The 67,330-nt window shown below is 46.9% G+C and overlaps 2 protein-coding genes across 11 annotated transcripts in view; one reads left to right on the top strand and one right to left on the bottom strand.

Moving 5' to 3' along the window:
* The first annotated feature begins 9,554 nt into the window (after nucleotides 1-9,554).
* On the top strand, nucleotides 9,555-39,057 carry LTF (lactotransferrin). Of its 3 annotated transcripts, none has more exons than XM_077992311.1 (17): nucleotides 9,555-10,310; nucleotides 15,248-15,411; nucleotides 18,635-18,743; nucleotides 19,055-19,237; nucleotides 19,591-19,738; nucleotides 20,675-20,730; nucleotides 24,419-24,597; nucleotides 25,057-25,231; nucleotides 26,071-26,219; nucleotides 27,694-27,784; nucleotides 28,608-28,661; nucleotides 29,661-29,816; nucleotides 31,513-31,654; nucleotides 33,554-33,621; nucleotides 35,547-35,731; nucleotides 36,896-37,085; nucleotides 38,828-39,057. In XM_077992311.1, the coding sequence occupies exons 1-17, from the start codon at nucleotides 10,268-10,270 to the stop codon at nucleotides 38,860-38,862; spliced, it is 2,127 nt and encodes a 708-aa protein (XP_077848437.1). In that variant the 5' UTR covers nucleotides 9,555-10,267; the 3' UTR covers nucleotides 38,863-39,057. The 3 variants fall into 3 exon arrangements, with proteins under 3 accessions (XP_077848437.1, XP_014986625.3, XP_077848438.1); XM_015131139.3 differs by having other exon boundaries at nucleotides 26,071-26,225; XM_077992312.1 differs by having other exon boundaries at nucleotides 26,071-26,225; nucleotides 36,896-37,126; nucleotides 38,795-39,057.
* Nucleotides 39,058-58,608: 19,551 nt separating this feature from the next.
* CCRL2 (C-C motif chemokine receptor like 2) overlaps nucleotides 58,609-67,330 on the bottom strand; it is a 12,669-nt gene continuing 3,947 nt past the window's right edge. The window contains exons 1-4 of one of the 8 annotated variants that reach the window (XM_077992307.1): nucleotides 60,941-60,957; nucleotides 60,630-60,743; nucleotides 60,350-60,375; nucleotides 58,609-60,060 (exon numbers count right to left, since the gene is read on the bottom strand). In XM_077992307.1, the coding sequence (XP_077848433.1) occupies nucleotides 59,014-60,048 (1,035 nt within the window). In that variant the 5' untranslated portion in view covers nucleotides 60,049-60,060; nucleotides 60,350-60,375; nucleotides 60,630-60,743; nucleotides 60,941-60,957 and the 3' untranslated portion in view covers nucleotides 58,609-59,013. Of the gene's footprint in view, nucleotides 60,061-60,349; nucleotides 60,762-60,818; nucleotides 60,972-67,330 lie in introns of those variants that run through there. The other 7 variants (XM_077992306.1, XM_077992309.1, XM_077992310.1 and 4 more) reach the window with 7 other exon arrangements.

The following is a 67,330-nucleotide window of genomic DNA, read 5'->3' as shown; positions in this document are numbered from 1 at the left end:
AGTTGTCAAATGTATGTGTGTAGAGACCTGATAGTAGTCCTTGAGTTATCCTTCCATTTTCTTTAGGATCTGTCGTGATAGCTTCCGCTTTATTTCTTTTGCTTGCTTTAGGTTTATTTTGCTCTCCCTTTTCTGGTTCCCTGAGGTGGCAGTTTAGATTACTGATATGAGGCTTTTCCTCCTCTAATGTTATCATTTGGTGCTACAAGTTTCCCTCTGAGTACTGCTTTAGCAACATCCCACACATTTTGATATGTCGTATTTTCAGTCTCATTAGGTTCAGTGTATTTAAAAAAATGTTTACTTGAGGTTTTCTCTTTGACCCACTGATGATTTAGAAGTGTGATATTTAGTTTCTAACGGTTTGAAGATTTCTCTGCTATCTTTTTGCTAGTGATTTCTAGTTTGATTTCATTGTGATCAAAGAATAAATTTTTATGATTTAATTTTTAAAAAGTTGTTGAGGTTTGTTTTATGTCCCAGCAAATGGTCTATCTTGGTAAGTATTCTGTGGGGACTTGAAAAGAATGCGTATTCTGCCGTTGTTGGGTAAAGGGCTCTATAAATGTTGATTTAGTGCTGCCGGTTGACGGTGGTGTTGAATTCTTCTACACCCCTGTTGATTTGCTCGCTGTTTGTTCTATCAGTTGTTGGCAGAGGAGTTTGAAGTCTTCAACTATAATTGTGGAATCTATTTCTCTTTCTAGTTGTATCAGATTTTTCTTCACATATTTTGCAGCTCTGCTTTTTGGTGGGTACATTTAGGATTGTTATGACTTCTAGGTGTATTGACTCTTTCATTATTACATGTTTCTTTCTGCCCCTAATAATTTTCTTTGCCCTGAATTCAACTTTATCTAATATTAATGTAGCTCTTCCTGCTTTCTTTTTGCATGGTTTATGTTTTTCTATCATTTTACTTTCACTCTACCTACATTGTTATTGTTTTTAATGAGTTTCTTGTGGGCAGTTTAGAGCTGGGTTATGTTTTTTAATCCACTTTTCCAATCCATTCTTTTAATTGGAGTATTTAGATTATTTACTTACATAATTATTGATATGTTAGTGTTAAGCCTGCCATTTCATTTTATTTTTTCTCTCTGTTTTTAGATTTTACTGTTTTCTTTTTCTTACTGTCCTGTGTGTTACTTAAACATTTTTTAGAATTCCATTTTGATATACCTATAGTAACTTTGAGTATATATCTTTGTATAGGTTACTTAGTGGTTACTGTAGGTATTACTTAGTACACACATGATTTATTACAGTCTACTGGAGTGGTATGCTGAATAATGGACCCCAAAGATGTCCATGTCCTAATTCCTGGAACCTGTAAATATGTTAGCTTAAATGGCAAAAGGAACTTTGCGGATGTTATTAAGATCTTGAGATGGGGACATTCTCTGAATGGCCACAATGTAATCATGACAGTTCTTACAGGCAGGAGGCAGGTAGGTCAGAGTGTGAGATGGAGATGTGATGAGAGCCACAGAGGTGAGAATGATGTGCAGCCCAGATCCAAGGAATGGGGTCAGCTCTAGAAGCCGAAAAAAATAAGGAAATGGATTCCCCCCGGAGCCTCCAGAGGGAAAACAGCCCTGCATTCTTTAGTTCACTGCTGATTTTGAAACTCTGATCTTTAGCATTGTAAGATAATACATTTGTGTTGTTTTAAGCCACTACATCTATAATCTTTAGCGTTTTAATCTGTACTTAGTGGGAGGAATAGAGAGCGATGTGCCTACTCCATCTTGATCCAGAACTGGAAGTTGGACATGCTGTTTTGAGGTGCTGGTGGGACTTCTAGGCTGAGCTGTTCTGTTCACAGTTGAGTACACATCGCCAGAGTAGAGCAGAATAAAGTAGTTTTCAGCACAGAGAAGGTATTAATCCAAAAGAGGAAGGAGAATGAGGTTCTTCAGGAGCAGATTATGGGAGAAGAGAGGAAGGGCAAGAAAAGATTCCTTGGAACCATGGTTAGCTCTGTGGTTCTGAAAGCTTCCCTTGGGGATGGGTGCATTTGGAGAAATGAGGGTCAGGAGAGCAGTCAGAAGCTGAGGCAGGATTCCAGGGTCATCTCCGGACCATGGAACAGAAAGTAACAGGCAGGCACAAGAGGCAGGATGGAGGAAGAACTGAGTGCACCTGGGCACAGATGACATGTAGTGACTGAAAGAGAAAGGAGAATCAGTAAGGAAACACAAGTATTGACCTAGAGACATGGAGAGTCTGACCTCTGCCTTGCCAGATGGAGTGAGGAGAAGGCCACCCAGAGGGGTTCCAGAGAGGGACAAAAAAGACAAGAGGAAGAAACAGAAAGGATTGGTTCAAGCAGAGAGAAGTTCTTTGATTGCTGAGTTTCCTTTACAAATGGGGCAACATTTGGCAACAACATTATTGGTTCAGAGGCATTGCTGTCCTGGACCCCAGCCCCATACCCACAGCTTCCCCCTAATTCCTCAAACAACACACGTTCTGGAGAGGTCAGCTTTTACTCAAGAGGGCTGACCAGGTGGCTGAACTTCAAGAGGGTCTCTTGAGCCTGGGAGTTCGAGGCTGCAGTGAGCTACACTGTGCCACTGCACTCCAGCCTGGGCAATGGAGCAAGACCCTGTCTCTCTCTCTCTCTCTCTCTCTCTCTCACACACACACACACACACACACACACACACACACACACACACACACACAAAGTCTTTTCCAAAATCGATTTTCTGGAAATTAACACCCTCTGGAGGAAGACTGCTCAGGATGAAGTTTTGCTAGGTTGATCACAAAAAAGGGGTGTCTTGCCCCCGTCTCTGCTCCTTCTCTGTCCTTCAACGGGACCCCACAGGAGGCTAAGGATGAATGGACAGGATGCCCCAGAGAGGACCCTGGATGAGAACTCTCTGTAGCTTGCCTGCCACATGGCCTTAGGAGGGTATAATTTCAGTAAAAACACACACTATAAATGCCACAGCTCATGGTAGGCACCTCCTAAAGTCATACAAGTTTGTGCTAGCTTTACTTCTGGTTTTAGCTGAATAAGAGTAGAGGGAAGAATAGGGAGGGTAGAATCTAGAGCTGGGAGGGAGAGGGGAGGGAAGAGTAAGAAGGGAGGGGTGTCACTGGAAAAGACTCATGCCCAGAAAGAGCGACAGAGGGAGGCCCTGGGCTGCTAAGGACCCTCTGGAGGCTCCAACAAGCCTCAGACTACAAACATAATTGGCCAGGATGACAGTATCTATGGCCTTGAAAGGGATGTGTGTTAAAAATTTGGGAAATTGTCCCCATGGCCCACAGCCCCTATATTTCTTTTTGCTCTTTTTGTCATCATTGGCACTGCCTTGATTCTCTCCCAGTGCCCTTGCTGCTTATCCTTGGAAGCTGATGGGGCTATAGAAGAGGAGGCCTTTCAGTAGGGGAAGTAGGTCCCAGCTTCCCTGCAGGCAGGTGCTAGGTGCTGGGGGTGATGGAGATATCTCTTCAGCCTCTCCATCCTCAAGACACACACAGGTGGGTACTGCACAGGGCGAGGAAGGGGCACTGGGTGGCCCATTCCCTGCTCCTTTCTCCATGTGCCTTTACGCAGGGCTTGTCCTCTGCTCCCCCCAGTCACCTGGTCAACAGCCCTGAGGGAGGCTGTCTGCTGGACCAAGCCTAGAGGTGGGTCCTGGGGATGCAGAACTGGTCAACCATAGTCCCTTCCCTCCTGGAGCTCAGAGTGAGGGCATGAGTGCAGGGACAGGTGTCAGTAGTTACAAGTACTATGTTAGAGGAAGCTCAGCCAGGGTCAGATCCCCTCCCTATGGCAGGCATCTATAACACCTATAGACATAGGTGTTTAAGAGAGAGAGGGAAATAGAGACAGGGAGATAGAGAGGGAGAAGGTAAGCCAAGGAGAGAGAGAGAGAGACAGAGAAAGAGAGGAGGCAGGGATTAGGAGAGAGACACAGATGGAGAGTAGGCCAGCCAGATTGTGAACACTCTAGAAAAGGCAGGCAGCTGGGGGCAGTGTGTGCTGCCCTGCCATTTTGGAGAACAGACTCTGCCACTCTCTCTTCCACTCTCAAAGCTCCCTGCAGCCTCTGTTAACATTCTCTGCAAGTAGGATTGTGACTCTCTGGGTTCATGCAGCCCCTCTCGCTGACCAGGCATTGCTGGAGGCTGGGCTCCTTCCTGCTCAACCCTGAACCTCTGTGCCCAGCTGAGGTTTTCGCACACAGAGGGGGCTCATGAGTATCTGCAAATATCAAGGACAACTTGCCTGTACCGAGCACTGCACAAGAATCTCAACATCGGGTTTTAATTCTATCCACCTCATACGGTGGATATTGTTTGCATCTCTTTTTTACATATGGAGAAACTGAGGCTTAGATAGGTTGAAAGACTGACCTAGGTCCAGGGAGCTGTTTAGGGTGGAACTGGTTCAAACCTAGCCAGCCAATCCCATCTCTGAGCTTCTAACCACACCTCTCCCCATGCCTTCCCGTCTGCCCAGCTGTCAGGTGAATAAAGGAATGGTGGGATGAGGAAGTTCGCTACCAGAGCAGTAGTGAGGCTTGAGGACTGGTCAGAGAGCTGGGCATCTCTAGCCTGGAAGAGCTGGGGATAAGCAGCCTCACCCAGAGAAATGGAGGAAAATCAAGCCTCTTCACTCCTCCACTCACCCATCTCAGGCTCCTACTGAGTGAAGGATCCAGCTGATCTTGTCCTTGCAGGACACAGACAGCAGACACAGAGGCCTCCAGCACAGTGAAGCCTGTGGAGCAGCCCCCTCCAGAATGCAGCCCTGTAGGAGGAAGCACCATGGGTCAGCAACTTAGGTGCTTCATGCTTGGGCTTTCCCTGGGACAGGGCCTCATTCCTTCTGGGAAGAAATTTGCATGACTCACCTTGGGCCACCCACATGCTCCCTCTGGGCCAGCACCTTCCCAGAAGGCTGTCCCCCGGGGCCTGACCTGCTGTACATTCTCAATGGATGTGGTGATTAGGTGCTCAGTTCAGATGTCTACCAGGAACTTGGGGTGCTATCCTGGCCAGGAGAATTGAAAGCTCAGAAGTAGGGTGGGACTGGAAGCTTGAGCTGTTTCCACTGCTCCTTGGCCACTGGGGAGCATGCTCAGCAGGTCTTTGAAGCCGCCAACCCCGGGAGGGCTGTCCCTGTGAGGAGAGGGCCCAGAGGGCAGAGGGTCCTGCAGAGGAGAAGGGTCAGGTGAGGGGAGCGAAGAGGAAGAGGAAGAAGAGGGCTCATCCAAGCAGACAGAAGCTCCTTGTCTCTGTGGGACCTTTGTAAATTGGGCAATATTTGGCAACAATACATGTTGGCTAATGAAGCCACTGTTTTCCTGCCTGGTGCCCTTCAGCAGATCTTCCCTCCTAATGGAAGCTTCCAGGAGCCCACAAGCGTTCCCAGACTCTCAGGGCCTTTGGCTGTCTTCAAAGGGGCCAATGTGGGGCCAAATGTGAGGGCCTTTCTCTCGAGATCATTGTGTTGGGATTTTGTGGGGACTTGGGTGGGTAGAGACACAGGCAGCTCTCCATCCCTCTCTTTCTCCTTCTTGCCCATTCTCTGCCCCTCTCTTCAGGGTGACCAGCAAATAAATGATCATTACTAAGGCACCAAGGCCCTAAGGAGTCACCAGATGGGGTCCTGGGTGGATTTCTGGCTCTACTCTCCACTGCCTGTGAGACCATGAACAAAGTGCCTTGCCCAAGTCCACTCAGCTGGAAACAGGTGTAACAAGCACCTTATGATATTTCCAGAGCATCGGAAGACGGCTGATGTGTGGAAGGGGCCAGGCAGGGCCTGCTTCATGGAAGGGTTCAATTCTTTCAGGGTTCCCTTTCTGCTGAGATCCCTGGGCCTCAGTCTCTGCATCCTGAGCTCTCAGAGGGTTCTTGGCCTGTAAAGGAGAAAGCCCCTGGCCGTGGGCCTAATGGGAGACTCAGGGATAGCAGTTGTATCTTATTCAGTGTGTGACCTCAGGCGACACTCAGAGTACCTGTTTTTAGAATGGAAACAGTGACTGTCTTAACTCACAGAGCTGTTGTTAAAGCCACACGAGACAAAGTCACTGACAGCACTATTTGAATTTTAAAATGCCGTCCAAATATTAAAGATTATTATCCTATTTCTCTGCTAGGGATGGCACAGCCACCCACACACAAACACACCTACATGAACGTGGACATTGCATGACACCAAACAGTGATGAACTTAGGCAGCTGTGTGCTGGTCGACCGGCCCTCCAGGGGCGTGGAGGGAGGAAGCCCTGATTTAGAGCATTTGCTAATTCCATGGCATAAATACATGCCTGGAATCTATTATGCCTGACATCAAGCTGCCATCAGTTAACCCACCCCAAATCCCCAAATATCTAATTAAGTGGCTCTCAAGTCAGCAATCTCACACCACTGGCAGGGAAAAGAAATGGCCGGAGTTCTCCCGTCTGCCAGGCTATTGTCCAACTGTGAATAGATGTCTCAGGAAGGCCTCTTCTGCCTTATCCCACCTGGAGCCAGTTCTACCCAGATCTCACACTTCCTTCCCAACACTCTTCTTGGGGTTTGAAGCTAGAGGCTCAGTGAGGGCAGGGTGTGAGGCTTGCAGGGAGCAGTTAGGTTGGCCAAAGACTATTGCCTGCTGGTGGGGCTTGGGCCTGCAATTCTGTAAAGGCTCCTTGGGGGAGTTTTGAGGGTGTGGGTAGAGCAGGGTTAGGGGGAAGGGAGGCAGCCTCCCACACCTGCCTGTTGAACACTAACTCTTGCCACTGCATGGCGGTTCCCACAGCAGCTACCTTCTTTGTGCTCCTTAAACTCATGCTACCGTCTCAGCATTTGGAGACCTGCATTCTGCTTCCCTGCAGGCTTTTCGAGATCTGACCCAACTCCTGGCACGTTGGAGATGTCCCATAGACCAGTGGTGAATGAATGGATAAATTAATGAGTCCATGTACACAGGCTTTGGCATGGCCTGGCTTAGCCAGCCCTGACCCTCACTGTCCTTCAGACCCAACACATTACAAACAGGATCCTTTGTCCCTTTCTTAGCCTGTTCCTCCTCTTCATTTATTCATTCCTTCAACCGATATTGATCTTCAAGTGCCTATAACATGCACAGAGCTAGCTGGCCAAAGGATTTGAGGGTGCCTCTGTGGCTCTTTGGTGGGTTTGGTGGAAAGTGGTAAGAAATATAAAAGAAGGTGCAGGGTTGGAGGGACTATGTGAGTTGCATTTTCAATATTAAATTTAGGTGGCTTCAGGACCTGCAAGAGTAGCTATCCAGAGGCAGATGAACACATGATGCGGAACTCAGGATAGAGGAGGAGGATTTTGTTAATCCTTCTTCCAACAAGAGTTCCAAGCCATGGTTGGCTGCAATGGCTTATGCCTGTAATCCCAGCACTTTGGGAGGCAGAGGTGGGAGGATCGCTTGAGCCCAGGAGGTCAAGGCTGCAGTGAGCTGTGATTGTACCACCACCGCATACCAGCCTAGGTGACAGAGGGAGACCCTGTCTGTAAAAAAAAAAAAAAAGAGAAGAATTCCTGGCCAGAAAGCCAGAGTGACCTTTTGTTGTCCCTGGTGCTCAGGTAATTGGTCACTGGGTTCATGGCTCCCACCCCTTTACTTGTTTGGTTGTTTACTTTACAGAATGCTCTACCTGTAGAAATCCCACCTTCCTTCAGGTACCCAGGCCAAATCTTCCTTGAGTTCTTCTGGAGCCCTCATGATGGGTGCTGGTCATTCCTCCTCTGGGCCCTCACACTCTCTTGGTTTATGCTGCTTGGCCTCTTCTTAGGGAGCCTCTGTGATAGAAGTGCATTCCTGTGCCCGTCCCTCCCCCATGGTCCTGTGAGCTCTTGAGGGCAAGGACACACCCCTCTTCTCTGTCTCTCATGGCATCTACCAGTTCTGGCATGAATGAATGAATGAATGAATTAATGCTGTTAATAGATCAGTTAAACTTCATTGTTTTGGGGGCAGATTGATCCCCTACATCAGCCTGCTCTGCAGATGGCCTTGGGGGGCTGCTCTGCCTGTGTCCAGATGCGCACACTCCTGCCCTGGGGCTGGGCTGTTCCAACAGGCGCAGCAGGAAAACAGTCTGCCCTGCCGCCTACTCATCCTGCCTTCAGGGCCCTCCTTAAGCTGAGCCTCTTGGTGGTGCCCCCAGGTTCTCTGTGTTCTTGCCAACACTGTAACATACTTAAGAGGGTCCAGGGCCCTCTGACCTCCCAGTCATCCTTTTTTAAATTTGCACTCAGAAAAAGAGACATGGGTTATGATGTTTCTTAATTCTTTTATAGTGATGAAAAGGCAAAGTCTAGTTGCCAATTTAGGTACAAAGACGCTTCAGCACTCCTGGGAATTAGTCAATTTTGCATTTCTTCAGTATTTTTGAAAGAACTTACTGCAATTATTGATGAAGGCAACTTTTAATGGTGCAATATCATGTTTCCAAACAATGAGAGACCTTGGATCTGTCACCACAAAACCCAGCTGGTGATTCTAGCACCAAATCTCAGACCCCAGTCTCATGGCAGGCAAGCAGGATGCCTGATTAGCCTCCACCCTGTGCCTTGGCAGGATCATGCCCAGAGATGGAGGGGCTCCCCAGCCTCCTTAATGGCCTCTCCACCTTGGGCTGCGCCTGCTTCTCCATGGCTGGATGCCCACTGCATGCTCACTCTTGGCAGAGCTGGCTCCCTGGGGCATTGCCCATCTGCTCCAGGAAATGCTTTTTAGTACCAAGTAATCTACACAGAGTCAAGACCGGCTTATCAGAATAAGCAGAGTTCAGAGTTACATATTGGCCAGACTCACCTGCCAAGAAAGGTGTTCAGGTGACTTATTATTTCCCTCACTGTTGGTACCTTTTTTCTTCACTTAGTTATCTCTTTTTTTTTTTTTTTTTTTTGGTGGGGGTTACAGAGTCTTACTCTGTTGCCCAGGCTGGAGTGCAGTGACACGATCATGGCTCACTGCCACCTCCATCTCCCAGGCTCAAATGGTCCTCCCACCTTAGCCTCCCAAGTAGCTGGGACCACAGGTACACACCACCATGCCGGGCTAATTTTTGTATTTTTTGTAGAAATGGGGGTTTCCCTATGTTGCCCAGGCTAGTCTTGAACTCCTGGGCTCAAGCAATCCTCCCATCTTGGCCTCCTAAAATGCTGGAATTACAGGCATGAGCCACTGTGCCCTGCCTAGTTACTCTCGGGCTAAGTTCACATCCATACACACAGGATGTTCTTTCTGAGGCCCCCAATGTGTCCCACAGGCACCATGCTGTGTGTGACACTGCCCCAGAGATGGATGTTTAGTTTGCTTCCAACTGATTAATAGCATGCAGTGGTGTGCTGGAGACATTTGTACCTGGGCTGTTGTGTGTCATGGGACTGTGTTTATGAGATGTATTCTTAAAAGCAGTATTCTAGCTTTTGAATTTTAAAATCTGATGTTTATGGCAATTGTTAAAATGAGGTTACTGTTTCCTACTGAATACTATCAACACCAAAAAAGAAGGAGGAGGTGGAGGAAAAAAAAGCAGCAAAGAGTAGGGCATCCTAGCCATAGGGCATCTTTCTTGTTGGCAAATAAGAACTTGGAGCCAGCCTTGGGTGGTGGCCATTCCCCTCTGAGTCCCTGTCTGTTTTCTGGGAGCTGTACTGTGGGTCTCAGCAGGGCAGGGAGACCCCCCTGGGCAGCTTGCCTGGGACTCTGGGCAGCCTCTATTTTCTCTGTCAGCTGTCCCTAGGCTGCTGCTGGGGGCGGTTGGGTCATCTTTTCAACTCAGGGCTCACTGCAGAGCCAAGGTGAAAGCAAACCCACCTGCCCTAACTGGCTCCTAGGCACCTTCAAGGTCATCTGCTGAAGACGGCAGTCTCACAGGTCAAGGCAATCTTCCAGTAAAGACCCTCTGCTCTGTGTCCTGCCCTCTAGAAGGCACTGAGACCAGAGCCGGGACAAGGCTCAGGGGGCTGCGACTCCTAGGGACTTGCAGACTAGTGAGAGAGAAAGAACATCGCAGTAGCCAGGCAGAACCAGGACAGGTGAGGCGCAGGCTGGCTTTCCTCTCCCGGCACGGTGTGGAGTCCTGCCCCGCCTCAGGGTTTTCCGGAGCCTGGATCATCAAGGAACAAGTAGACCTGGTCGCGGGGAGTGGGGAGGGAAGGGGTGTCTATTGGGCAACAGGGCGGGGCAAAGCCCTGAATAAAGGGGCGCAGGGCAGGCGCAGGTGGCAGAGCCTTCGTTTGCCAACGAAGCCTCCGGACTTCAAACATGAAGCTTGTCTTCCTCGCCCCACTGTTCCTCGGGACCCTCGGTGAGTGCAGGTGCCTGTGGGCGCGCGCCGCCTGATGGGCGTCTCCTGCGCCCTGTCTGCTAGGCGCTTTGGTCCCTGTGTCCGGTTGGCTGGGCGCGGGGTCTCTGAGCCCCGCGGTCCCTGCGTCTGTAGCTGGGAGGCGGCCCAGACGCCGGGCCAGCCTCTTTCTCACCTGGGGAGGAACAGGAGCTGGGCTCCTCTAAACCGGGTCGGGACACGCCTAGCTCTCCGCAGAGCTTCTCAAAAGGCCTCCCAGGCAACTGTCGCTTTGTGTCCCCGCTATGGATTTGGTCCCCATCATATTGTGATACGCGTTTTACCTGGGAGGAAAATTAGGCTCAGAGAGGGTGAATGACTAGCTCAAGGACCCTAGTTCAGATCCTAGCTCCTGCTGTGAGACCCCAGCAAGACAGAGCCTTTATGAGACTTAGTTTCTTCACTTAAAGAAACGGCCTAACCATGGGTCCACAGGGTTGTGAGCAGGAGATGGGGCATTCATGCACCTTCCGTGGCAGAGGGGTGGGGAGGGGTGCGGACGGGTGCAGTGCTCCTGATGGAACCCTGTGTCAGAGAGTTTGAGAGGGAAATGTGAGCCGAACAGAAGGGAAGAGTAGAAGGAAGGAAACAATTGTTAGTTCCATAACCAGGAAGGAAACAATTGTTAGTTCCATAACCAAAGTAATTTCTTGGGTGCTCAGAGGGCACTCTCCAGCGCTGCACATTAGTGAGTGCAGAGCTCCCTGCAGTGCCGGGAGGAGAAGGTCCCAGGCCTCAGCAGAAAGGGCTGTGATGGGCATCAGGACTTAGGCAGTGGGAGGGGGCATAGTGAAAGCCCAGGTGTCACACCTCCCCAGCCCAGTGCAGCCTCCACCTGTCTTATGGCATCTACCTAAGGCGGGGAGCTTCCTGGATGGAAGTGATGGCGGTGGATAGAGAGCAGCAGTGGGAGCCGGAACCCATCCATGTGCCTGCCCTTCTGGTCTCCTGCTCCAAATTCCTTCCCGTGGGTGTTCGTCATCCTTCTCGTCTCTAAGACAGATTGGGACTGGCCAGGACCCGACTGTTCTCTTCCCCTCAAGCTCCCTGGCAAGTGGCCTGTTGCACAGGGTTAGGGCCACCTGGGAGGGGCAGGAGAGGAAGGAAGCCTTGCCTTCTTGGAAGGGGTCATGGGCTGTGGTCCAGGATTCTGGCTCGGAGTTGCACCGCTGGGTTTCATATTCACTTGGATCTTTGGTTGTTTGGGTGCCTACTGAGGTCTGAAGTTTGAATCCTGTAGTCAATTGGGATAGTGGCCTGCACCCCAAAGTGCCATTGAAACCCTTGTCCTCCCTGAGGAAAGGGTGGCAGTTGCCCTATGGGATTCCTGCCCTGCTCCCCATGGGTGTCCAGGCTGACAGAAGTTGGGTGGGTGGGGCCAGCTGGATCTAAGCCATGTGAGCAGTGGGTGGAGGAGTCTGTCTGCTTAGCCCCCGGAGCCATGGGCTGGGAGGCACTCATGAGGTTTCCCATAAGTCTGAGCAGTCTGCCTGGGCCCTATCATGAGCTGTGTGGGTAGGTGGGGAGAGTAACTCCTGTCCTGGCCCCTGCCTTCAAGGCCAGAGCACTGCATGTCTGCCCAGAATGTAAGCTTTAGTCAGAGTCCAGCCAGGTCCGGTGAGCAGCAGTATTCACCTGACACTGAATACAAGTGCTGGGTTGAGGATTTTGGAGGGGCCAGACCCAGACCCGCTTCAGGGAGTCACACAGCTCCAGAGCTGGGAGGTAAGAGCGTGGAGACTTCACCTGGTGTTTGCGGGGCTAGGGACTGGGAATTCTGGTAGGGCGCTCAGTGGTCCTTTAGTCACCCTGGTTCAGCTCCTCTTAGGGGAAGAAATGAACCCTGCCCACAGGTTCCCATCATTGCTCAGCCCCCACCTCCAGCTTGAGGCATGGTCTTCAATTTTACTCTCTCCCTTCATCCCCAGAACCCACCCATTACTAAGGTGATTTCTGATACCACCTCCCTATCCCTGCCCCCTTCTCTGTTCTCAGTGCTGTCCCCCCTCTCCACTCAGACCAGTCCTTCCCTGGTGCCTTCCTTGGCCACTGCTTCTCTGCCTGTTCTCGGGTCCCAGGTCTCAGTTCACTCTACCCCTGCCCTAGGGAGAGCTCCAGTCTCCAGCCTTTCCCATGGGTCACAGCTTCACTGCATCCTGAATAAGACCTCCCTGGATCAGCATTGGAGACTTTCCATGATCTGACCCAGACCCTTTTCTAACCCCATCTCCAACCTGTCTCTCACTTTGCCAACCTAAATAGGTAGGCTAGCCCAGTGGTAAGAGTAGGGGAGTTTAGTGCCTGACTGCTTAGGTTCAAGTCCTAGATCCAACACTTACTTATTAGCTATGGGAACTTCCACAAGCCACATAACTAGTTAAAGCCACAGTTCCCTCCCCTGGAGAACGGCGATGTTGGCAGAACTCACAATACAGACATGTATGTCTTCATTAGTTGCTATTTGTTCTCTTTTAACACATTCACCATTCTTAGCTTCCTTCTTTTGGATTTTTGCCTCTCCAGTGAGAAGTAAAATCTGGTCCTATCCGCTTACACATTCCTTGTGTGACACACAGTGCTGTGTATACAGCAGGTATCAAGTTAAAGCTTACTGGGTCACAAATGGCTGCATCTGATTGGGTTAATTCTCAGTGTAGGATAGTTCCATAAGGGCTTCCAAGGCAAGATTATATCCCCTGGGATTTCCCCGGGATGAGGGTGGGTGAAGGGGAGCAGCTGGGTGTCCCCAAACCCCTGCAGACTCAGCTTGGGAGTTATAGGCCTCTTGCCCACCCAAGGGCCGTGGGTGGCTCTCACCATAAGGGGATGGCTCAGAAATAGGAGGCAGCAGAGGCTGAACATTCTACCCCATAGCACATCCAAAGGGCAGAGGGCTTTTACAACTGTGTGTTTGTTTTTTTTTTTTTTTGTTTGTTTGTTTGTTTTTGTTTTTGGTAACAGCTTTACTGAGGTATATTTTATATATCATAAAAAAACCCACCTATTTGCGTACAATTCAATGAGTTTTAGTAACCTTACCGAGTGGTGCAACCATCACCATAAATCCGTTTTAGAACACTTTTATCCCCTACAGTAAAGGTCCCTCATGTCTGTTTATAGTTAATCCTCATTTCTACCCCAGCATCAGACAACCACTAATCTATTTTCTTGTCTCTATAAATTTGCCTTTTCTGGACATTTCATACAAATGGAATCATACAGTATGTGGTCTCTTGTGTCTGGCTTCTTTCACTGAGCATAAGTGAGGCTTGTTCATGTTGTGGGGCATGTTAGTAGTTCTTTTCACTGCTGAGTAGTATTCCATTGAATGGATGTACATTCACCAGTTATTGGACATTTAGGTTGTTTCCAGTTTTCTACTGTTCTGAATAACACTACTATGAATATTCATGCACAAGCCTTTATGTACGATAGGTTTTTATAATATTTCTTTTGGCTATATGCCTAGAAGTGCAATTGCTGGGTCCTATTGGAACTTTGTGCTTTACATTTTGAGAAGCTGCCAACCTGTTTTACAAAGTGGCTGCACCATTTTACATTCTCAGCAATGTATGAGGGTTTCCACTCCTCCACATTCTCACCGATACGTGTCATTGTCTGTTTAACTATTATAACCTGCTTAGAGGGTGTGAAATGATATTTTCTTGCATTTTCAATTTGCATTTTTTGACTAATGATATTGAGCACCTTTTCATGTGCTTATTGTCTGTTCATATATCTTCTTTGGTAAAATGTCTGTTCTTATCATTTACCCATCAAGTATTAAATCCTTTTTGATGTTATACTATCTAGCATTATGTCCTTAATTTCATTTTTAGATTATTCTATGCTGTATGCAAAAATATGATCAATTTTTATATATTGATCTTATATCCTGTACTTGTTTGTTAATTCTAATAGTACTTTATAGATTCTTCAGTATTTTCTACATAGAAGATCATGTTATCTGAAAATAAAGTCAGTTTTACTTCTTTCTTTCCAATATGGGTATCTTTCATTTCTTTTCTTGCCTTATTGCTGTGACTAGAATCTCTAATACTGTTAAATAGAAGAGGTGAGAGTGGACACTCTCTCATCACTCCTGATCTTAGGTGGAAAGCAGTCAGTCTTTCATTATTTTAGTATAATGTTCATTGCAGGTTTTTTGTAGATGCCTTTTATCAGGCAACCAGGGGAGTGAATTCAATGCATCTTCCTCCCTAATAGCATGGATTTGAGCAACAAAAGCAGGCTCAACAGGAGAACCAGTCTTTCTGTACAGAGTGAATGGTGGTAGCTCAGGCACACCAACCAACCGATTTGTCCCCATTGACATTGACTTACCATTTACCTCAGCTACTAACCAAGTCAGGTATATTTTCCCTTGTTCTGTTGGCATTCCCTGGGAAGACATTTACGGACAAAACAGTCTAGAGAGACCTGGATTCTCAGCTGGGCTCCGCACTGCTGAGTGGTGAGTCACTCAGCCTCCTTAGGAGCCAATTTCCACATCAGTAAAACAGGAGCAATGCCTTCTTTCCTGCCTGTCTTCCAGGTTCAAAGTTGCCAAAGCTGGTAGAAGAATTCCATAACTGATTTGAGGGATCACCATCATTTTTTAAGTAGTAGGAAACATGTCAAAGTCATAGGAATAAAAATAATCTAGAGGCACTTTCTCCTTTAATTTATTGAGAACCACAGACCTCTAGCCAATGCAGAGATCTTGTTAGTCCATCAAGATGCCTCCACTTGTGGCGAATGGCTGGACATAGCCATGAAATGGAGAGGGAAGGAGGGCAGCTGAGAGAGAGGGAGGAGTCTGGAAAACTCGTATCAGAGGGTGCAGTGGTCACTGCCTCAGTCAGTGGTTGAATCCTTACTTCTTGTCCCCTCTCTCCCAGGACTGTGTCTGGCTGCCCGTAGGAGGAGTGTTCGATGGTGCGCTGTATCCAAACCCGAGGCCACAAAATGCTCCCAATGGCAAAGGAATCTGAGAAGAGTGCGTGGCCCTCCTGTCAGCTGCATAAAGAGAGCCTCCCCCACCAACTGTATCCAGGCCATTGCGGTGAGTCAGTGCCGGGTGTTGGTTGGGACCAAGCTGAATGGAAGGGAGAGAGAAATGGAAAAACATAGAACATGGGATTTCCTTACTTCTTCTGCTTCACCTTTTGGGCAACTAAGTTGGGAGCTGTCCTCTCTCACAGGGAACCGTGCTATTTTCAGAGCAGAAAGAAAGGAGACCACGTGTGAGGAACCTGGGGCCTCCACATAAACTCTTAATAACAACTGTTCCAAAATGAAATGTAAGCACTTGTGTTTGATGAATACATAGGATCGGCAAAAAGCAAGGTTACCCAGAGAGGGAAATCCTCCAAAGAGTCATGACCTCTAAACCCTGTGAGAAAGAAGCTTGTCCTGGTCACATTGCCACATCACATGGCTGGGGCAGGGCCTGCCAGGGTGCTGGGGGTTAGAAAGACTTTTGTCCAAGACACTTTCAGAGAGCGAGAAAAGGGTATCATGACTTGTATATGATTTATGATTCCTTTTATTTTTTGAGATGTAAGATCTACTGAAATAATTTTTACTCATTCATTCAACAAATATATTCTGTGTACCTGCTGTGTGCCATAATCATGTGTACTCAACTCCAGCAGAGTGGATAATGTATGTAAAAGTTCCCAAGGCAACTTCATAGGATTATCTTATAAATACAATGGAGTTATTAGAATACTACTTAGGGAAAAATCTAGTTTAATCAATGTTTTAGGCTATTATTTTACAACTATTACCTGCATACAAACAGTACCAGCGGCTGGGTGCAGTGGCTCACGCCTGTAATTTCAGCACTTTGGGAGGCCGAGGTGGGAGGATCAACTGAGGTCAGTAGTTCAAAACCAGCCTGGCCAACATGGCAAAACCCCGTCTCTACTGAAAATACAACAATTAGCTGGGTGTGGTGGCACATGCCTGTAATCCCAGCTACTTACAAGGCTGAGGCAGGAGAATCACTTGAACCCGGGAGGGGGAGGTTGCAGTGAGCCAAGATCATGCCATTGCAGTCCAGCCTGGGTGACAAGAGCGAGACTCCATCTCAAAAAACAAAAACAAAAACAAAAAACCAGCACCACATCTCTTGCTTGTTTAAAATGCAGATTCCTAGGCTCTATTCTAACCTACTCAATCTGAATATATGTGAAAGAAGCCACAAAATCTGCCTTTTAAAATAAGATCTGTCTACGGCCATACCACCATGAATGCATCCGATCTCGTCTGATCTCAGAAAATAAGATCCCTATTTGAAAGCGGTGCTACATACCATTCATGCAAATAAAATTGAGATAGATTAAATGGTTAAAAATAAAACTTGTATTATTGAAAAACTAGGGGGCAGGTTAACTAGCAGAACTGTAGAGGAAATAGAAGTCTCTTAAACAATGAACTAAATCATGAAACAAACAGACATTCTAAAATACGGAAAATGCAATTCATAGCCCATAGAAAATATTTAAATAAAAAATTTAGAAAGCACCAGAATGGATGAATATGCACCAGCTCTGACACATGATTACTATTTACACTCTATAAATAACTCAAGGCCGGGCGCGGTGGCTCATGCCTGTAATCCTAGCACTTTGGGAGGCCAAGGTAGGTGGATCACGAGGTCAGGAGATCAAGACCATCCTGGCTAAGATGGTGAAAACCTGTCTCTACTAAAAATACAAAAAATAAAAAATAAAAAAAATAAAACGTTAGCCGGGTGTGGTGGCACACTCCTGTAGTCCCAGCTACTCGGGAGGCTGAGGCAAGAGAATCGCTTTAACTTGGGAGGTGGAGGTTGTGGTGAGCTGAGATGGTGCCACTGCACTTCAGCCTGGGTGACTCCGTCTTAAAAAAAATAAATAAAAGAATAACTCAAATTGGAAAAAATGTAAAATCATAGAAGAAAAATGATATGAACAGAGTTACTAGTAAGAGGGAATTCATGATTAATAAAAAATACTTGTGAGATGTTCCCCTTACTAATCAGACCTGAGCAATTTGTTAGTACTCAAATTTTCTATAGTAATAACAGCTAACGAATGATAGCCTGCCCTGCTGGTGATTCGAGTGAAGCTGGTCCTCACGGGCAGTGCCATTCTGAGTTGGTATTATAAGTCTTCTGGAAGCAGAACGGCAACGGCAGCCGGAGTCACGGGGAGAAACGTGCTCCTAATCTGGGGGATTCCACCCTCAGGTGCCTACCCAAGGACACAAGTGGTCACAAGGAAAAATACTGAGGACAAAGATATTCGTGAAAATACAATCTTCATAGGCAACAGTTAGAAATAAACCCAAGTGCTAAACATTGGGGGAAATTATTCAATACATGATAGAATACCCACATTATGAGAAAACATTATGCTGTCAACAAAATCAGTAAAGGCTCTGCAGAAGTTAGAAAATGTATCCAGTTTTAGATGAATAAGCAGTCCACAAAATCTGATGTATTCCGGGGGTCCCCACCACCTGGCTGCGGACTCGTACTGGTTGATGGCCTGTTAGGAACTAGGCCTCAGAGCAGGAGGTGAGTGGCCGGCTAGTGAGCCTGACTGCCTGAGCTCCACCTCCAGTCAGATCAGCAGCGGCATTAGATTCTCACAGGAGTGTGAACCCTATTGAGAACTGAGCATGCGAGGGATCTGGGTTGCACTACCTGTGAGAATCCAATGCCTGATGATCTGAGGTGGAACAGTTTCATCCCAAAACCATTCCCCATCTGTCTGTGGAAAAATTACGTTCCCTGAAACTGGTCCTTGGTGGCAAAAAAGTTGGGGACTGCGGATCTATCCCACATTGCAAACCAAAGAAATACGTAATCATGTGGGAAGCAATGTGCAGAAATGGAGGAACATGGTTTCTTATGATACTTTTAGGATATCTTAATAACCATATTTTCTATCCAATAAAACAGAACTTAAATGAATATAGAGCAAAAATAGAAAGCATCTAGAACAAACAACTTCCAATATAGATGACTGTGAAGGGTGTGATCAGGAGAGTGACACAGGCAGGCAGAGGAGAAAGAGGGCAGGCGCCAGACTCAGGAGTCAGAGAGCTGGTGCTCACTGTCCCGAAACAGGAGTCCTTGGCTCTCACCATCTCTCATAGGAAGTGAGTGGATGTGATGGAAAGCGGACCCCTTTGACGACCCTTCCAGCCGTGGAGACTTTCTGAGGTCCTGAAGTCCCACTTGCTGGGTTTGGGTGAGTTTTCTGCTGAAGCCGGTCTGGCCTCTTTACTTTCAGGCAAACAGGGCCGATGCTATGACCCTTGATGGTGGTTTGATGTATGAAGCAGGTCTGGCCCCCTACAAACTGCGACCTGTAGCAGCGGAAGTCTACGGGACCGAAGAAAGTGAGTTCTGCCTGGGGACCCAGATGCCATGGTGGGCCCAGCCTGTGCCCTGAGCTCTGTGGATTGGGGGTTGGGGAACATGTGGAGGTGGAGTCTTGGTCACATCACACATGCAGGGAATGGAGTCGCTGGGCTCTGGGCCAGATGAAGGCCATTTCTCCTGATGCTGACCCATGACAGGAGGACACACGTGAACTGTGAGGAAACTGCAGCATAGCGTTCCCCCTTCCCACTGGAGAGTTTTCAGGGTGAGTTGTTTTTGTCCCTCTTGTCCAGGCTAAGAGCTTTCAATTCCATCTGCCCCTTTGCAGAGCCACGAACCCACTATTATGCCGTGGCTGTGGTGAAGAAGGGCGGCCGCTTTCAGCTGAACGAACTGCAAGGTCTGAAGTCCTGCCACACAGGCCTTAACAGGACCGCTGGGTGGATTGTCCCTATAGGGATGCTTCGTCCATTCTTGAACTGGACGGGTCCACCTGAGGCCATTGAGGCAGGTAAGATGGTTGGGGTATAGTGAGTGACCTCAGGCAGGGGGCTCTACTCCAGTTGTAAGCACAGACCACACAGATCATGCAGGTGAAAGTGTGGGATGAATCAAGGTGGGGGTGAGACTGGCCGGCTTGTAACATCCTGCCGGCAGGATCTGTTACTCCAGCAGCCCTTGGGAGGCACAGCTGAGTCTGCTGTCGGCAGAGGTGCATGTCTCGAGCTCCCAGCCCCAGGACAGAGGCTCTCCTGCAGGGGTGGAGGAAGGAGCCCTGCCCACGGGGACCTCAGGATGGGAGGTGTAACCCGCTGTGGCCTGGGCTGGCTCACACTCTGTGGTCCACTTCTCTGTGTTTAACAGCTGTGGCCAGGTTCTTCTCAGCCAGCTGTGTTCCCGGTGCAGATAAAGGACAGTTCCCCAACCTGTGTCGCCTGTGTGTGGGGACAGGGGAAAACAAATGTGCCTTCTCCTCCCAGGAACCGTACTTCGGCTACTCTGGTGCCTTCAAGTGAGTGACCCTGTCCCCTTCTCTTCAGTGGCCAAGTGTTCCGTGGCTTCAGGCCGGGAGTCTTTTTCTCTGGCCCCACATAAAGCCCAGCCTGCTCTCGGGGACCAGAGAGGAGGTCTGGTTCTCCTACTGCTGTGTGTCCAACAAGAGTGCAGGCCTGCCCAGTGTGTGTTCCCCTCCAGCCTTCTGGGCCCACCCTTGCCCCCCACCTCTCACCAGCCCCCCGGGCAGTCACTGTGGCTGTGGGCCCTCCTGTCACCTCAGAGAGCCCTGAATCCAACTTGGCTCCCGTGTTGTCCTGGGTTCCTCATACTAATTTCTGCCCCCTCCCTAACCACAGCAGGACTGAAGGCTTCTTGTCATGAGATGTGCAGTCCTGGCTCCTGGTTGGGCAGGACCGCTGTAGTGTCCAGGCTGATGTCCTTCTACCCACCTGGGCCTCTCCCCACAGCTGAAGGACAGTGAGCAATGCCTGATTCGCCCGCATCCTCTGCCCCCACACAGAAGCTGAGCTCCCCCTTTTCCCATTCTGTCTGCTGGCGCTAGGTGTTTTTGCAGAGGGGGGCCTCTGCGCTTCCGCACTGGCCAGGGCACACCTGCACGCTCAGTCCTGAGGGAAAGAGTCAGATGAATAGGGATGCTAAGCCTTTACCTTCTTGGGTAGAGGCTTCAAAACTCTCTTGTATATAGAAAAAAAGTTTTGTCCTCTTAGCCCTCAAAGCAGAAGATGGGGGCCTCTGGACAGCACCTGAGCCCTTCTTCAGAATCCACCTGGAGGGAGCCCCTACCTTCCCAGCTGGGATGCCCCAAAGCCTCAGAGCCCTGCCCCACAGGGAGTGGAAACCCACAGGTGCTGAGTGCCAGGGTTGCTGTTCCACAGGCAGGGGCCGGGAAGGGGCTGCCCGTGCTTACCCCTGATGCTTTCTCTTTTCACAGGTGTCTGAGAGACGGCGCTGGAGACGTGGCTTTTATCAGAGAGAGCACAGTGTTTGGTAAGAGCAGGGTGATGAGCTGTGGGTACTGCCCCCTTTTATCTTACCTGATCATGACTCTGACCTTTGAGCTAATTAGATTCCGAAGTTCATGGCAGACCATTTTCAAGATTCCTACAGGGCACAGTTCTGATTTTATGAGCTGTCATATTTTAAATGATCAGGTTTCTTTAAACCTCCTGTACCCACTGCCTTTCTCTTCCCCTCATAGACACCCACGCCAAGGTGCTTGGCAATGCATCCTCCAAGACGTATGTGCTTGTGCAGAATAGATCGTGCTGGTTTGTGTTTCTGGTTTCTGAGTTCATAGAGGTTTTAGCGAGCATTAGAAACCCTGCTGCTTGGGTTTTCTGCTCAGCATTTTGTTTTAGAGGTTTATCAGTATTGTTGTATACGCGTCTAGCTCAAGGGTCCTAATAGTTGAGGAATATTCCGTGGAATAAGTCCACATTTTACTTCTCTGTCACCATAGTGATGGACAGAGGTTGTGCTCTCTTTTCCTCTACCACATGTAGCCACATGACTGATACCTTCACATGTGTTCCTTACTGTCCTGCTGGACAGTGTCCCTCCTGGACCTATACTAAAGCACAACTGATGTAGAGGGTGAACACACTGCACCCAGGACCAGTGGACATAAGCCCACTACATTCCATGCAAGACCAATAGAGACAGAGACAGAGCTACCATATTCCAACAAGGACCACCAGAGAAAGCAACAGATACCCACGTTCACTCAGGACCATCAGAGACACACCCCACATCCACCCAGGACCACCAGAGAAAGAGACAACACCCACATTCACCCAGGACCGTCAGAGACAGACCCTGCATTCATCAGAGGCCACCAGAACCAGGCCTCCACATGCACCCAGGGCCACCAGAGACAGACCCCACATGCACCCAGTATTGTTAGGCTGCTGTCTAGAAGGACAGTCTGCAAGTGTTCTAATTTTCCCACAACTTCACTTAGAAGTATTTTTTGACTTTCATAGTTTTGTCCGAATGATGGTTGTAATGCAATAGATAGTTCGTTGTTGATTTTAATTTTCTTTTCTCTAACATCTGGTGAGTTTGATCATCTCAACCTATTTGCTAGCAGTTTGGGCTTCCCTTTCTTATTTTGTGACATTTGACTACTTTTTAAATTGAGTTTCACATCTTGTTTCTGCATGATTTTGATTCAAGGACAGAAGTTCCTTCTATCTAGGTATCAAACCATTGCTGATTTTAAACTTCAGTAAAATCTTTTCTCAGTCAAAAATCTGACAACGGTAGTCTTTGTTGATCAAAAATCCTTGATATTGATAAGGTCAAATCCACAAGCCTCGCCCTGTTGGTTTGTAGTTTTGAGGTCTTTCAAAGATGCCCTTCTTCACACCCAAATCATAATTATTTCCTACAATAAGATTTGAAGATCCCCTTCCTCATCTATGTATATGTGCTCTACCTAGAAAATCAGATATGGATTTGGCTTTTGCATTTTATCCCCTTTACAGTGAGGCGATTTTCCTTACAATAAAAACTATACAAAACTATCTTTTTCCTACTGATATGTGAGGCCAATTCTACACCAAGTTTGTATATATCTGAGTGGACCAGTTTCTGAGCTATTTGTTTCATTGGTGTATTTGCATTTTTTCTGCTTTTGATATTGTGACTTACATGGGTCTTACTATCTGGTGGAGAGAACAGAGAGAGAGAGAGAGAGAGAGAGAGAGAGAGAAAGCCAGTGAGAGGAAGAGAGAGAGAATGAGAGAGACCTCCTTCTCCCCTCTCACTTTATTATTCCTTTTCAAATATACTGAGCTAAAACTTCAGAATTATTTTGTTGAATTTCTGGAAATTTTGATTGGAATTGTATTGAATTTGAATTGTTCCATGAAAAATCAGCATATTTATAACATTAAGTTGTCCAGTCCATGGTGATGCTAAATTTCCCCCATTTGATCACACTTCTTTTTAGCTTCTTTGATAGAACTAAATTTTTCCTTTATGAGTCTGATGTGTCTTTGTGGGAGGCTAATTATAAGCTACTTAATGGTTTTAGTTGCTATTGTAACATCTTACAGTTCATATTGGTTTCTATTTGGTTATTGTTAATGAGGATAACATCAGATTTTTGTAGGTTGCTCTTATAACTTGTTACTCCTCTGAACTCCCTTGTTAGTTGTATTAGTTTCTGTTGGTTTTGTTGTTTTTTTTGTAGATAATTATATCATCTTTTTAAATGAGAGTTTGTCTTTTTCCTTCCAGTGTTTATATCTCCCATTTCTTTTGTAAATTGTGTGATCCAGTTGTCTAGAATTGTGTTGGCATTGTACTAGTGGGCATCCTTGCCTTGTTCCTGATTTTGCGGTGAATGTCTAAATTTTCTTCTTTTAGTAAGATTTTTGCTGTAGATATTTTGATTAATGGCATTTATCAAGTCAATAACTTATGGCCCGGCGTGGTGTCTCACCCCGTAATCCCAGCACTTTGGGAGACTGAGGTGGGTGGATCACATGGGGTCAGGAGTTCGAGACCAGCCTGGCCAACATGGTGAAACTTCATCTTTACTAAAAATACAAAAATTAACTAGGCATGAGGGCGTGGGCTTGTAATCCCAGCTACTCGGGAGGCTGAGGCAGGAGAATCTCTTGACTCCAGGAGATGGAGGCTGCAGTGAGCTGAGATTGTACCACTGCATTCCAGGCTGGGCAACAGAGTGATACTCAGTCTTCAAACAAACAAATAAACAAACTAACAAAAAGGTTACCGGTTCTATCTATCACTATTTTTCTGAGACTGAAGAAAAGCATACACACACACACAAATAGATGTTGAACACATAAATGGTCCTTCTGCGTCTATTGAGATGAAGATGATCTCATGGTTTTCTTCCATTAAATGCAGATTACTTTAGTTTTTTTTTTTTTTTGATGTTCAGCCATTCTTTTGTTAATAGAATAAACTGATAAGCCTTCATCCCAATCTGTTAGTTTTTTAAGTACTCTGTGAGACTGAGTTAGCTACTACGTTATTTATAAGTTTTGCATTTATGTTCGTAAGTAAAATAAACCTTTAATTCTTCCCTCCTGTACTTTCTCTAATTTTGACATCAAGGTTGTACTAATCTCACAAAATGACTCGGACAAGTTTTTTTTTAATCACTTTACACATTCTGAAGCAATTTATATATGATCTTCCACATTTGCCTGAACTCACTCATGAAACCATTCTTTCCCTTCTTTTGATATACTCAGTGTTGGGAAGTGACTCACCTTCCTGCCTTATTTCCTGCCTTATCAACATTTTTGTCATTTTTATTCTTCCCAGAGATGTGGGTAAGGGAGTAACCCTTGGTGGCCCCCTGGGCTTGTCTCTACAAAGTGACTTTTCCAGGCAGAGATGCTGCAGAAACAGACGGGTCTGGTTTGGCCTTTCTGACCTGCAGGGGAACCGCAGGGCGCCCTGAGTGATTTAGGAAGAGGATCACACTTCGGCTGCCCCCTGAGGCTTTTGGGGCACTACCTTTACCTTTCTGAGTGTTCTGGAGCAAATCCCTGCCTTTCTGACCCTCAGTTTTGTGAGTTGTGCAAGACGTCTCCCCAAACTCAAAATTCCGTGGGGAGAAGGAGAACTACAGTTCGTGGGTACTGCTGGAGTTGGCTCATCTAGGCTCCCTCCCACCTCCCCTTCCCTGCAGAGGACCTGTCAGACCCGGCTGAAAGGGACAATTATGAGCTGCTCTGCCCAGACAATACTCGGAAGCCAGTGGACAAGTTCAAGGAGTGCCACCTGGCGCGGGTCCCTTCTCATGCCGTTGTGGCACGAAGTGTGAACGGCAAGGAGGACGCCATCTGGGAGCTTCTCCGCCAGGCACAGGTATCTTCACCCACAGTCCTCCCCACTTGCTTGGATTTGGGGGGCGGGGGGCAAGGTTCCTTACTTCCCTGACTTCTGCCACTCTAGAAGTCCTGTAGCCTTGCTGCAGGATAGCACACTAATGCAATGGGCTGCTTGCCCAGGCTGTACTCTGGACAGCAGAAGCAATGAAACTCCTGCCACACCGACTGACAGTGTCTTATGATGGGAGCAGAAGCAGGGGGTGGTCGATGCAATCTTCTCAGAGCCCTAAGGTGCTTGAACCTCAGCAACTCTTCAAAGAATGAGCCATAGGTGCTGGGTCTCCGGGACGGCACGAGTCCCTCTGCAGGAGGGTCGCAACTGAGGCTCCTGCTCTCAGTTAGAATGATCCCAAAGCTCCAGATACTCTTTTTTAACATCTTTTTTGTTTCCTCCATATTTACCATTGACACCATAATTCTATTTTTTCTTAATTAGGAGAAGTTTGGAAAGGACAAGTCACCAGAGTTCCAGCTCTTTGGCTCCCCGAGAGGGCAGAAGGATCTGCTGTTCAAGGACTCCGCCATCGGGTTTTCGAGGATCCCCCTGAGGATCGATTCTGGGCTGTACCTTGGCTCTGGCTACTTGACTGCCATCCAGAACTTGAGGAAAAGTGCGTGAGCCCAGGAGGGTCCTGAGGGTCGCCTGGCGCGGTCTTCTACTTCCCAGCAGGTGGCCCTACTTCGTGGTGGTCACTGCTTTTCCCAGCCACTGTGGGGTCATCGTGGAGGTTTGATGCAGGTGTGGGTGTCTTCTGTGAATGAGGTCAGGTGTCTCTAAGAGAATAGTCTGGCCACCCGATCAGTGCACACCAGGCTCCCCAGGCTTGGCAGAAAAATCAATTTGCCTCCTATTAAGTGAGAAACATGAACATGAACCAAGAGAGCCAGGACCCCTTCTGGATGAATCCGGAGGCCTGGAGGAACACCCCCACTTCCCAGGCCCAGGCCTTGAACTTAGTTGGGGACACCATGGTGGGGGAACTCAGCTATGGCTCCTCCTCTGATAGGGGGCTGGGAGTGGGAGTCTGGGGGAACCCAGAGGCTGCACTGTAGTTATTGGTGGTGATTGCAGGTATTAGGGGAAGTCAGGGCTGGGCTCAAGGTCCCCTAGGCCATCTCTTGGCGCTTTCACTGGTTTCTGGGTCATGGAGCTTTTATCCTTAGAGACAGACACAATAGGCACCTCCTGACACTAAAGATTAATGGATAGATTAGAATCCAGGGAACTTCTCCAAAGGAACAGAAACAGGAAACACAGGGAGCTCTGTGGGCCTGAAGAAGGCGCTTGGAACTGAGAAGTGGAGGAGGAGAGGGCATGGGTCCACACGTCCCCACATCTACTGTAGCTCCTGTCCCAGGGAGGGTCTGGGCAGGACCCTGGCTCTGGGGAGGTTGGACAACCTGGCAAGGTTCAGGTTGCCCGGCCAACCTGCGGTCTTCCCTCTGGCAGGTGAGGAGGAGGTGGCTGCCCGGCGTGCGCGAGTCGTGTGGTGTGCAGTGGGCCAGCAGGAGCTGGAAAAGTGTGACCAGTGGAGTGCCCTGAGCGAAGGCAATGTGAACTGCTCCTTGGCCTCCACTGCGGACGACTGCATCGCCCTGGTGCTGGTAGGGGTCTCCGTCCCAGGGGTGGGCGGCTGGCCCTGTGGAAGACCCAGGGCCTGAGCATCTGCTTAAAGTGAAGTCAGCAGTCAAAGAGGTCACATGGGCCCGAATGAGGCAGGGACACCTGGAGGGTGTGCTCAGGGACATGCACCGTTTTAGGTTCAAAAAGCAGTTTACTGTGGGTTTCCCACTCCTCTGATTACAAGAACAACTCAGGATTATTGTAAGGAATTTGGAAAATATGGAAAGGTATGATGTAAAAACAACAACAAACCCCCCAAACCACCTGTGATCTCACACAGAGGGACAGACATGGTTAAAGTCTGGCTAATTCTCCATTCCAGTATTTCTCTGTGTGTCTACAGATATGCATGCAACAATAATGAAGTGTTTCAGTGATGTCGTTTTTAAGCCCTTTTCACTAAACAGCATATAATGGACATTCTTCCACATGAATGTTTACTCTTAGAAAACATTAATTTTTCTTTTTTTTAAAGAGAAAGATTCTTGATCTGTCACCCAGGCTGGAGGGCAGTGGTACTACCACAGTTCACTGCAGCCTGGAACTCTTGGGCTCAAGTGATCCTCCCATCTCAGCCTCCCAAGTAGCTGGAGCTACAGGCATACGCCACCATGCCTGCATTATTATTATTATTATCATTATTTTTGCAGCAACAGAGTCTCGCTTTGTTGCCCAGGCTTGTGTTGTCTTGAACTCCTGGGCTCAAGCAATCTTCCTGCTTCGGCCCCTCAACGTGCTGGGATTACAGGTGTGAGTCATAGCACTCAGACGAAAACATTTTTTAAACATGCTTCCAGGGTATCTTTTATGTGAATACGGCTCAGTTTAGTCATGCTCCCATTCCTCTTTGTCCCTTACTTTGCTATTATCAATAACCCTGTGGTGAGCATTCTTGAGTAGAGATCTTTGTCCACATCTTTATTTTTAATATAGTTGTAAAAAATATTACTGGGCCAAAGAGGTCATTTCATACTCCTAATGAGTCCATGACCCTGTGTTGCAGTCTGGACTTGTTCATTCTGGTGGTGGGCCAATATGATGGCTTCAGCTTATGTGTTGGACAACTTCTGTGTAGCGCTTGGAGTGCAATGAGTTCAGATTAGATGAAGCCAGCTGTTCCCATCAGTGTCCTCAGTGAGTGAGACTGCTCCAGGAGGGTGTCCCCAAAGTGCCAGGGGGCACAGAAAAGGTTTTGCTCAGAGGACAGAGGATTAGTGCAAGCTGTGCCTGGTCTTTCCAGTTGAATTGATAGCCCAGAAAGCAGGCAGGGCTGCGAGAGAATTAGAGGTGCACATGGTGTTCCCTCTGGGTGCTCAGTTCGAACAATCCATCTCTTTCTGCTGTTTCACTGGTCACCTGACAGAAAACCATTCTCTCAGAGAGCTGTACAGACAGGCAGGATGAGATGCAGCCTCCCTGTGGTGCTGGAGATCTGCTCTGTCTTTGCAGAAAGGAGAAGCTGATGCCATGAGTTTGGATGGAGGATATGTGTACACTGCAGGCAAATGTGGTTTGGTGCCTGTCCTGGCAGAGAACTACAGTAAGTGGAGTTAGCATTCTCTGGTGTATTCCCTCTGGGTCATGGGAGTGGGGCAATGAGTAATCCCATTCGATGAATGCAGGTGAAACGTTATCATGGACAGATACATTCAAAAGGGAGAATCCGGGAAAGAAGAAGGGAAAGGGGCCGTGTCATCCACAAAGGCCTATTGTGTTCAGAACTAACAAGGGACAGATTGGTTTTATCTTCTTAATTTTCAGAAGATCTTAGTGAATGATAACATACAAACAGAGAAGTGCACATAAATGTACAACTCATTACACTTCACACACTATACAGTCCGTGCACTCGGGCCCAGATCAAACATGCGCAAGTTTCAGAAGCCCCCTGTGTCCTCCTGTCCCCCGCCCCCTTACTCCTAGAAGGGAAGCCTCTCTCCTGACTTCTGAGGGTGCAGGTCTAAGTTGGTCTATGTTTTAAACTTCACGTTAAAGGAGTTGCACAGCATGTGTGTGTGTGTTTTTTTTGTCTGGTTTCTCTTGCTCATCTTTATGCATTTCATCCACCTAAGCGTGTAGTTGCAGACTGTTCAGTCTCGTCACTGTGTGAGTCTACTGTGATTATTCAGTCATTTGAGTGTGAATGGGCATTTGAGTAGTTTCCAGTTGGTGGCTGTTGTGAATAGTGCTACTGTGCATCTCTGTGCCATGTCTTTTGGTGAATATATAGACGCATTTCTCCTGCATGGAACTGCTGGGACGGTCTCTTTGGACTTGATTCTGCATCATTGAGATTTAAAAGTTTGTGGCTTCTCACTACATCTGAATGGATAATGATGTCTTGCTTGTCTTTATTCTTTCAGAACCCCAACAAAGCAGTGGCCCTGATCCTAACTGTGTGGATAGGCCTGTGGAAGGTGAGTTGGCATTAGCCACTTTCAGGGTCAAGGATAAGTTTTGTTGCTGGAAGAGGAAGTGGTGGGAACTGTAAAAAATAGAAAGAATTGCAGCCCTAGAAGCTGTAGGGCTTCTAGGAGCCATAATTTTAAGGGTGCAAATAATTCACAGAGGAGTAGTTTCAATGAATGTTTATATTGACCTTCACACTTGGCAAAGAACATCCATATAGTCCCTCATTGTGTCCTGGTCATGGACTAGGGAGTGCTACCTCCCCCCTCATGGGGATGAGGAAACAGTGGCACCGACAGACCCCAAGTGCCCAGGATCTCACTCACAGCCACAGGTAATACTGTGGTAGATCCTGGTCTTGACCCAGGGTCCCTCGTGTCAGATCCAGTGCTCTCTGCACTACTCCCCCTGCCCACTAGAGCTGGTGCTTGCTCAGTTTCAGAAGAGACTTGCCCTTGGTGGGTGTCTGTCAGATGCATTCTCTCAGGAGGACAATGGCAACCATGTTGAGTTCAACCGGTACAGGACTGGTTCAGACTCACCTCAGGCCGGTCCCTGGAGAAATGCGCCCCTGCACCCACACAGCAGTTGCTCGGCTGGATGTGGGTGCTCTTGCCTGATGCACACTGTGGTTGGTGATTTATGTACTGTTGGGGTCACTCTTGTTGTTTATAGTGTTTGTTGCTTTAGAAGCTACCACCGAGAGACGCGTTGCTGGTTTGTAACTCAGGGACATTGTGTGGCTGGTTGAAGACAGTCCCCTGTAATCACTAAAAGAATCAGCTTTTCTTACTGTTTTATTTCATAGCTCAAATCAATCTCGCCTTAACGTAAGGCAGCAGCTTATGCTTTCTCGGTCTACCTGAAAAGTCCAGTTCTTTGTGGGAATCATTGCCTGGTGATGCTTCGTGGCCTGTTTTGGCCTGGGCTGCAGACAGCTCCGCTGGAATCCATATGCCGGGCCTCCTGGAGGTTAAGGCTTGTTTTTCTGTCATCTGTTATGCCAGGATATCTTGCCGTGGCGGTGGTTAGGAATTCAGACGCTGGCCTTACGTGGAACTCTCTGAAAGGCAAGAAGTCCTGCCACACCGCTGTGGACAGGACTGCAGGCTGGAACATCCCCATAGGCCTGCTCTTCAACCAGACGGGCTCCTGCAAATTTGGTAAGGAGTCCCAGAGACGCGGTGGGTGGGCCACCCTGGGGGGTAGGCACATTGTGCTGTGGAACCTTAGCAAAGGGAGGGGAGGGATTTGCAGGCTGATAGTGGCCTGCAGGCCTCTTCTGACATAAGGAAATTCCCCCTGTGGCTGCCCCCTGGAGGTGTGGGTGCACTCGGGGTTTCCCTGCACAGCACTTCCCATGCCCCACTCACCCTACCCCAAGATTAAAGATCGGAATATCTGCCTATTTCGCTGCACCCTAAGAATATAAATGCAAGTTCCAAGATGTACAAATGCTTTTTAGCTCTTGGAGCTCCAGACCTAAATTCCTCTTAAACTCTGGCTTCTTAGCTTGGGGAAGGGTGTCTGCCTGCCTCATGAAAGGTGACTCCTGTTACTAAGCAAAACTGACTGCTTACTCTACACAGCAAAGGAGCCTGAATAAGACCTCAAGAGTCCGGCTCCACCTGCTTCTGGAGTTTTCTCTCCCCACCACACCCCGCACTCATCTTAGTCAGCATAAGCCATGCCTTGCCTGCTGCAGGCCCTGTGGCATGGTGTGTAGCACATCCTCAATGAGACTCCCCTCTTGTATGGGCGTCTCCTAGAGCAGGGGCTCCACTGCATGGGCTTTGATCCTGGCTGGGGCAGGCTTTCACATGGCTCTGCTCCTCACCAGCTCCACGGTAGCCTCTGAGCTGTAGGGAAACTGCCAGGATGGGGTGGGAACCCCCAACTTTTCCCGAGGTTGACACATAGTGTGGTTCTTCCAGCAGCACGGGTTGTGGGAGTCTGATAATGGGTGACATTTGCTCAGTGGGGCAGAGCTTTCTTGTCACCTTTGTTTATTCTTTCTTGGGTTAAATCATACAATGAGTGAATTCAGATCAGGTTCAGCTGCAAGGAACAGAAAACTCCTGAAATAGGAGAGGCTTAAACAAGACAGAAGTTAATTTCTGTGTCATGTAGTCCAGAGGTGGTTTGCCTAGGGCCGGTATTAAGACAATGTGGTGTCTGGAACCTGGGCTTTCATCATCGGGCTACTCTGCCATTTGTATGGCTTCTGTGCTCAAGGTTACCTCACGGCCTACATTGCATCTGTAAATCCAGTCCCTGCTTCTGCATTCCATGTGCAGGATGAAAAAAGAGAAGAGAGGGCAAAAGGCATGTACCAATTGTCTTTCAAGGATGTTTCTAAGAAGCTGGCACCCAACTCTCCTGCTGACATTTCACTGGCCAGTAGCTACCCATATACCCATAAGAGCCCCAGGGAGTCTGATAAGTCTAGTCTTTATACCAAAGGGCCAGGCACCCAGATACAAAGCAGGGTTTCCATTACTGATGAAAACAAAATCAGGTCCTGGACTAGGCAACTCACAGGCTCTGATGCACACGGCCACCATGGTCATGAGCTGAGTCCCCAGCAAGAGGCTGTGATGATGGGACCCTCCAGGCAGCCACAGCTGTCATCCCCAGACTTAGTTGGGAGTCCATCAGTGCCTACAGTCTGAATGAAGCTTTTCTGCTGGGTCCTATGTTGGTGACAACATGTCGCTTTGTGATGGTGAGTGTGTTCTATCCAGACTGCTGTCTTGGGGAGTCTAATGGATGGAAACCAACCTGCATCAGCTGTTAGGTAAAGGCTGCTTGTGTGGACTCAGGTTGGAAGAGCTGACTCCCTGCGTTCCTTCTCTCCAGATGAATACTTCAGTCAAAGCTGTGCCCCTGGGGCTGACCCGAGATCTAATCTCTGTGCTCTGTGTATTGGCAATGAGCAGGGTGAGGATAAGTGCGTGCCCAACAACAATGAGAGATACTACGGCTACACTGGGGCTTTCCGGTGAGTCTGTGACTGAGCTCCATCAGGATGGGGCCTCATCTCATCCCTCAGCATGTCGGCATTGCAGTTCTAAGGGGCCAGATGTGACCTGTCACAGCTGAGTGGGGGCTCATGGGTGGCCCCAGTGAGAGCTGTCCCCACCACACCCACCGCCCCGGAGAGTGGAGGCTGGCACCAGGGCTTTCTCACCTCAGCTCCACAGTGCTTCTCCCTGTGGCTTTGAGCCAAGATCAACAGCAGTAGCCTCAATAGCCTCGTCCTGAAAATCCAAGGTAGAGTGTGGTGTCCTAAGTGCTTTCTACAGTTCCATTTGTGGGGGAGAATTCTCTTTCTTATCGCCACCCCCTCTCTTCTCACCTAGGTCACCATTATGTCGTAGGTTTCCCCTTTTCTCTGACTTTGGCCTTGGAAATGGCAAAGAGATAGCAGAATTGCAGTGTTATTCTCCAGTAACGAAGTGAAAAATAAGCCAAAAAACAAGTTTTCAGAATTCACAAATTATAACCACTTTGTGATTTGTAACCACACCCCACGTTTCACAGCGCCATTCATCCGGGTGTTGCTTCTCAGTGGCACAATTTACCGGTGTGAAGGACGCAGAGAGGATCTTCCCGGGTTGCTTTTCCTCCACTTGCCGAGAGTACATTTCACCACCAGATGGCGTCACGTGTCTGAGGGTGTCTCTGAACTTTTTAATATAAATTCAACTGCCTTGTTCCAGTGATGAAATGACATAAAAGTGGCTTTTGCTGTACTCTGAGTGGCTCATAAAAAACCCAAAGCAAAAAAAACTTTTGTGAATGTATAAAAATATCTTTAAGGGACTAAGGATTTGCAAATGGAAATGTGATTCTACTCAGAAATGCTGAACACACGTCTCATAAGAGCCCAAAAGAATCCTGTGCTCCTCTTTTTTTTTCAGACCTGCAGCAAGGTATTAGTTCACTGGAAACACCCACATTTTAATATTCCTGTTTATACTGGAAGAAAATTCCTTGTCTTCTGTTTAAATTCTATCTAGAATCTAGATTGGGGAAATTTATAGCAAAATAATTAAACGCTGAAACCAGTGTCTTACCCCTTTATTTCTATGATCCTTATAATGCTGGTTCTTAATTTTTAACTTTCTGCTGACTCTGTACTATAGAAGAAGATCCAGCCTCTCACACTGCCCCCGGCACCTCTTCCACCCCACAACCACAAACTTCAGCTCTTCAGCACCCAACATGCTAATGTCATATTCAGTACTTATGACTGTGTAAGCGTTATTCTCATGTTATATTTCCCTTATTGTACAAACTTTTGTTTACTCTGGAGTTCATAGGTGTCTTTTCTCATCTGCTTAATTTTCTGCACTTGAAAAAAACAACAACACTACTTCATCCCAAAACTCTCTGCCAGTAATGTAAATCTTCTAACAATATGCACATACACACACATGCACACGCGCGTGCACACACACACACACACATACACACACACACAGTGGGTGCTATCGCAGTTTCATCATTTACTTGGAACTGCTGCTCCGGAATGTGTCCATCTTCCTGCTGCAGTTTGGATTGGTTGCTCTTCAGGCCACCTGCACTTCTGTGGTCCTGGGGGTCCTGTTGACCATTATTCTGGTGCTTCACTTTGTCTTCATGTTAGATTGCCTGTTTCCTGGATTGTATATCTTTAGCTTTCTTGGTTTTGTAATGTCTTTTATGTAGGGTTTTAAAAGGAGGACAGGTACACCTGTGTTCAATCTGCCATTGTAAACAGTAAATTCCTAGAAATAGTTGTCTTTTGGATGTGTACTTCTGTATTTCAGTTTTTGGAATGCATATTACAAATATTTATGAAAGCCCTACTAGTTTCTCTTCTGTAATTATGTGCATATTTTCTGGAACATTTTAGGTGCCTGGCTGAGAATGCTGGAGACGTTGCGTTTGTGAAAGATGTCACTGTCTTGCAGAACACTGATGGTAGGTGAAGGTGTTTCCTTTTCTCCTTCAGAGCAGAGTCTTTGGCATCACAACACATCTTAGCGTTCAGGTTTGCCTTTGGGAAGGTTTTATAACATTTTCCAGATTTTTGATTAAAAGAACTCCAAAATTCTTTATCTCAATAGACAACATGATAACATCTGTAGGTGTCATATGGATTTTGAAACCAAATTCATACACACACTCTCTCACACACACACACACGCACATACACTCACACACACACAGATACTAGCCATGCTCAGTAGCAAATGTCTCCCTAGCTTCGTCTAGTCAACCACAGAAACACACCGTCTGCCCTCATGCATGAGATCATGCATGCCTGTTGGAAACTGTGGATGATGCTGCAAAACTGGGTGAACACATGCAAATGAAGGCTCCCTTTATGAAAAAGGAAGTAGAGGCCTTCATTCATCCCTATGTGAGCCTTGGTCTGGAGACTCCTTGGGAGTTAGTGGGAACAAAATTACAGGTGGTCGCAGATGACGGAAGATAATCTTCCAGTCAATGTTTGAACAATCACTGTTCTGGTCCTCAGCCATTTGCTACCTTCCAATCTATATCTGTCTCCTTAGCCCCACTTCAGCATTCCCACCCCCTAGTCTCAGCAGGTGACTTGCTATTTTGTTCCCTGAGAAAGAACTGCCTCCACTTTCGGCCTCCCTCCTTCAGCAATCACTGCAGTCACAGTCACTTCTCCCTTCTGCTTTTGCCCCTTCTAGTGTCTCTTGGGATGAAGATTAAAACCAGGCATGTAAATTTGAAAGTATTTCAGTATCAAATAGAGGAATTCAAGAGAATGAATAAAGTGCTTTCTTAAAGGGAGAGGGCAGAGAGACAAGCAGGAGCCTGAACAATGAGCCTGTATCTGCACAAAATAGACATGCATACAATTACATTTAGAATTTACAAGCCATTCACTAAAGTAATCTCCAGGGATCAGATTGAGGTCAAATTTAATTTTAACTTTCTCTGGTACTTTACAACTGTATTTTGTTAGAATTGACTATATATATTTGATAAACCTACAAAAGTTCCTTTCCTTTCTGTGGTTACACTAATAGCATTTGAATATGAAAGGGAAGAGAAACCAATTTCTCCTTGAATGTAAACCATCTATTCTTTTTCTGGAACTCACTGAAAAATATGGCATAGGTGGAGGGTTTTCTTCTTTAAAAAAATAAGAACTCGTAACAGCTTTATTGAGGTAGAATTCATATACTAAAAGTATCCACCCATGCGAAGTGTACAATACAGTGATCTCCGGCACATTCACAGAGTTGTGCAGCCATCAACACAGTCCAACTCTAGAACGCTTGCATCATCCCATAAAGAAACCCCTGCGCATATTATCAGTCATTGCCCCATCCTTCTTCAGCACTGCGGACCATCAATCCACTTTCTGTCTCCATAGGTTGGCCTATTCTGGACATTTCATATACATGGAGTAATATAATATATGGTGGGGTTTTTTTGAGATGAGGTCTTGCTGTGTTGCCCAGGCTGGTCATGAACTGCTAGCTTCAAGTGATTCTCCCAGCTTGGCCTCCAAAGGGCTGGGATTACAGGCATGAGCCACTGTGCCCAGCCTGTTACGTGGTCTTTTGTGACTGGCTTCTTTCACTTAGCATCGTCTTCAAGGTTCATGCATGTTGCAGCATGTACCAGAACTTCACTCCCTTTTATTGCTGAATAACATTCCATTGCATGGACACAGCACTCATATTTGGTATATTTGAAGTTTGTACAGCTTGTGTAGGACAAAGCTCATTTTCTCTTCCTCACATCACCACAACCCCAGTGTGTGCATTTGAGAGGTCAGTGGGGTGGCCACACCCATCCAGAAGAGACTTGGTGGCTGAGCAGGGGAGCCGTGGATGATGCCACCTTCTTTTTCTCCCCAGGAAAGAACACTGACGCATGGGCTAAGGATTTGAAGCTGAACGACTTTGAGCTGCTGTGCCTCGATGGCACGCGGAAGCCTGTGACTGAGGCTAGGAGCTGCCATCTCGCCATGGCCCCGAATCATGCCGTGGTGTCTCGGACAGAAAAGGTGGAACGCCTGAAACAGGTGCTGTTCGACCAACAGGTATGGACCACAGGGCTTCTAGTGCTTTCTTAGCTGTGTGGGCTCTTGTTAGGTGGGGAGATCACAGAGCTAGGTGCACCAGCCCACTCGAGCCTCTCTAGTCCCTCTGCTTGAAGCTCATGGTGACAGTATTGGCTTCATGCCGTGGGGTTGCCCGGAGTGTCAACAAGAACAACAGAGGCTTTTGACTGGGCTTTCTGGGACTCGCTCGATTTCGGCTAAGTCTCTGTGCCCTGGCCTTGTTGCCCTCACTGCCTGGCTCAGAGACTGTCTTTTGCCTTCCTGTTGTTCTTCTGGCAAATGAGGGAACTGCTGAGCCTTCCTCCCACACTCCTTGGTATAGTGCTTTACTCAGGTGGTGTTTCCTGAACCTGGGCCGTCTGAACAATGCTCTAGGCCAGGCCCCTAAAACAGCAAACCCAAAATGTGCCCTATAGATTCAGGGCTACCTAAAAGTGATTTGAAGAAAATCCCCAAATTTCTTAAAATCTGGGATTTTATTAGAACTTCTATTTGTATCATATAACATCATGTCTCTATGTGTGCTTTTAAAGAAAACAACCCAGGAATAATAAGACTGGCCACCATAACCGGCCTTTATGGAGCCCTTACTGTGCATACACACTGGTGCTGGTGAGAGAGCTGCCATGACTGAGGGGTTTGGGTCTCAGTCTCCCCACATGGGAGCCTGGGACAGAGCAGGAACTGTGTGAGGGAGGCAGGGTGACCGGCCTGCACACTGAGCTGGTTAGTGGCCGAGCCTGGGTTTTCCTAGCAGCCTGCCTCTCTAAAAGAGCTGCATATTAGAATGTCCTAAGCAATTGACTTGTGAGGGCAGATCTCAAAACCCCTCTGCTGTCACCTTGTCACCCATAAGAAGTCGTATGGGAAAAGGTCGCAGGTTAAGAAGGAAGGAAAGATGGCAGATAGTAGGAGGTAGGACCAGAAGTGGTGTGAGGCCTGGATGCTGCCCAGGGCGGGCCTGCCAGCAGGAGTGTGGGGTGGGGGACTCCATTAAGGAGGTGGAATGACTCCGGAACTCAGCTCTTTCTGACCCATGGTTTTCTCAGGGCTGTTCTTGGGTAGGAGAAATACCCCTTTGCCTCCTTTAACCCATGAATTCCTCTTTTCCTTAGCTACTCACTGTCTGCCCTTTTGTTGCAGGCTAAATTTGGGAAAAATGGATCTGACTGCCCGGGCACATTTTGCTTATTCCAGTCTAAAACCAAAAACCTTCTGTTCAATGACAACACTGAGTGTCTGGCCAGACTCCATGGCAAAACAACATATGAAAAATATTTGGGACCACAGTATGTCACAGCCATTACTAATCTGAAAAAGTGCTCAAGCTCCCGTAAGTAGACCCTAGTTAGCATCCCCGAGAAACCACCACTGGTGAAGGTCAAGGTCTGAGGGCCAAACAGCATTCTAGGAACTAACACAGGTGTAAAAATGTTAAGGAAAGATAATATCTCTTTATAATTCAGGAAATTCTAATCTCATTGATAAAAGAATTAGAGAATAAAATAGAGCAGTATGTAATATATTTTTATAAAGTTTATAGTACTGATAGTGACTGCTCTGTCATGAAGTCTTTGGAAAATGATAATCCATTTTATTCAGTAAAGTGAAAAGTGTATGTATACACATGCATTGAGAAGTGACAAAACTGGCCAGGTGTGATGGCTCACACCTGTCATCCCAGCATCTTGGGAAGCAGAGGTGGGACAGAGGTGGGAGGATGGTTTGAGCCCAGGAGTTTGAGACCAGCCTGGCCAACACAGGGAGACTTTGTCTCTACAAAAACAATTTTAAAAATTAGCCTGGTGTGGTGTCAAGCACCTGTAGTCCCAGCTACTTGAGAGGCTGAAATAGGAGGATTGCTTGAGCCCAGAAGGTTGAAGCTGCAATGAGCTATAATTGTACCACTGCACTACAGCCTAGGTGACACCGAGAGACCCTGCCTCAAAAAAAAAAAAAAAAAAAAAACAAAACCTGATCTAGACAGTTACCACAGATGCCAACTATTGAGAAAACAAAATCTCAAAAAAATTCAAGTGTAGGAAAACATATCTTAACCAGGGAAATATACTGATACTAATTTAATCCCTTAAAATATTTAGAAGACATTGCGGAGTATTGTAAGGCTCCCGGTTATAATTGTGGGATTTCAGTGTGCACAGCTGCCTGTGCACTGCAATCATCCAGATTCCTATTCCTGGTCCCTCACCCAGAGTCAGAGGCATTGGGGATGCTGTTGGTCCAGGCATGGGAGCAGGGCCAGGAATGTCTTTATTGGTGGTTTTCAATGAGAGACAATTTTTCCCGAGGGAACATTTGGCAATGCTGAGAAGCACTTTTGATTCTTACAACGTAGAGGGTGCTGCTGGTACCAAATATATTATAGAGGCCAGGGATGCTACTAAACAAAGCACAGCCAGCCCCCTGCAACAAAGAGTTATTATCAGGCCCCAAATGTCAATAGTGCCAAGGTTGAGAAACCCTTTTCTGTATTGACCAACAACTCAGGTCACTGTGATGCAGGTCATGACCACCCTCTGAGAAATATGGCTACAGGGCTCTTCTTGTGAGCAGCCAGTTCAGGACTGCATAGACCACGTGCTTCTTGAGGGCAGGCCTGTCTATTCATGCTGAGTCCCCAGCACTTAGCACAGCAGAGTAGGTGCTCAGTAAGGATCTGTGAATGAATGAGTGAATCTGCAGATGAGCATGATTGCATGATTGCAAACAGGTTCACATTCCAGGAGAAGCTAGAGGACCACCAATGTCTTGTGAACTTGAGAATGTGACAGTCAATTCAATTAGAGACAATTGCAGGGCGGTTGTGTCTCTCAGGCCAGAGCAGGGAAACACCGTGGCTGGTGAGGGCTAGACTCTGGCTCCCTTGAACACCGTAGTCACTAGGAGTAGGGGAACGGGAATATGAGTGTGGCAAGCACTGACTCACAGTGATGGAAGAAGGGCAGAGAAAACTCTTAGTATCCTCTTTGATTTATGGGTTTAAATAACTGGTTTATTGATTTTAAAAAAAGAAGAAATCAGTTTCTGAATCTCTTGCTCTATTGTGTCCCACAGCCCTCCTGGAAGCCTGTGCATTCCTCCAGAAGTAAAACCCAAGAAGATGGCCCAGCCTCCCCAAGGAAGCCTCAGCCATTCACTGCCTCCAGCCCTTCTCCCCGGGTGTGCTGGGGCCTTGGCCTCCCTGGCTGAAGGTGGGGATTGCCCATCCATCTGCTCACAATTCCCTGCTGTCGTCTTAGCAAGAAATAAAATGAGAAATATTGTTGATATTCTCTCCTTATAAAGTGTCACTCATCTTTTCTAGAATTTTACACTGAAATCACATGCCTGACAAAATACCTGTACAGTTGGACCTTCCCTTCCAAGTTTTTCAGGTCCAGCCCCTCCTCTTTCTTGCAGTCTTGGGTATGATGCCCAAGGGTCTGGAATTTAAGGCCAAGCCAAGCACTGGTTTTCCCAAGGGGATCTGGTTGGTTATTCACATAGCTGTCTCAGTGCACGTGCATGTGTGTGCCTGGGAGTGTGTGTGTGTGTGTGCCCAAGGCAGGGCAGGAAGAGCAGGCATAGGAATTACAACTGAAATGTAGGTTCAGTTGCTCATCACTTGCAGAGTCTAATTAACAAGAGCTCGGTTTGGTATAAAGAAGGTGACTTTTATTCCAAAGCTACCTTAGGGGAAGAAGTACAGGCTTCTTCCCCTAGTACAGAACGGAGTGCCATTCTTTCACTCCTGTTTCACCTTTGGAGCAGAAAGTAGAGGCTTTTAAATGGGGGGTGAGGCATGCAGGGCAGGAAGTGAGCAGGTGGGGGGTCTGGGTACTAGCTTTGGTGCCTTATCTACCAGGCAGTTGAGCTGGTTACCGCTGGTGCCTGTATGGGCACAACTAGGTTGTAAAAGCAGCCAAAAAATTTCCAGGTGGAAGAATTTCATAGAGGGCACATTTTGGCTTGTAAATTGACTGTTATGTCTCAAGGTAGTCTATTGGTGGGAGAGAGTTCTGCTGTGGAGCTTCTAACTAAGAGCACATAGTTAGATGAACTTGCCCTGTTGGGAGTGTCTGGTGAAGAGGAGACAAAAGATTATAATTGCATTTCTAAAGGGCTAAGTAGGAAGCAGAGAAAAGGAGGAGAGACAAGTGAAGACAGAGTAACTTTAAATAACGAAGACAGAAATGAAGAAGGAATAATTTTCCTGCTTTTCCATTGGTTCTTTGGACATAACAGGCAAAAGTGTCAATCAGGGTGAGACTGTCCCTTCAAGAGCAGAGATCAGACAAATGTCCTGAAACTCTGCCTCCATTCTGGGGGCAACCTTTTGACCATGTTCCCCACTGTCAGTGAGATGAAAAGCTCTACTGCTGTCTGCAAAAGCCTCTAAAACCTGTCAGGAAAGGACATTAATTAAGGTCCCATAATACTAGGATGAAGCTCTTTTCCTATTTGCTACTTCGAATTATGACCAGATGTGTTGTCCATCCTCACTAATATGAGAAGATTAGTCAGTGAGCAACATCTGATGGGGTAGCCACAGCAGTGATAATGCCAGCACTGTAAAACATGACATTTGAACAGTATGAACTTTCTTGTCTAAATAAGATACTAAAGTGAAAGTAAGGCCCACCTGTGAAATTCTCCTGTTCCAGGTTGAAAAGAAATGGAACACCATTGTGTCTCTCTGTTCATGCTCGGTTATATTGCTGTAGGAAATGGTCTCCAAGTCAAAATCTTAGTGGCTAACATGACAAAAATGTGTTTCTCTCTTGTGTCCATCTCCATCATGGGTCAGCAATGGCTCTGTGACTCACGTCTTTATTCTCAGACCCGGGCTGAACCAGCAGCCCCAGTTTTGGGCATGTTGGGCTTGAGAGAGAGGGGAAAATAAAAGAGACAGAGGCAACTGCTCTGCCTATGGAGTGCCATTCTTTCATTCCTTTATTTTCTTAATAAACCGCTTTAACTTAAGAAAAGAGAGAGTCAAAAGCATCATACAATAATACAGTGTCTGCATGGCAGAGGCCATATCATCTTCATCATTTCATTGGCCAGAGAATTCACGTGGCCACAACATCAATGAGGTCGCCCAGGAGGAAGAGGCAGTGATGGGGGACTGGGGTTAGTGCAACAGTGCAAAGAAAAATCTTCAGAGCATTTCACAGTGCCCAGCCAGAAAGCCATCACAGGAATGTCCCATCAGCCCACAAAGGCTTCCGCGCAGTCCTAGAGAGGTGTCCTTTGCCCGGGTCCCGCCCCCTTCCCAGAGCATGGCCTGGTGTGTGTGGCTGGATCTCAGTCCCTGTGTGCTACTCACCAGGTTGGTCGGGCCTCTGCCTGCACAGCTGCACAGGCCACTCCGGAAACAGAAGATTGACTAGATGCAGGATGCTTCCTGTGGTATTTCACAATTTGTCCTGCATTGATGATACTTCCCCATACAGAGAACCATGCAGTAGCTCCCGAGGTTGGGTTTCCTGAGGGAGAATCATTCGTGTTTGGTTTCAGAAACCCTCCCTTCAGGCCATTGCTAACATTTGCTGTGACACCAGTCACTCTCCGAGGCTCAGTAACAGCTTCATCTGCCTCACCCTGTGCCACAACTTTAAGATTGGTTTGGGCACATCCTCTTATCATTTTTGTGTGTGTCTCCTGGGGTCTCTAAGTCCCAAATCTTTCTTTAAAATGTTATTTCTGTAGAGCACCAGATTCTGTCGCTGTTCAGGGCACCACTATGTAACCCGCACGAACCTGGGGAAACTGAACAAAGGGGGCAAACGTGGGAATAAAAGACAAGAGACAAAAGAGTATATTTGGAAGAAGGGGTCGGGGGCACTTTGCCTCTAGTTGACAAGGGCCCTGAGCTTTACACAACTCTCCATATGTATTAGGCAAAAGAGATAGTGAGCAGGGGGACGTGTAAGAAGGGGTCAGCTGCTCGGTCCAGAATAGGCTTGCAAGACTGCATTCTCTAGATGTCCCAGTAGATAACCTCAAGGAGCTCCACGCCAGGAAGCGATTTCCCTCAGCAAACCTTCTGGCAGTGGGAGAAGTGTTGAGTTTGCCCGCATCCTGCATTCATGATAAACAGTTTGCTGTTTGATCACATAGCCTCCAGTGGAATGCTGAGTTGGTCACGTCCCATAGGCCTTTGGCTCCTTACAGACCCCTTCCAGGTTATTAGCCATGACTTCACCTCTTCGTTTCTCTTTTCTATACTTTCCTCGAATTCTACAAAATAAAGTATCCCTGGGCTTTAGAGTAATCTAATGCCTACTGAATCCAAAATAATCTGATTTAATCCTTGAATTTTCAAACAATTTCAATGAATTTTGTTTTTTACCAGGGTTTGGACCTCCCCCATAATAAAATCCCTTATTTCTTTTTGTCACTTCAGTTATAAAATCCAACCTACCGTTTTCCATTGAAAGCTGAGTCTTTCTTTCTTATTTACATAAAAATTGTTGGATGTATCTATGGACAAACCAGGGGAAATTGAGTGTGAGGTGGGGAAGTGTTAAGAGGGCCTCAGAGTGGCTGCAGACCAGATCCATGCATCCCTAGTGAGTCCCCATCCATTCTCTCCCTCATTCTTAATGTGTTTCCAAACAGGTGAGGAACAATGAAAACCAAGTCGGACATTCTAGTGCTAATTATATAGAGATAATTTATATAAAACGTGATAAATGCAAAATATTCCATCAGGAGTATTAATGTTAAATAACTTCAACTCGCTAGTAATTAGCAATCATTTTTCATTGATTAGCACAATTTAAAATTCAAATTGCTAATGATATTCAGTATTGTGAGGATGTAATGAAGCAGATAGTCTTATGCAATATCGGCAGGACCATATTATTATACACAGCCTTAGGAGGACAGTTTAGCAACATCTCTCAACATCTTAGGTGAGAAATTTATCTACAGCTGGTGCCTTGGTGCTGATGCTGGGGGCTACTGGCGAGCATGGCGCAGCATTGGATGGGGGGCTCCAGGCTTCAGGCTCCACGCTCCAGGCTGCAGGACCTGGAACTTCTTCCTGCGTCACAGCAGGGCTGCTACAGTGTGCTCTGGTGCAGAACTGGCAGGGGTGCCTGCAGGCCTCTTCTCCAGCATGTGTGTTCACTTTTTTTTTTTTTTTTTTTTTTGAGACAGGATCTTACTCTGTTGCCTAGGCTGGAGTGCGCCGGAGCAATCACAGCTCACTGCAGCCTCAACTTCCCCAGTTCAGGTGATCCTTCCACTTCAGCCTCCTGAGTAGCTGGGACTATAGGTGCATGCCATGCAGCGGCTCATGCTTGTAATCCCAGCACCCTGGGAGGCTGAGGCAGGTGGATTACTTGAGTCCAGGAGTTTGAGACCAGCCTGGGCAACATGGCAAAACTCCATGTCTACAAAAAATACAAAATAATTAGCCATGCATTCACTTCTGAGGGAAAAGTCATGGACTCTGTGGTGCTGTGAACCCCGTCACTCACATCATAAAGAACATTGTGTGCTCTTGGGTCCTGGGAAAGCTGACTGACCACCTGAGGTGACGCATACTTATTTAGTTATTTATTTTTATTTTACGATTATTGGTTTTTGAGACAGAGTCTCACTCTACCGTCCAGGCTGCAGTGCAGTGGTGCAATCTCGGCTCACTGCAACCTCTGCCTCCTGGGTTCAAGCAATTCTCCTGCGTCAGCCTCCCCAGTAGCTGGGATTACAGATGCCTGCCACCACGCCCAGCTTAATTTTAGTAGAGACGGGGTTTCACCTTGATGGCCAGGCTGGTCTTAAACTCCTGACCTCAAGTGATCTGCCTGTCTCTGCCTCCCCAAGCGCTGGAATTACAGGCTTGAGCCTCTGTGCCCAGCCCATGCATACGTTTTTTCCTCAGGAGATTAGCTTTTACCAGTAAAGGGCATTCAGAATCAGTTAGCTGACCATTGTTTTCTGAAGTAATCACAGGCCAGTCCCTAGTGGGAGAAAGAAGTGGCCTCTGTAGCAGGACACCTGGAGCTCAGCCCCAGCTCTGCTGTGTGACTGTATGACCTTAGGTAAGTGCCTTAATGTCTCTGGGCTCAGCTTTCTTTGTAGGTAAAATCAGGGACTTGAGCTTGTTCTCTCTACAGCTCTCCTACAGACTGAGTCTGTCTGCAATCACAAGGAGCAGGAGAGGAAGAGACTTAAAATGTGTTCTTCTGGTCAGCAGCTATGGGTTGAATGTTTATGTACCCCCAGCCATTCTACTGTTTAGCTTAGAGCTGTTCTCCACGTGGGACCCTTTCAGTGGGTCCATGAGGTCAAACTATTTTAATGATGATACTCAGAAGTTATTTATCTTTCTCCTTATTTTATGAGTAGAATTTTCCAAAGGTTATTTGGCATTTGATAGTCTAACAGATTGGATGGAGAACAAGACAGAGAATCCAGCTTCTGGCCAGACATGGTGGCTCACACCTGTAATCTCAGCACTTTGGGAAACCAAGGCAGGAGGATCACTTGAGCTCAGGAGCTCAAGACCACCCTGGCCAGCATGGCCATCTCTACCAAAAAATATAGAAATTAGCTGGGCATGGTGGTATGCGCCTGTGGTCCCAGTGACTTGGGAGGCTGAGGTGGGACGATTCCAAGGATCACTGTTGTTGCTAATTTTTTTTCTTTTAAATAATACAGATATTTTTAATAAAAGTATGTTATTTATGTTAATCTGTAATGGGCTTATTATTTCAAAATCAATTAATAATGTAAATATTTAAAACTGTGTTAAAATTTCTAATAGTATAAATAGCAATAGATTTAGCCCACTGAAAGGGAGATGGTTGTGCTTTAGTCAGGAGTAGGCCGAGGTGGCCTTCTGGTGCAGCATGACTCAGTGGGTTTGGAGTGCAGGCACACAACTCTGGGTTTGGAGCGCAGGCACACAACTCCACACATTATGTAACCATGCCATGTGAGGTGCATTAGGTGACCACTCACATGATCATGTGCTTGGCTCAGAGCCACTATTGTCTGTAAAAGGTATAATTACCCTGCTGACACTGTACATATGGCTCGTGCCCAGAGAGAATAAAGCCATGTTGAAAACGCCTACTCGAGTGTTTTTCCAGTTACCTGCCGCCCACCTACCAACTCCCCTTGGACTTCAGTTTGGACTAGAACCTGACAATTGGCATCACGAACAGGATCCTAAGGTAAGTGAGCCTTCGGTCCCTGCTGGTTCCAGGTTGGCCATGTGACCACAAAATGGATTGTGGTACCTGGTGGCATCCGTGCTGCGAGTGTGGGCCTGAGGGGAAACCTGGATGGCAGTGGATGGGTCCCCCACGAGCATGGAGAAGGCGCTGAAGCAGCTGGAAGCACAGAGCACCAAGAAAGAGAGAGCCTTTGCTGGCAGAGTTGGATGGGCATTTTTAACTGTGCTAAGAAAAGTACACACCCAGTCCCTGAGGGATGCAGACTGGAGGCCTGGCTACACCGATCTTGAAAATAATTAGAGGCTTCCATGAATGGGGACCTCCAGGTGCAGGCAGGGCACCGGGAGGTGTGGCTTCAGAGCTTGGAAAAGGAGTTAGAGGCTACCGTGAATGCAGGCCTGGGTCCATCATCTTGTCTGGAGATCCCCACTCAGTTTCATACCAAGGAGGAAGAATGCCCGTTGCGGGCTCACCCAGTGGTCTGACAGAAGGTAGATCATGAACAGCCACTAGGGCCCCAAGGGTGGACTCAGGGACTCCCCACCATAATGCAACACATTTCACACATTGCCTATACTCCGACTGAGTTGCAGGAATTAGGCAAGCAGTGCTGCCAGTGTCCAGGGGAACCGCTGCCTGCCTGGATGCTTCGTCTGTGGAATGAGGCAGCAGATAGTATCTCCCATTCCATCTCTGAGATGGAAAAGCTGGCCTCCATCATGACTCACCCCTCTCTCTGTCAGCAGCTGCAAGTGAGCAGGTGGTTAGTGGCAGGGCAAGGTGACTACACCCTGACTGAGTGGCTGCAGGCAGCCATGTGAACTGTGGGGAATAACGCTGGTGAAATGTGAGTAAATGGCAGTCGTATGCCAATTTGGTGTAGGATGGGTATGCGGCAGGCTATGTTTGACCCGAATACCTGGAGGCCAGATGATGAATGTTTCCCCTCCCACATGAGGGATCTCATGTTCGGTTCTGTGCTCCTGAGCCCCTTTGACTCCCTAGCTGCTGTCCTTACCCTGTACATAGGGCGCTGTATACATGAAGTAACCACTGCCATGGTGGCTGTCGGGGATGCAGAAGGTCGTCGGGGGGATTGAAGGGTCCACACCATAAAGAAGGGGAAGGTACCGCACCCACAGGGGGCTCTCCCATGAAAAAAAGGGGCCCCAACGAGTGACATGCTCACAGATGTGGATAGATTTGATTTTGGCTCGTGTTGACTGAGAGAAAAATCGATAAGCAGCCCAATGAAATAATCCTAACTTTGTGGAGATCATTGTATCCAGGGCAGCAATTCCAGAAAATGCTCAAAGGGGAGAAAGGCATTGCTGCGTGACCTGGTCCTGCCCAGGCACTCCAGCTCAGACACTACTTGCTGCAGCCAGGTGGAAATGTAGAGACTCTTCTGTTCAACTAGGGAACTGGCCAAAGGTACCTGGCTTGGGGGGAACACCAGACGACTGGAGGCCACATATGGAACTGGCAATCCACTAGTCCCCCACCAGTGTACAGTGGGTGCTGGTGTAGATTGTAGCCTTGTTTATGGGAACCCAGTTAAGTTTTTGGGCAAAGCTGCATACATTGATGGTTATGGAGGCCAGTCAGTGAAAGTGAAACCTGTATCTCTCTACCTTGGCATTGGCCACTTGGCTCCTCGCTTATACACTGTGTATGTCTCTCCCATACCTGAATACATTCTGGAGGTGGATATTTTACGTGGCTTGGAAGCTGTGCCATCTATCATGGATTTGATGAACCACTCGACAATGGAATTGGGACAGTACCACTATGTGGTGAACTTGGCCAAAGCATTCTTCTCAAATGACATTGCTCTAGAAAGACGTGAACAGTTTGCCTTGGCGACAATGGACTTTCACAGTATTGCTGCAGGGCTATGTGCATAGCCCCACCATATGTCATGTCTTGTTGCCATGGATTTAACAGCCTGAAAATGTCCAAAGGGAGCCCACTTGTTCCATTATGTTGATGATATTATGTTAATCTCTGATTCTCTTGCAGATTTAGAAGCGACAGCACCCCTCCTGTGGCAACATTTGGCAGCGTGTGGTTGGGCCATCAACAAATCCAAGGTCCGAGGGCCTGGATTACCTGCTAAATTCTTGAGAGTTATCTGGTCGGGTAAGGTGAAGGCCATACAAGAGGCTATCATTGACAAAATATAGGCATATCCCTGGCCCACCATGGTGAGGCAGCTGCAAACTTTTGTGGGTCTCCTGGGATATTGGTGGGCATTTGTGCCCCATTTAGCTCAAATGATAAAACCATTGCATCAGTTAACAAAGAAGGGAGCAATCTGATATTGGGCTGATGTGGCTGAGACTGCCTTCCTGGCAGCTAAGTGGGCTATTCAGCAGGCATGAGCCTATGGGTGGTTGACCAGGGGTGCCTATTTGAACTGGATATGCATGTGACCACAGGTGGTTTTAGCTGGGCCCTGTGGTAGCACATAGAGTGCCTGAGAATGCCAGGAGGCTTTTGGTACCAACTATGGAAAGGAGCTGAGCTCTGGTATTCCTTGATACAGAAATAGCTAGCAGCTGTATATGCTGCCCTTCAGGCTTGTGAGAAGTGATAGGATGGGCTGCAGTCATAGTGTGGATGATCTACCTGACAGTGGGATGGGTGCCTTCATGTGTAATGACCCCCTGGACTGGGATGGCGCAAACATCCACTTTGGCAAAGTGAGGCACTTACTTGGAGCAGCAGAGTACGCTGAGTACAAGCCCATTAGCAGCAGAGTTGCAAGAGGTCTTGGTACCTGCAGTGCTAATGCAAGAGAAGGCCATGGGGCCTGAGGCACCCCTTGACCCCGAGCCACTGCCATTTAAGGAAGGGCATCCCTCTATTCCTGATGGGGCATGGCACACAGATGGGTGTAGCCGAGGTGCTACCCCTGCCTGGACCAGTGTTGCAGTCCAACTTGGTACCAACACCATATGGTTTGAAACCAGGTGTGGACAAAGTAGTCAATGGGTTGAACTTAGAGCAGTATGGATGGTGATCACCAAGGAGGAGACACCTGAACCGGTAATCTGTACTGATAGCTGGGCAGTCTATGGAGGCCTAACCTTATGGTTAACTACTTGGATAATACAGAATTGGCTAGTTGGCCACCAACCCATTTTGGGCCAAGCCATGTGCAAGACCTCTGGGAAATGGGTTATCAGAAAGATGTAACTATTTATCATTTGTCAGACCATATGCCTCTGGTCATGCCCAGCAATGATGAGGTAAAAGCCTTGGCCAAAGTCCAATGGTTAGAGTTGACATCTACATGAGATGTGGCCTTGTAGCTACACTGGAAACTGGGACATGCAGGGGGTAAACTGATGCAACAGGTCAATAAACGTTGGGGTCTGTTCCTGCCCATGAAAGACATTTGGGAGACTTGTCAGAAATGCCTGGCATGTGCTCAGGCATACCCTAAATGGAGGCAGCTGCCCAGTGCTACACAAGTGACAACAGGGCCAGTGCCCCTGACCAGGTGGCAAGTAGATTACATTGGGCTGCTGCAGAAGTCGCAAGGGTATACGTATATGCTAACAGCTGTGGACACAGTCACAAGCCTGTTGTTTGCCTATTCTTGCAGGGTGGCCAACCAACAGTACACCATCCGGGCCCTGCAACACATATGTGCTCTATGTGGTTGCCCTCTGGTCGTTGAGAGTAATAGGGGGACACATTTTACTGGATAACAGGCACAACAATGGACCTAAAGTGGGGATTCCATGTACCACACAACTTGCAAGCTGTGGGTATGACTGAGTGATACAACGAGCTCTTGAAGAATGGGTTATACTTGCATGTCACACCCCTGTCTTTGCAGGGCTGGAGTTCCAGGCTGGACCTGATGCTCCAAACCTTGAATGAATGGCCATGGAAAAGCAACCCAGCCCAGGTGGAGGCTTTGTTACACAGGGCCGCTGCCCCCATTCAGGTGCGGATACACACCAAGGATAACCTCCTCTGACCGGGTGTGGGGACGAACGGTAACCTGTTGTTGCCTGCCCCAATGTACCTGAAGGCAGGGGAACAGAAAAACTGTGGCCATGGCCCCTCCAAAAAGCCCCCGACTGCTGGTGGTTGGCCACTGTAGCTCCCTATGGGGAGGGCCTACAGTATGACGTGTATGTCACTCTGAGTGTTCAGTGCATGGCCCCCGAAGTTAACTGTTTGTAGGAAAATGGCCAGGGAAGAAACTTTCTTCCAGCGGTCATATGTACTGTCTGTGTGGCCTATTACGAGCTCCCCTGTGACTTTGGCATGAATACAGGACCCAAAGGAACCATGGGGAGCTGAGAAGGTGTGGTATTATTGCCCAGAGCAGAAGCCCTTGGGGGCTGCATTGTTCTCCAGTGATGAAAGGTTAGCCTGTATTTTGCCTGAGGGACGTGATTTTCCTCTGTTAGTACCTGTGCCTGCTCTGTCATTCCAACCTCAGGTTAACACGCTCCAATTGCATTGTGGACTGGGCCTACACCTACGCTGAAGTGACCAATGTTTCCAACTCTTGGATCTGCACCGCCCTTCTAGCAGCTGCAGATGGCTTGCCTTGGCACATACATTCAACATCTGCAGGGAACTGGACATGGCTGGAGACTTGGGTCCCATGGTCGAGGCCTGGAATGCAACGTGGCAAGCTTTGGACAAAGGATGCCACAAGACCCACAGAACACCCATTCCCTGGCTGGCCCATAGCGTTTATGATGGGTGGGGCTGGCTAGTGGGGTAATGTGCAGTACCCCCGGCCCAGGCGCCACGGTGCATAGAGCAACGTTGGGGCAACAGCACTGTAGGTACCCATCACAGCCTGTGTAAACATAATAATTGTCACCACATCGAAGGTATGGTGGAAGAGGCGGCCCCACCAAGGTAGGGCCCCAATGGATTTTGTGCCCCTCTGGGAGTTTATGGGTCTGTGGGGACACAGGGTGGCCTTACCTATAAGCAAACTGGACTGACCTTATACCTGGGGGTGGCCTTATGTACCTGCCACCGTTCTCCTCACATTGCCCAGATGCCCGCATGACTGGGAGGTGCTACACTCTCGGATTTTGCCAGTGTGATGAGCACCCTGGTAGTTCTACTCCTTGACAGTGACTATCCCTGGAGTGGGTGTCATAACTGTAGAAGCACAAGTGACTGCTCTAGCAGAGCACGCTGCTCAGGCTCTGAAGTACACCTGAGTGTCTCTCCTCCCGTTAATGGACGAGGTTGATCAGATCAAAAAGGTGGTGTTGCAAAACCGAATGGTCTTAGACATAGTAACTATTGCCCAAGGAGGCACCTGTGCCCTTTTAGGAAGACAATGTTGTACCTTTATCTCTGACAATTGGTAGAACATAACAGCAGCCTTGCAAGGGGTCTTATGGGAGATTAAGGTAGTCAAGAGCCTTACTGATGAACCCCTGCAGAGATGGTGCACATCTCTGGGCTCTGGCCTACGCTGGGCCCTAATAGTCTCAAGTAGCATAGCTGGGATCCTAGAAGTGTTGCTCTTTGCATTGTTGCTGTGAGTTACGGATTCAGGGCTCCACCCTATGGGCACATGTCCCTACCCAGAAGACGCCCTTGGCCTAGGGGTGGAGTGTAAGGCAGATGGATGCACTTTAGTCAGGAGCAGTCTGAGGCCACTTTTTGGTGCAGCATGACTCAGCGGGTTTGGAGGGCAGACACATGACTCTGCACATTATGAACCATGCCACTTGAGGTGCATTAGGTGACCACTCACATGAGCTTGTGATTGCTTCAGAGTCACTAATGTCTGTAAAACGTACAATTAGCCTGCTGATGCTGGACATATGGCTCATGCCCAGGGAGAGATAAAGCCATGTTGAAACTCCCTATGATTCCTCGAGTGTTTTTTCAGCTACCCGTCACCCACCCACCAACTCCCTTCAGACTTCAGTTTGGGCTAGAACCTGACACCCACATAAAGCTGTATGGGGTCCTCAATTTTCAAGTACATAAAAGTATTCTGTATCCAAAAAGTTTGTGAACCACTGCCCTAGAGAAACTTTCCATGGTGTGCAAGATGTATGTGAGAATGCCCAGTAGATACATAATAAAAACCAGAAAAAGTGGAAACCTCAATGCCTGTCATCAAGAGAGAGAAATGCAGCATGGTCTATTTCTGTTCTCCTCACATTGCCCAGATGCCTGCTTAACTGGGAGGCGTTATGCTCTCAGTTTTTGCAAGTGTCATAAAGGAGAGAATGGAACATTACCTGTCATTATAGACACTGCAAAATGAGCTAGTAGCAGGATTTTTATTCACATAATTTTAAGTTATTTACATAACAATGTAAAAGCATGGTGAACAACGTCACGTTTTGCTTATGGGTACCTGTGGTAAAAAGCAAAACTCACGATCCTGAAGGAGTGAGCAGGCCTACAGGTGCTGGGCAGGCACTATCTTGCAAAGAGCACAAAATGTGCAGGTCCCTCTGGGAGTGTTACAGTGGGTAGCCAGTCAGGAAGAGCAGGGCAGGAGAGGGCTCCCCATCCCACACACACACACACCAGGAGTGTCAGGTGACCATCAGGTGGCGGTTGTTGACTGTCTCTCTAAAGTAATAATTGGTCACACCCGGCAACAGGGAAAGGCCGGCTCCTAATAGATAGAAAACACCCGAAACTGGTGAGCAGCAGTTTCCCTGCAAGATCTCAGAGGTTGAGCCAGCGGGCTCAAGCATGCACATGGGACAGCCTACCCCAAGGGAAGAATCAGGGGAGAAATAATGCAAGAGCCCGGAAGCGTGCTGACATATAAAACCCCAAGTCAAAAGGTCAAACCACGCACTTGCCTTTCAAGTCGTCCACTTGGCCCTATTCCAAGTGTACTTTCCTTCCTTTTGTTCCTATTCTAAAGCTTTTAAATAAACTTTTACTCCTGCGCTAAAACTTGCCTCAGTCTCTCCTTCTGTCTTATGTCTCTCAATTGAATTCTTTCTTCTGAGGAGGCAAGAATTGAGGTTGTTGCTGACCTACATAGATTTGCTGCCAGTAACAGGAGGAGAGGACTAGGCCTTGGATGGAGATGGTGAGGGGGCCACTCCCTCCCTATCCCCAGGCGTCAGTAAGATCTGAGACAGACTGCTCTCCCCTTGGAGTGTATTGCTGACCTTGTCAACTGAAAATAAATGACTTCCGATAGTCTTTACTAACAGATAATAGAAAAGAAAAACTGCCATCTGCACACCAGGTGCCAGAAGGGTTGATTAGCTGCAAAAATGAAACAGTACCTGATCCTGCAGCTGCAGCTGGAGCCCCGCCTGATTAGGTTTACACTATTAGGTCCACTGTCATTTTCCAACACCTAACTGTCTTCTGCACAAACCAAATAGGTGAGCTGAATGGAGAGAGGTGGACATCACCATCCTTCACCTTTCATGTTCTTGCTGCAATTCCTCCAGATATGCAGTGTTGTTTTGTTTAGTATCTTGGCAGGTAGAGGCAGTTCCAAAGGCTTCCACTTGGCCCCCACTCTGTGGATCAGAGCATTAATGTGGGGATTCTTCCCAGATGCTGAGTATCTCTATTCCAATCATGCTTTCTGTTAAGAAGATTGTTGCTTTCTGTTTCTCCAATTGATGGGGGCATTGGGCTTATAGTTCTCTGTGGGAGGAGTTCTAATTACAGTTTCAATTTCTTTAATAGATGTGAGATTATTCAGATTTTATATCATTTTTCCATGTCAATTTTCTTTATTTTTCTTTGTTTTTTTAAAAGATGGGGTCTCACTATATTTCCCAGGCTGGTCTCAAACTGCTTGGCTCAAGCGATCCTCTCACCTTGGTCTCCCAGAGTGTTGGGACTATAAGCGTGAGCCACTGCTCTCAGCTCAATTCTGCATTCTGGAACTGGGGGGATAACTATAGGATAAGTTCAGGGACTCTCTGGACCCACTGTGAAACAGACCTGAGTTAAAACTCTAGTGATCACCTGACCCCCATGAAGCCTTACTTTGGCAGGTAGACCACGGAGATGTTTTAGGTCTCTTAGAATTAGTGTCAGTGTAGAGCCAGTGTCCAGGAATCTCCAAAAAGCCTAATTATTTCCTTTTCCTCCATGACTTTCCCTGGTAAATGGCCCTGGTTGCTTTGGGGAAGGCTGGGAAAAAGATTATCAGAATAAAATGCTAGAAATGTAACAGGGTCCTTCCTCAAGGGGAGCCAGCTTACCTTTCATTCAACGGGTTCTAAGTCTATAAACTATGTCAAATCTGGCAATTGATGGAATTGAGTCTCAGTTCTGGTGACTAAAGTTAGACTTCTGTTCTCTAGAGATAGAACTCTTCTGCTTATACAGATCAGGTAAAAATTTAGCAGACTGTCCTTCTATTTCAGTTCCAGGGATACCATGATTAACCAGCCAAAGCCAAAGATCTCTGGGGGTCAGACTATTCTGAGGACTGCTTTGGCTCCACCACCCACAGTGGCAACCATGCCCACTTGGTGTTTTGTGTTACCACGTGGCCCCTCCTTCCTCAGGATCCCACCATCCCCCCTGTATTTAGAAACCCCAATTTGGTATCATTTCTCACTATAGCTCCTGATCTACAGAGAAGAGCCACCACTTAGAGAGATTGTTTTTAAGGATGCTGGAGCTCATTTACACTTCCCAATGTGGTAAGGGTGTGTCCTCTAGACCTGCGATGGATAGATGAGTGAGTCTTAATGATCCAGTAGATCCACTAGTGCTGCCATCTCCCTAAGCACTTGGATATTTTCTTCTATGTGACACCACGCAAGTTCTGGCATTCCTACTTCAATGAGTGTAGGCCACCTTTGTGTTGATTTTTATTCAACCAACAAACAAAGTGTTAGAGCCATCCGCAGCTCCTTGGGCTAAAGCACTAACTCCTTCCAAACTCTGGAGGGGCTGCTCATATGGAAACTGGGATTCCCGAGTGTGGCAGTCCTGCTGTGGCAGTTTAGGGAAGAGGAAAGGCCTGGCCGGGGCTGCCACCCACCACACCATCACGCTTCCTAACTGCCTGCTAAACGGAGTCCTGGGGTCATTTATCTTTGCTCTAGTTCTGACTGCCAAAAAAAGATCTAGTTTTTAAAACTGAATAAATACGTCAAAATTAAGATTGTCAGATTTCAGGAAAAAAAAGAAAACAAAAGGAAAAACAAAACAAAACAAAACAAAAAACAGGATACTAGGATGCCCAGGTAAGTTTGAATTTCAGATAAATAACAAATACTGCAATTGTCGTATATGGGATGTAGTTATACTAAATAATTATTAGTTGCTTAACTGAAATTTAAATTTAACTGGGCATCCTATTTTGCTTTTTCAACTTCAAATTGTATTGTTTTTCCATTCAGTATATCAACTGTTTCCTGTTTTAAAACTAGTTCTGGGCCAGGTGCAGTGGCTTACGCCTGTAATCCCAGCACTTTGGGAGGCCAAGGTGGGCATATCACCTGAGGTCAGGAGTTTGAGACCAGCCTGACCAACATGGTGAAACCCCATATCTACTTTAAAAAAAAAAAAAAAAAAAAAAGAAAAAAAATTAGGCATGGTGGCAGGCACCTATAATCTCAGCTACTCGGGAGGCTGAGGCAGGAGAATTGTTTGAACCCAGGAGGCAGAGGTTGCAGTGAGCTGAGATCGCGCCATTGCACTCCAGCCTGGGCAACAGCGCAAGACTCCATCTCAAAAAACGAACAAACAAACAAGCAAACACTATTTCCATTTGCACCCAGAAGTACACAGAATTGAGATGAAAGAGTACACAAAATTGAGATGAAAAGGAGACAGCTCATGAGATTTCAATCTTTCTCTCGTATGTCTCTACTTAGAATTAACAGGAATTGTTATCAACGTAATCAATGTAACAGGAATTGTTTTTTGTACTGGAAAGTAATTTACAGGCAAAATAGAAACACCATCAGCTTTTCTTGAATAGACTAGCCATATTTTGCTTTTCATCGTTTGTTAGTTTTCTATTGCAGTCGTTTATGGAAAAGTGGAAAAGCTTGTGCTATTTTTATCTTTAGAAAACTGTGTTCTTGGTCTGACATGGGAGGAAAGCCTTGTTAGCTGTCAATGTTCCAAATATACTACACTACTTAAGTGTTCGGGCCATTGTGGCTGGGTCATTTAGCACACACTTTTGCTTTTCATTAGCCATTTCAGTCTCAGCCACCATAAGAGTTTGCCGATCTTTATTCTCTATACATTCCATGTTTTCATTTGGAAAATCCTGATAAGATTGTTCTTTGAGTTCATTGCTGTGTCTGTAAACAAGGGAAGATGATGCCATTTCCTCCGAGATTCCTGTCCTACGCATTGGAGGAGAAGTGGCTGGAGAGTCCAGACTACTTCTGCAAATGTGTGAAGAGAATTTCTGTCCTTTCTCCCCCTTTTCTTCAACCTTTCTCATCCTTTTTTAGTATAGGATGGAGTACTCTCTTCCCTGGTCTCTCCCTTGACTTGCCCTGGTGATTTTATTTGCCATGGAAGGTAATTCCCGATGAGACTGTGCTCCCTGTGGGGGCACCCCCTGCTCCCTGGTCAGTGATGGGGGTGAGAGGTTGTGCCCATGGGCATCCCGTATTTTAGCTGCCAATTCTACTTGGGAGAAGCGACAAAGGCCCAGGCACTCAAACTCCTCCAGCAGATGCTCAGAGTATATTTCCAAGACGAGTAACACCAATGTAACGGAGTGCCTGGAGGCTGAGAGGCTTTTTAAAAAATAGCCTTTTTGAGGTATAGTCAACACACAACAAATCACATTTAAGGTATACAACTTGTTACGTTTTTGACATACGTATAAACCAATGAAACCATCACCACAGTAAAAATAGACATATCCACTGTCCACCCAAATTTCCTTGTTCCCCTTTGCAATCTATTCCTCTCCTCTCCCCTCCAACATCTCCAGCAACCACTGATTTGCTGTCGATATGGATTTGTTCGCATTTTCTAGAATTTTTTATAAATAGAATCATAAAATAAGTACTCTTTAAAAATATCTGGCTTCCGGCTGGGCACAGTGACTCATGATCCCAGCACTTTGGGAGTCCGAGGCAGGCAGATCGCCTGAGGTCAGGAGTTTGAGAGCAGCCTAGTCAACACGGCAAAGCCCCGTCTCTACTAAAATTACAAAAATTAGCCAGTTGCCTTTGTACATGACTGTAGTCACAGCTACTTGCGAGGCTGACGCATGAGAATTGCTTGAACTCAGGAGGCAGAGGTTGCAGTCAGCCAAGATCACGCCGTTGCATTCCAGGCTGAGTGACACAACGAGACTCTCTCTCAAAAATAAATAAATAAATAAATAAATAAATAAATAAATAAATAAAATAAAAATAAAAATCCGGCCTCCTTCGTTCAGCATTTTTAGATTTCGTGCATGCTCCTGTGTGTATCAATAACTCATTTCTTTTTGTGGATGAGCAGTATTCCATTAGGCACACAGGCCACTGTTTGCTTATCCGTTCACCTGTTGATAGACACACTTTTTCTAGTTTGAGGCTATATAAATAAAGCTGTCATGCACATTTGGGTCCAAATCTTTGTATGGACATACAGGCTCATTTCTCTTGGGTAAATACTGAGGAGTGGAATGGATAGTAGGTGTAGGCTTTGTTTTTGGTGACACTGCCAATTTTTCCAAAGTGATTATACCATCTTACATTCCTACCAGCAGGGTATGAAAGTTCCAGTTGCTCCACATTCTTTTAGAAGCTAGAAAAATTGCCATTTAAAATGTCACCATCAATTTCTTTCTTTCTTTTCTTTTACGATAGTGACCGGCATTTGCCTTTGGAATGGAGGGATCCTTTGTTCTGGGAAGGACCCTTGAGAGGCTTCTTGCAGTGTTATCTATTATCTGTGCCCACTCCAGCTCACCTTGAGGTCAGACCCACAGCCCTATTACGACTCTGAAAGAGTAGACCCAGCTACAAGGCCTCGGTGAGTGACACAAGGGGCCAGAGAAGAGGCTGTGATCATGGGCTCAGCAAAACTGAAATCCCTGACATATATCATTTTATTCCTCTTCCTAATTTCTCTCCAACTGACGGCTGCTTCATATTTCCTCTCTGCCTCCCTCCACTGCACTTCCCACCCTCATATCTCCAAACCTCTCTACTTTCCTGAATAATTCACCTCAACTCTAAATTCCACATTGTCCTCAGGACAAAGCCAAACCCTTACTTAACTGAGTTCGTTCTCCCTGGAACAGTGGTGCTCAGAAGGAGGGCCCGGGTTAGCAGTATCTGCATCCCCTGGGAATCTGTTAGAAATGCATATTCGGAGGTCCCACTCCAGACCTCCTGAACCAGAAACTCAGGGATGGGGCCCCGAACTCTGTGTTTCAGCATAGGGCTTGCGATGTGTGCTGGCGTTTGAGAGCCACTGCCATGGAGTATGGTTTGGAGCCAGTTATTGTTATATAAGCATGTCCCTTGGGGGTCTCATCCACTATCCTAATAGGCTTTTTGAATGTTTTGTCTAACACAAATAGGGGGTCTTTTGTTATGGGGTGGCATATGGAGAATTCTCATGTTTGGAAAATCAGATATTCTCCACCTCATTTCATCAATATAGAGCAAATTTCCTTCCACCACTATCAAGTAAGACTTTAAGGACCCCTTTTAACTGGCCAGAGACTTGGGTTTTAATGAGTCAGACATCTCTATGTGTCCCTATGTGAGATGCTGTGCCCGTGGGTATCATCATTTTTGGCTAGGAAGGCACGTGCCTCCTGTGAAGGAGAGACAGGGTTCCACTGCTTTCCTGTAAGATTCAATGCTGTGAACAGGTGCCTGATGCCAGGAGGGAAGAAGTGTGGGCTGGTGCCCTGGAGTGCAGCAGTAATGGGTGGCCTGGGTAGGTTTTCAGCAAGTATCAGTGCCAATCCTCCAGTTCTCTTTAGTGCAAGCAAGATGCTGGGCCAGCAGGAGGAGGCAGCCAGCCCAGGCCCTGTGTCTGAAGGACTCAGCTGTGAGCAATGATTGTCCCCTGGCAGCAAGGTGCTGGTAGCTTTGAGCCCTCAAAGGGCCAGAAGCAAGATTATAAAGAGACCAGTGAGTGTGGAGTCCAGTTCTGAACACCAGGAACAGGAAAATGGTTTTAGGATCAAGGATACATCATCCTTACAGATCTGGGGGGTCGCCGGGGAGGTAGCTCACATGTTGAGGTGACCTTCTGCTGATGTGGCAGGTGGGAGCCTGTGTTCTACTGACTCAGCCATAGAAAGGAAGTGGGACAACATTTTGTAGTTATGTGCTGGTGAGGCCTGAGGTATGTGTTATACTTAAAAGGACAAAACATTCATTTTGTTAGACATTCTAAACAGAATTTCTCATTTGCTTTTGTTAAATCTCCTAAGATTCCATAGTTTTGATAAAGTACGAGAAAACATCAGAAACCTTGGGTTAGGGGAAGCTGGGGACCTAGGGGTGTGGCGAGTGACCAAGAGAATTTAGAGAACTTCCTCAGAACAAGTTACCTTACCTCTTTTTTTCCACAGCTTCTAGCTAGCTGGTTCTTCTCATCAACTGCGAGAAAATGCACCTGAAAAATTATTCCCATATAAATGTGCTGCTTATAATTCGGAATGTAGTTAAATTGGTTTTAAAAGCAACTTATGAATTATTTTAAAATACATTAAATAGGTGTTTTAAAATACATTTATTTCATGCAGTTTGTCCCCAGCGTTTGGAGTTCGACGTTCCGGACCAAGCGTAGGCTCTGAGCAAACGCTACCAGGGCTGGAGAATCAGTTCTGCCACTTCCTACTTGTGTGATCTTAGACAAACTTCCGAGCCTCAGTTTTTTTCTCAGAGAAATGAGACTAGTCCCATCCACACTACGGACAAGTGGTTGGAGGCGAAGGAGCTCACGTTTGTAAAGGGCCTTGCACGGTGCCTGAGACAAATTCAATGCTTAGCAAATGTTAGCTCACCTTTCCCGTTTCTTCCTGTATCCGATTTTGTAAACAAGTGTGTAAAAAATTTAAGTGAAATAATGCAAAAAGATGAAAATCCATGTTTAGTCATCTTGCCTTTGGTGGATGCTAGTTTACACTTCGGTGGAACGGTCAGGTTCTTCCCTCGATGTGCCTTGTGCAAACCGCCGCCTGGGTTGACGTGGGGTGTTACTACGCCGATGGAAAAAACGGCAGAGGTATTTCCTAAATGTCCCATCAAGAAAGACATACAGGAGAGGGTTGACGCAGCAGTGGGTGGTGGCGATGAGTTTAGTGATGAGAACACTTTTGTCCAGGTTGTAGTTGCTCTTGCAGTCACTCAGGGAGAAATGTTCTTTGAAAGTGGACAGGAAAAGTGCGATATTGTAGGGCGCCCACATCAGAAGGAAGACTACCATTATGGCAAAAACAAGCTTGAAAAGGCTATACCTCTGCTCCCCGAACCTTAGTGTTTTTCTCATTTGCACATAGAGAAATGTAAAAATAAATAGGGGAAAGACAAGAACCGAAACATTCATTTTTAAAGTCAGAAAATGCTTCCAGAATGTCTCATCAGCTGGCAGGAAGGGAGTTCTGCTAAATGCACACTTGTATTTCGGGTCTTCCATCTGAGGTTTATAAACCGCAAATTCGGGCACAGTGGCCAGAATGGCTGTTACCCACGCCACGGCACTTGTGACGATGCCACAGGGCACCCTCCTCCTGACTGAGAAAAAGTTTCCCTTGTGCAAAAACACTAGGTACCTTTGCACGGTCAGAAGGCAATTGAAAAATGTCTCACTGTACAGGCCTACAAAGTACAGTCCAATGAGAATTTTACACATGGGATCGCCACCAGCGTGAGCCCAGAAGGGCAGGGTAAGCAAGAAACACAAGTTAGAAACTGCCAAGTTTAGAAGATAGATATTTTCCACGCGTTTGAGTCCTTTATATTTTACCAGGATAAGCACAACCAGGAGATTGTCCAGGACACCGACCACGAACACAGCAGAGCAGAGCGACGGCACCAGCTGGGCTGAGAGCGCCCAGGTATCATACCTGTCACATTGCTCTGCCTCGTCGCCCTCCAGTTCACCTTCTATGAGGACATCATATTCATCCTCTGGTGCCAGCGTGTAATTGGCCATATTCAGGCTGCCCTGCGGAGAAACGGGAGATGATTTTCCCCTCCAACAGCTGTCTTATCCTGGAGGAAACAACAAACTGGACCCCGATTCAAACAGCCCCACTTTCCCTTTCTGAAGCTACATTTTAGCCAGAGGAGTTTCCTATTTCAGAAGACTGAAATAAACATTTCTTTCACGTGTGCCCACTTCCCATCTACTTGGGCACCATCCTCAATCTACTTGTCAAGCATGTAAGTGCTTAGCAGTGTTCCAGGTGCCATGGGAAATAAAGCTGGCACGACACCGTCTTTGTAGAACTTACCTTCTTTCAGCAGAAACAGGACTTGCCTACATGAACACAATATGAAAGAAAATATATCATTAAAGAGAACCAAGTACCATGGCTTGCTTTTAAGAAACGGGTGTAGATCATAATTTCTGCATGTTTAAGAAGTTTGCTCACCCCCCAAAGCAGCTTCCTGTAACAGCTGAGATGTTTTTCTCTTGAAGGGTATAAACAAATGTTTGCAAAAGTGAAACCATGCTCAGCATCAACATGGCCATGAGGGGTTAAATACATAGATGACATGCAGATGACTTACCACTGGGCCGAGCTCCTGGGGGGGAAGGGCGCAGCCTCCAGACCCAGCATCCGGGAGCTGTGGGAATGGCCCCAGACAGTGGATGGCCTCCTTTTGATCAGACTGCTCCTGACCCTGAGGGGCACGAGAAACCACTGTGGATTCCCCCGGTGGCTCTACCCCCGCCACTCACAGAGCTCAGGGACCTACTGAAATAAAGAACTCTAAAGCTTCCCCAGGCCTCCAGAGGATCTCCGAAGCGTCTGAGAGCAACCGGGAAGTAGTTCCCTCCTCCCTCTGGCCCTGTACCCCGCCTTTGATTTCCCTGTGACCTTTGACAGTCGTCTTCTGGCCGCCTGAGATAAGGGAACTGTGTCACTGCTGCTCTGAGTGATAGCAAGGAAGTGATGTCAAGGTGCTGAGACCTGCCAAGACCCTCTGGCTTGCGGCATGTGACACTCTGAGTAGGTGACAGGTACCAGCTACCGTCAGCAGAGAGGAATGTTCATGGTGACCACGAGTCCAGACCTGAGGGTCCTGATCCTCTGAGGTGGCCTCTCACCAGTGTTTACAGAAACCCACCCGCTGATTCGATATGGGGACCAGGAAGCTGCCGTGAGAGTCACAGTGTTTGGGTTTTTATTGTCATTTTTGAGGGACACTGTGTGCTTTGTCTAAAGACTGAGGCCTCAAAAGAGAATTCCAGGAAAATGGAAGCTACAGGGTGATGTCAGTTGGGAAAAGGCCAGGGGCAGAGGTGGGGCCTCAGCAGCAGCGAGCATAGGGCTGCCCCGGGTGTCAACATGGAGGAAAGCAAAGGGATTTGCAAGCAGCCGGAAGTGATTGGTGCTGGGGCTCATGGGGGAGCTGACGCCACTCTGCAAAGGAGAACCCAGAGGAGGAAAGTCCTGTGGTGACGACACAGAGGTGACATCAAGTCGCGTGGGAGAGAATGTGAGGGGGACAAGTTTAACTCCAAACTGAGGCTGGGGGCTAGGGTAGGTTTGATGCCAGAGAGAAGGAAATTGAGAGAACAGCCCAGATTTGGAATGGTGGGAGGAGGCTGTGTGGAGGGGAGGCTGTGGGAAGAGGGTGGGAGGGGAGGGCACGGTTTGGAAGAAGGATGAACTGAGAAGAGGAACTTGAAAATACTGAAAAAATCTAGATGAGCTGCTCTTGGGTCAACAACTCAGCAGCTGCGACTAACCTAATTTGGGGACCAGACCTATTTGCTTAGAATTTATATATTGATTAAATGACGTCCTTTTCACACCACAGATGTGTCTGAGGTAGGATTGAATACAAAATGTGTACCTGTCAAAATAGAAAATTAAGAAACTAGCCTGGCACTGCGGCACGTTCCTATAGTCTCAGCTGCTCAGAAGCCTGAGGTGGGAGGGTTGGTTGAGCCCAGGAGTTCGTGGCCAGCCTGGGCAACATAGTGAGACCCCGTATCTATAAACAATATAAAAATTAGCCAGATGCAGTGGCAAGTGCCTATAATCCCAGACATTCGAGAGGCTGAGGTGGGATGATCACTTGAGCCCAGGAGTTTAAGCCTGCAGTGAGCCACGATCATGCCACTCTGCACTCCGGCCTGGGTGGCAGAGCCAGACGCTGTCCCTGGAAAAAAAAAAAAGAAGGAGGAGGAGGAGGAGGAGGAGAGGCGGGGAGAGGAGGGGCAGAGAGAGAACTATTAAGAGAAAAATAAACATACAAAGAGCCCAGACAAATATGTGATTGAGCATTAAACTTAACTCCATGTGTGCCAAAAGTCAAGGCAGAAAGAGAAACACGGTGATGTTCGATGGCAGAGGGGTTGGTGCTGGCGGGAACCTAAGCTGTAAGTGCCCTTTTCTCTCTCGTGTGGGTCTGCTGTGAGTGAGTGAGTGGGGGTCACCATGCCCTGGGACACTCTTCCCACCCTCTGCAGCCTGGGATCAGCAGTGGCCCCTCCTCCTGGGTCTCTCCAACTCCTGCAGCTGGGCAGGAAACTCAGGACCTTGAATGAATAGGTGCGGGCAGCTTTACTTTCCATGCTTATGGATCAGTTCCAGAAAAAGGAAGGAAAGTCAAGTCAGACTTTGAAACTTGCAAAACCCCGGGAGTACACACACTCTTCCTCATTAGTGGAGGACAAAAACAGCAGTTGGGCACCTCATGTACCACATGTCACAGAATCATGTGAGCTGTGAAATTTCCCAAGGAAAAACACAGAATAATGTGAGGTATGAAGTTTCCCAAAGAAAAATGTTTTGTAAATTCGGGATCACCCTGACTTCCTAATATTAGCATGGCCTTCACTTTCAGTATTATTTTATTTTTGCCTGATTCCCAGCATTCTGCCTATCCACATTCAGGCCATGAGGTCCTTGAAACTTCTTCTACGTAGGAAGGAAGGAAGAGTTTAGAAGGCTGCAGTTGAGGGGAAAGGAAAGTTCTCTTTATCATTCTAATATCTGAAGCCATAATGGGGCCTCCTCCTTGTGAAACGACACCACATTCTGCAGCCTTGGCAAGTGGCCCACAAACCTTACTTTTGAAGGTCTGAGTTCCTCTTTATCGCTGTAATTCATCCCCAGTTTTAGTCAAAGGAACTATCACTGTATACTCTCATTCCCCACTTTGTGTAGATCAGTCATTTACTCAGCTGAATTACTCAGTTAGTATTTCTAGAGTGCCTAGCCTGTGCCCAGCTCAGTTCCAGGTGCTGGGGATGCATCAATGGACAAAACAGGCAAAAATCCTGACCTTCATGGAGCTCACATTCTACAGACAGAAACTAAGCAAGTAAATTGTAGGTTAGTAGGAGAGAAGTGCTGTGGAGAAAGTGAAGCAGGGAAGGAGAGCAAGAGAGGCCAAGGTGGCTCAGGGATCACGTTTTAAATAGTGTAGTCAGAGAAAGCCTTGCTGAGAGCTGGGCGTGGTGGCTCACGCCTGTAATCCCAGCACTTTGGGAGGCTGAGGTGGGTGGATCACTTGAAGTCAGGAGTTTGAGACCAGGCTGGCCGACATGGCAAAACTCCATCTCTACTACAAATGCAAAAATTAGCCAGGAGGGGTGGCGGCGGGTGCCTGTAATCCCAGCTACTCAGGTGGCTGAGGCAGGAGAATCACTCGAAACCAGGAGGCGGAGGTTGCAGTGAGCCGAGATCCTGCCACTGCACTTCAGCCTGGGTGACAGAGTGAGACACCATCTAAAAAAAGAGAGAGAGAGAGAGAGAGAGAAAGAGAGAGAGAGAGAAAGCCTTGCTGAGATGATGGGCACCAAAGCCACAAATGGTTAGGTCCAATAGTTCATGATCATTATCTCATTCTTTCTTGTCACTAAGTTCTTATATCAGGGAGGTGGAAAACACACACTGGGTGATAACCTTAGCAATAATTTTACCGAAGACGCAGACATTCTTCTTAATATATTGACCCTCAATAAAAAAGGCAAAGGATGTGAGGCTCCAGTTATCGATTTCTTGCCTTTCAGCTCTTCATCCACCCTTCTGTGTTCTGCCTTGTGAGTCTAGAGCTGGACCCCATACACATTTCTCCTTTGCCAGCTGCTGTAGAAGGCATAAGAGGGTCACAGTAAGAGGCAGAGTTTTTTCTTTCTGGTTCCAGGATTTGTTTTTATTTTGTTTTTGTTCTTTTGGCTGATTTGCCAGTGCTGGGTGGAGACCCTGCAGTGCCCACTGCCCGGTGAATTTTGCCAACAGCATGACAGTGGCTTCCTGCTGACTTTTGCTGGCACTCTAGTGGGTAGCTTCCCAGTAAATTTTGCTGGCACCCCAAGAGCTTCTTCCTCGCCATAGGCATGCCCACGTTCTTGGAAATGTCTCTGGTACCCCTTCGGGCAGTTTCCTGCTCACCAGCCCCAACCTGCCACAACTCAGCAAACTTCTTGGGCATCCATTGGGTTGCAGCCACACCCCCTCCAACAAGTGTGGATCAGCTGGGGAGGGAGGGCATTTTTTAGTTTGCCCCTTCCTTGGCTGCTCTGCCTTAGCTTAGAGGTCGTGGCTGCTCTCTACATCTGCCATTCCTGCATTCTTTAGAGTTCTCCTTACCCCCTTTAGTAGTTCATACCCTTTTATAAGTTAATAACTCTTTATATGTAATGTTCATTGTTCAAACTACTGGCGTGGTTTCTGTCTTGACTATATGCTGATTGATACACACATTAAATTTAGTTTAGGGAAGGGATGGGAGAACGCTAGGATGATGCCTTTTTTAGAGATCTGACTTGATCTTGAGAAATAGGTATTAGACCAAAGAGCTAAAAACAGAACTACCATTCAACCCAGCAATTCCATTACTGGGTATATACCCAGAGGAATATAAATCCTTCTACCATAAAGACACATACATGTGAACGTTCATTGTGGCGCTATTCACAGTAGCAAAGACATGGAATCAACCTAAATGCCCGTCAATGATAGATTAGATAAAGAAAATGTGGCACATATACACCATGGAATACTATGCAGCCATGAAAAGAACGAGATCATGTTTTTTTTGTGGAAACATGAATGGAACCGGCGGCTATTATCCTTAGCAAACTAACACAGGAAGAGAAAACCAAATACCTCGTATTCTCACTTATAAGTGGGAGCTAAATGATGAGAACACATGAACTCAAAGAAGGGAACAACGGACACTGGGTCTACTTGAGATTGGAGGGTGGGAGGAGGGAGAGGAGCAGAAAAAATACCTATCGAGTACTGGGCTTAATATCTGAGTGATGACATAATTTGTACAACAAACCCCCATGACAAAAGTTTACCTATGTAACAAACCTTCACATGTACCCCAGAACCTAAAATAAAAGTCTAAAAAATTATTATTTAAATGCATGATAACAAATGTGGAAAGTTTCAAAAAAAGAAAAATAAGTATTAGAATGTTTAGACTGATGATAACTTAATCTGTCCCTTACTATGGCTTCTTCAAATACAATCTTTCTTAGATTATCAATTAATCAATCCATTATCTAATTTTTATTAGCAAATAATGTTACAGAAAATTTTTATAGAGAAAAACTATAATAGTGATAATCTCACATAATAACCATTATAAGTTTTAAATAGTACTACTTCTTAATGGGAAATGTAGAAAAACTACTTTTAGAAAACAATCAATTTTCTTCTGAATTAATTGTTTGATATTGATTAGTAGATTGAAGAGGCAAATAACGGCATATAATTTTACAGCTTCTGAGACCATCTTATCCTGCCCCAGATTTTCTTTCCTGTAGTTGGCTGATCCCTAAAATTCCACTCAGCACCCAACACATAGTAGCTGTGATACCTGGGAGGGCAGATAATACTTCTAAAATGCAACTGTGTTGATAATCCACCCTGGAAATACAGATTTTATATGTGCTTACTGGGAGGGAAATAGTGTTAACTATTCCCTAAAGCAGTCTTTCTCAATGCATGTTCAGTTTATTCTGCAGTATACTAAAAAGTGTAGAAAAAAGGACGGGAGGCTATTGCTCATTTAAGTTTGAAAAATAGCTGGACTGAAAAATTAAAGCAAATTTCTTTACTACAGGACTTCTCAGAGCCCTTCATATGCTAATAGGGATTATGATCTTCCATGAGGAAGAAAAGTATGGAGTGTTTCCCAAAATGTTTCGAACCCCTTTTAAAATTTTCGTACAGATCCTTATAGGCTAAAAGTTCAGTGAGCATATTCTGAGAAATGCTTCCTTAGACATACAAATATTACTGTGTAATTAATTAATTTAATTAGTTACTATTAGTAATTTAATTAATAATAAATAAATATTACTGTGTGGTCTAGTTCTTCCCCTGCCCAACTCTGAGGGACCGTAATTGACTGAGGGGCCCAGCTGCTGTACTCTGAGACCCATGTCTGCATTCATGCCAAGGCTGTGCCCTCCATGGGCTGCTCCCACTCCATGACCCTATTAGGGACACTATGACAGGCCCATGTCTTGAACAGGGACTCCTCTGATGGGTGCCTTTGGCACATGCTTCAGCCAAACCTCCACTTCCTTCCCCATCTCCTTCACTTGGAGTCAGACCTGCTGGCTTTCCTAGCTTCTCCTGGCTCCCTTTGCAGTCCTGCAAATGTCACAGACATTTCCCCTGTTACACTTCTTGTATGCCAGACCCCACCCTGGGTTCTGTATCTTGAAAGATTTGGACCAACATAGTCTTGGAAGGAAGGACATAATTTTCTAGAGTCTTGAGTCCTTTGCTTACCATGAAGCAATACATTTTGCCGCATCTCAATCCCTTTCTTCTTACCTCCCATTTACCTGTGGCCTGCGTGGACCAATCCTTTTGGAACACATAAAGCCACTTAATTCCATCATATTTCCATTCTGTCATGTTTGGCTAACTCCTCAGCTCATATGACTTTTTCTATTCCTTGTTCTCTGCTTTGTGCTTCCTCTGCCCTAACCTCACCTCCCAATATTCCATTTTCTCCCATGCTTTTCCTCTGTGTCTCTGGAACCTGAATTCTGACAATCTCCCTGATATCTTTGATTTATGCCCAAAACATTCGCACCATCTCCTGTCCCTTGAGGATACTCCTTCCCTCTCACTTCTGTCTCAGATTTGGGAGTCAGAAGGTGACATCCTTGGCCTCAGTGCCACTTTTTGACTATTAATTCCCTTCCAGATATAAAGGAGACTGCTGTGGGCTCCAGTCCTCCGACTACATCGCCCTCTGCTCCACCTCACTGCTATCATCCA

This window comes from Macaca mulatta, chromosome 2, assembly GCF_049350105.2.
Source record: "Macaca mulatta isolate MMU2019108-1 chromosome 2, T2T-MMU8v2.0, whole genome shotgun sequence".
Classification (NCBI taxonomy): domain Eukaryota; kingdom Metazoa; phylum Chordata; class Mammalia; order Primates; family Cercopithecidae; genus Macaca; species Macaca mulatta.
Note: the sequence above shows the minus strand (reverse complement) of the source record. Positions and strands in the feature narration are given on the sequence as shown.

What these genes read in the sequence shown, in the direction of transcription:
- LTF (XM_015131139.3), top strand. Translation starts at nt 10,268, where the DNA reads ATGAAGCTTGTCTTCCTCGCCCCACTGTTCCTCGGGACCCTCG. An exon ending in ACTGTATCCAGGCCATTGCG is followed by an intron (nt 15,412 to 18,634) that starts GTGAGTCAGTGC and finishes CTTTACTTTCAG; the next exon opens with GCAAACAGGGCCGATGCTAT. An exon ending in CATCCAGAACTTGAGGAAAA is followed by an intron (nt 25,232 to 26,070) that starts GTGCGTGAGCCC and finishes TCCCTCTGGCAG; the next exon opens with GTGAGGAGGAGGTGGCTGCC.